Below are 69,016 nucleotides of genomic sequence, written 5' to 3'. Positions count from 1 at the left end.
TCTTCGCGACATTTACAACATTCACAACTTTCACGACGGTCACGACATTCGCAGCTCGGCCTGTATTGATTAAAGGGTTAACATGTTAAATGTCAAGGTCAACAACGTAATAATAAAGAAATCGCCCAATATTCCGAAAACAGTTTGACATAGAATCACACCATACCACCATTCGGTTACCTATGGAACAACCTCTATGAAACGTAGTAAAAATTGGTTATTTTATAAGACATTTTGATGGAGGCTGTGTGACATTTGGTAGTGTGCGTACCGAATGACTGACTTTTCGGTAACAAAGGGGCGGAAAGAAAAAAAGTTGTCAAAACGTTCAATCTGTGCAACTTAAAAATCAATAAATTCACTATATTACAAACATAAATTTTGAGTGATACACCTTTAACTACTAACTAAATAATACATTTATTGAAAATATTAAGTAATAATTAGATGGCATGAAGTAAATTCTTAATGAATAATAATAGGTAGAGTAAACGTAGCGAACGGGCTCTTATTATTCATAAATAAAATACTTCAGGTCATCGAACTGACTTAGAATTCAAACTAATTGGCTGATACATTGGCAACGCAAAATCTGACGCAGGATATGTGTATCGGATAAGTGGTAGTAGGAGGACCTTAAAACTCTCGCGAAAGGTGAAATTCTTAATGATTAATGATTGCCTATCTGCAATTTCATTGGCTTAAAATGTAGGTTGTATTCTAATTGCTGATAACAAGATTGTAAACGCGTATTCAATAGCTGAAAATGCACAAACAATAAATGACTGGTCGGTCCTAAAATATTAACAGTGATCAACTATCGTCACGTAAGGTAGAAATACCATATTTTCTGCTCCTTTCTTTGAAATTAAACATGGTATCCTTCATAAGAACCATTGTTTTAGATATTTATTCATCCTTTACGGACAATTGTATCATGGATGATCTTATTTGGGAGTAAGAGTGCATCTTTAAAATTGGGCTCGTCTTAAACATTCCCAAAATTGCTACAGTTTTTTCACAATTCGTTTCCTACTAAATTACAATTCATGAGCACCACAACCTATTTATTGGCACCACAGCGTTCAGAAAATCGAGAACCAAGTATAACAAATAGAGTTCTAAAATTTGTAACGAGGCAACCTTTTGTCAATAATAAAGCCACATTCATTAAAGAAATTGCTTAAAACTAAGGTACGAAAACAATTCTCACGAAAATCCAGATTTTTACGTTGTCAACACTAACCTCTAGCAAGTTATGCATGTTCTAGATGATCAGATTTTAAATTGTATTCAGAACTTTTACATTTAGAAGAATTCATAGCCAATCCTATGTGGAACTACATTCTCCATTTTTAAATTTACTCGTATAAACCTCTAACAGTGAAAAATAATAAACCATACTCACTGTTTACATCCATATTCCACTCATTGGCACTATAACGGAAGACGCGTTGGAGAATTTTCAACACATAACAAAATGTTATGGCTCCAATGATTGCCCGCCGAGTATCAAATATCATCTTTGTCACAGGAGAATACCCCGGATCTTTTTAGAAAGGTATACTAGTACCTGTTTCTAAAAGGGGCAATGTAGACAAGCCAAATAATTATAGAGGAATAACTCTCATTAATATTCTTTAGAAAATTTATTCTCAAAAATTACTTACTAACGATGTGGAGCAGTATTAATAACAGAATTATTAAAAATCAATTTGGATTTCAAATAGGAAATTCTACGAATGATTGTTATACATTTTACATTTAATTATTACAAAAACACTTTCGTTAAAGATGAAATTGTATTGTTGTTTCATTGACTATGTGGCGGGATCTCATCTATTCTATAAGTGAATAACTGAAAAAATAAGCGCCCGTTTCGTAAAGGGTATCGAGGCGATGTATAGTACCGTCAAGGCATGTGTACGATACAAAACAAACCTATCTCCCTTCTTTACATCAAATATCGGCGTAAAACAGGGAGACCCCAATTCAAGTTTGATGTTATTATTCTTCGTTAACGATATATTATCAAATATTAATCACAATTTAGAAGGAATTTGCACCATAAACGATATTAAATCATATCTGCTTTTATTTGCCGATGACGCTGATATTTTTGCATAAACTCCTCAGGCCTTACAATCAATCCTCGATGATTTACAAGTTTACTGTGGTTTATGGGATCTCAAAGTTTACACATCAAAAACTAAAATTATGATATTCGAAAGAGGCAGAAAATCTAACTTTACCTTTAACATGAATAATACGAATCTAGAAATAGTTGAATCATTTAAATATTTGGGTATAACCTTGTTCAAGAATGGAAACTGGAATAGGACACAAAAACAAATTGCACAACATTCCCTTTCTGACTTACACAATTTGTGTATCGTTTATAATCAACTTAACCTAAACATCAACGAATAAACTAATCTTTTTGACAGTCTCATTGGATCAATTCTTAATTATGGTTCGGAAATCATTGAATACCATCAAGCAAAAGACATTGAACTACATGTAATTCATTGCAAATTTATGAGAAAATATTTTAAAAGCCAGGGAAAGTACGAATCTAACCGTGTATAAACAAGTTAAAAGTTGATGACTTACCTGGCGGCCAAACCCATCAAAAGAGAAACGCCGCCAGACACCTAATATGTTAAGAATTGATACTAAGATATACAGTATGAGACAGTATACTTCTCCATTGAATATGTCTTTGCTCTTCCCGATTTGTTTCATGTGATTTGTTTCATATGTTTTGCATTTTGGCTATGAATACTATATCATTTAATGCTGAATAAATGATAGGTTATGTAATGTTATGTTATGTTAATGCATCTATTGAAATATGTTCATATTTATCGGCGGCAAGGATATGAAACTCATTTAAAAAATGTCGCTTTTCTGTGTTTCACATCCCGGGACAGCATCATCGAAGTATGTATGAATTCCTATATTTTATATATGTCGCGATTTCAAATTCACTAAACTGCGGGATCTGCTTCTTCACATAATAAACCGGAACTCGTTGTAATATACTCGTTCACATTTTATTCCATACAATCAAACAGTCAATCAGTCAGCATAACAGTACGTAATGGAACTCATCTTAACGCTATTGTACGTATAGGAACGTAAATGAACGCTAAGGAACGTATGAACGTATGAACGGTTATCTGAAATAACCCAAACACAATAATCAAGACACATACATCATATACACAATAATAATCCAAATAATGCAATTAACATAACAAATAGATGTTCACAGAGTATTTTCAGGACATTCAAAAATACTTAGTTACGAAAATGCTCTGAAGTTTTGTAGCTATCAAAAATTGCCTTAACTAACCTTTCCGTTATATATTGTAGATTAACTTCATTTATAAAAAACAAAATGTTACAAAATATAACTTACTAAACATTGGTACGTATTCCGATTTATTTAACCAAAGCCCAAACATTCGTTCATGTCTTTTCACTCGCACCTCACTTACTGACCAAATTTACTTTCGCCCAGAGCCCTCGCAGCTGCCAGCCAATCAAAACACAAAACATTCTCATGGTAACCACGCTAAATATATTTTGTATACGTATCTTGCATATCCCAAGCAAATAATCTAAACAATGGGTCTGATTAATTTGTTCTATTATTACTACAATGAATCATACTCGTTAGCGACCTACAAAGCTGATGAATTTAATAAACATGTTCCTAGCTGCGGCACATCGCCCCTCAATGAACCTTCATTTTGAAGTTCATTCAATAAAATACCTAAAGCAACTAGGAATTAAATGCTCCAAAAACAAAATAGGATCTTAAGATTATACAATGCGTGATTATAAGACGTACACAAATACATGTTGTATACTTACCAACCAACATACACTACAAGACCAACGGCTTACTTGAAAACTACTTCTACCCATCTATCGTTTTAAACATGAACGTGTTTATGCACTGTTTTCTAGCAGACATAACTTCGTAATAGGTCTCACCTTCACTGATCCATTCACACGTACCCTACATGAGCGAACCAAACCGTCTCGTCCCTTACTTACCTCGTTTACCAGTCCAAGAGGCCAACATCCACGTGGTAGTGACTCATCACACACCAGAACAAGATCATTTACCTCGATATTTCGTTGTACATCTTGCCATTTTTGCCTCTCAAGAAGATTTGGTACATACTCTTTTACCCAACGTCGCCAGAATACGTCTGCAAGATACTGAGCTTGACGCCACCAACGCTTACAATAATTGTCATTCTTGCTAAAGACACCAAGTGGTATACACCTATTTTGGCGCAAAAGCAACAGTTGGCTCGGCGATAGTGCTTCTGGATCTCTGCTATCATCACTTACCTTTGTAATCGGTCTGTCATTTACAATCTTTTCTGTCTCCGTCATGAGAGTATTTAGTGCTTCGTCATTCAAAAGCTGCTCTTTGATTACCGATTTTAAGGCTCTCTTTACTGACTGAACCAGTCTTTCCCACACTCCACCCATATGACTCGCATATGGAGGAATGAACTGCCATTCTATGTCTTTCTGCACCAATTCATTCATGATACGACTCTGGTTCCATTCGGCAATTTCTGCTCTTAATTCCCTTTCTCCGGAAGTAAGATTAGTACCATTATCGCTGAAAATCTTTTCTGGTTTTCCCCTTCTACTCATGAAACGTTGCAATGCACATACAAACGAGTCTGTTCCTAAACTATGTGCGATTTCAATATGTACTGCTCGTGTCGTCAAGCAGGTAAACAGGCACCCGTATCGTTTCTGTTGGCTACGACCGACCTTGACATACATAGGCCCGAAATAGTCCACACCAACATACGTAAATGGAGGTTTGTCCGGAGTAAGCCTCTCAACTGGCAACGGTGCCATCTGCTGTCGTTGTGTTTTCCTGAAGCGCCGTTTACAATCCATGCATGCACTGACTACATGTTTCACTGTCCTTATTCCGTGAATTATCCAATACGACTGTCGAGTCAACGATAATACATGATGAGCTCCCATGTGATGATTAACCTCGTGATATTTCCGTACTATAAGTTCTGTCACGTGGTGTTTGCTTGGTAAAATGATCGGATGTTTGCTATCCTCGGAAAATTCAGTGTACTGAAATCGCCCGCCAACTCGTAACAGACCCTCATTAAGCTCTGGACACAGTTTTACAAGCGAGCTTGATGTTGCTATCTTCTTATTTGAAGTCAGTTTACTAAATTCGTCACCGTAGGCACTTTCCTGCACCTTCATTAGTATCAACTTCCTAGCAGTTTTAATTTCTTTCAGTGACAAACAACCACCTGTAAATATCTCCTTTGTTTCATGTTTCAAGTATCTGTGTATCATAAATGTCTTCAACCTAAGCAGCCAAGCAACAGCTCGTTGCAGTTTATACCAATCTGAATATCTGTTTAGGATATCAGATACCACGTCCTGGCATTGAGACTGGACCATACTAGTCACTACAGCTGGTTTCATTTCAACATCTTCGTACTCCGTCGTGATTCCATCAGGTTCATGTGGCCAATCATCTTTCTCCATGTTTAGAAATTTTGGTCCGTTCAACCATATAAAAAGTTTCCCTCCTTCCTCCGGGTGTACACCCCTGGAAGCTAAGTCAGCTGGATTCATGTTTGTGGGCACGTACCTCCAATCATTTGGGGAAGTCAGTTCATGAATAAGAGCTAACCTGTTAGCTACATACGTCTTAAAACGCCGTGAAGTATTTCGAACATACCCTAAAACAATCATTGAGTCGGTCCAAAAATAGCAGTTGTCGACCTTTGTGTCCAGTTCTTTAATCAGCATCTGAAACAATTTTACCGATACTACTGCAGCTGCTAATTCAAGTCTCGGTATGGTTACGGTCTTGATGGGCGCTAACCTAGATTTCCCCATCACAAATGAACATTTGCCGTTTCCTTGTCTGTCATATATCTTAATGTATGCTGCTGCTCCGTAGGCGAATTGTGAAGCATCACTGAACATATGCAGCTCTATATTGCATGACCAGATATCAAGGTCACCCGCCTTTAGACACCTTTCAATTTTGACAGATGACAACTTTGGCAAATTTGTAAGCCAATCACACCACTTTTCTATGTCGGATTCATTAAGTTTTTGATCCCACGTTAAGCCTTGACGACATGCGTTCTGTAGTATCAACTTCGGAATCAATGTCACTGGAGCTACAAACCCTAACGGATCGTATAAGGAGCTCGCTACAGATAAAACTCCTCTTCGTGTAGGCGCCTTTTCTTTCAGATGTACGTCAAAAAAGAAAGCATCATCTCGGATGTTCCACTGAAGACCGAGTGTTCTTTCGAACTCGTTGTCATCTTCTAGATTGACAGTTAGGGACGGTTTTGCTCGCTCTTCCGGTGGGATTGAATCAACAACTTCTTGGCAGTTCGACATCCACTTTGTAAGTCTGAATCCACCTCGACCGAGCATTTCTCGGAGATCCTTACAAAGCAAAACTGCATTTTCCTTGTTGTTTGTTGACTTTAATAGATCATCAACATAGAAGTTCCTCTCCAGTGTTGTGGTTACTTCCGGTGCATACATTTCTGCATTGTCTGTCGCCGTTCTTCTTAATGCATACGCTGCACAGCTCGGCGAGGAAGTTGCGCCAAACAAATGCACTTGCATCTGGTGGCATTCAGGCTGTCGAGTTAAGTCCCCTTCGGGCCACCACAGAAATCTTAGCGCTTGGCAGTCTTCATCCATCACCCGCACTTGGTGAAACATAGCTTCAATATCTGCCACTAACGCAATCCTTTCCTCTCTGAAACGCGTAAGTACTCCGACTATACTATTTACTAAATCAGGACCTTGAAGCAGCCGATCATTCAGTGACACACCTTTGTATTTTGCAGCGCAGTCAAATACTACTCTTACCTTTCCTGGCTTCCGGGGGCTTACAACTGGGTGATGCGGTAGGTACCAAATCCTGTCACTTTTACTCTCTGTCTCACTTTCGCATACTCGTTTTGCATGACCTTTCAATATATATCCTTCCATTGTATCACTATACATTTTATGCAAATAATCATTTCCTTGCAATTTCCTTTTCAGGCCTGCTAGACGTGTAAGTGCCATGTGTTTGTTATGTGGAAGACATTGGTCATCGCGCCAAGGTAGTCCAATTTTGTAATGTCCATCCTCTTGAGTTATTGTCTGCATCATTATACCTAACGCTCGTCGGTCGTCTTGTGACATCTCTCGTTTAGCGTCAGCTACGTACTCCGGAAAGTCTGTAGACCAAAGTTTGTGCATTTGCTGTAATACATCGGCTTGTTGATAATGCACATTGACATTTAAATTTGTGGACACCTTACCTGTAGGCCCAATGATCGTCCAACCTAAAATCGATCTTATAGCATATGGTTCGCTGCGCTTACCTCTTCTTTCTTCTTCCACCCAGGAGGCTTCCGGTGTGTCACTGCCAATCAATAGCCCAACTTCCTTTGCGTAAATATTAGGCAACTCAATGCCAGCTAAGTGATCCCACTTAGCCAATTCCGATCTCCTCGGGAGTGAATCCAGAGACACAGGCAAACGTTCTACAGAACACACTCTTGGAAGGGTCAAATGCCCATGTCCGTCAATAGAACTTACCTCTGCATTAAACTCTATGCCCGTTTTCTTCTCCTTACTTCCATTAACAGTTGTTATAGAAAACTCTAAGGACTTACCTTTGGCGTCTATACTTTTAACTAGGGAATCGCTACAAAGTGTGACGTCAGACCCCGCATCCAACAAAGCATAGGTTTGCACTGTCTTCGATCCCCGATGCACGGCTACCGGAACGATTCGTAGACATACCTTTGTGCCATAACCACTCACATTCGTCGATGTACAACTGCCCGTCGCTATACTCTGGTTACCTCGATGCAGCATGGCATGATGTTTCATTCTGCATCCCGGTACGTCACATCCGCTCTGCTTCCTACAAAACTTTGCAATATGCTTGAAGTTTAAACAATTGTCGTACATTTTGTGCTTCCTTACAAATGCTATTTTGTATTCAACATCTTTTTGTTTAAATTCATTGCAGTCTATCAGTTTATGCCGACCCTTACAGAATACACATGACAAGATACGCGCTGCTGGCCCAATGTCATTATTACTTACTGATGTGGCTAAAGTTGTAACTCTCTCACTTTTCGGCCCATTCACACCAGCTCTATCTCTCCCTTTACTGACCCCATCGCCAGCTAAATCTTGCCCATACATAGTATTTGCAACGGTAGCCCGCTTCTCAACAAACTTCATCAAATCATTAAAGTTTGGTTCTCGGCCTTCGTCAATAATTGAACTAGCCTTATCAACCCATTTTGTTTTAATGTGCATAGGTAGGCGTTTTACTATTTTCCTCAAATTTTCAGAGCTATTAACATCTGACATAAAACCTAACTGAGATAGTGTAATCTCACATTTTTCCATTTCTAGGGATAATCTCATGAGACCCTGAACATCATTTGCTTTTAACGGCTGACCATTAACTAAACGATCTACATGGGACCGCGCGACAAGATGCGGCTTACCATACCGTGAAGCTAAAATTGCCTTTGCTCTTGAAAACCCATTTTCAGGTGAAAGTACAACGCAGTCCTCAATAGATCGCTTAGCCTCACCTTGACAATATTGAATGAGATAAGACAGACGTGACCTAGAATCAGTAACTCTACTCTCAATGTTTGTTTCAAAAGTTCTCATAAATTTGCAATAATCTGCCGGATTACCACTAAAAGTTAAAATGTCAGGTCTCGGTAAATTAAAACTCTCCTGGATGGTATTGGCCATCGCTTGTAACCCCTGGAAAATGCTTCCATCTCCGCCGTCTCCTTGAGGTGCGTTCCCGCTTCCACACCTAGCCGTCAGTTCGTCAGCACCGCCGTTCTGCTGCCCTACAACGTCACCAAACGTTATCCCCCTCGGTGGTTGTTCAGTGAGAGGTAACGCTGCAACAGAGTTGTTCTTATCATCTGTGTCATCGTGTTGCTCCGTGAATATTGGCAATTGAACAACAGGTTTGATGTCTGCCAAACTGGGCAAGTCATCTTCGTCACATAAAGATTCTTCAAGTTTTGAAAGTTCTATTTCATTGATTAATTCTTGTTCTTCTATTTTCATGTTTAACTCCTTTTGTTGTAACTCAAGTCTTTGTCTTTCCTTTAATTGTGAAAGTTTAAGTTCAGACAGTTTTCTCTGCATAGAAATATCTCTTTTAGTTTTGGACGACACCGATGAGCCAGTCTCATGTTCTTGTCTAAAGCTCATGCACCAGTCTATAATCATGTTATTCTTTTCAACAAATTCCATTTCTAACCTTTTAAACGACTCTCCCATTTCATCTCTGCCCTGCCCACTTAACGAGCTGATAAGCCTCTCATAGGTAACAGCCAGAACCTCGTATTGTTCTCGTATTTCTTTCTGTATGCCAATTAGCGAGGTGTAATTTGACACGCTCTCGCTCACCATAAGTAGCTCTGCAGTTTTGTACTGCCTGGCTAACAAAGCCGAATTCCTAGCTAGATCATGATTTAGCTGTTCACCGTCGATCGCCGCTCTCTTACTGCCTTCTTCAGAGACGTCGACGTCACGTATCGAACCAGTTGACATCGTAATCCAATTAAGCACTTAAACCACTTTGCACATTGCAAACTTCAATGTTTAATAACTGTCGCGATTTCAAATTCACTAAACCGCGGGATCTGCTTCTTCACATAATAAACCGGAACTCGTTGTAATATACTCGTTCACATTTTATTCCATACAATCAAACAGTCAATCAGTCAGCATAACAGTACGTAATGGAACTCATCTTAACGCTATTGTACGTATAGGAACGTAAATGAACGCTAAGGAACGTATGAACGTATGAACGGTTATCTGAAATAACCCAAACACAATAATCAAGACACATACATCATATACACAATAATAATCCAAATAATGCAATTAACATAGCAAATAGATGTTCACAGAGTATTTTCAGGACATTCAAAAATACTTAGTTACGAAAATGCTCTGAAGTTTTGTAGCTATCAAAAATTGCCTTAACTAACCTTTCCGTTATATATTGTAGATTAACTTCATTTATAAAAAACAAAATGTTACAAAATATAACTTACTAAACATTGGTACGTATTCCGATTTATTTAACCAAAGCCCAAACATTCGTTCATGTCTTTTCGCTCGCACCTCACTTACTGACCAAATTTACTTTCGCCCAGAGCCCTCGCAGCTGCCAGCCAATCAAAACACAAAACATTCTCATGGTAACCACGCTAAATATATTTTGTATACGTATCTTGCATATCCCAAGCAAATAATCTAAACAATGGGTCTGATTAATTTGTTCTATTATTACTACAATTAATCATACTCGTTAGCGACCTACAAAGCTGATGAATTTAATAAACATGTTCCTAGCTGCGGCACAATATACTAGTGAAAAATGATTCTTGTTCCACAGTACAAAACCGAACCTGGTCAATGAAGAGTAAAGGAAGAACACGATATTCATCCTACAAGTAATGAAGGTATCCATTTTGTGAGGTCTGTTTCGTATCGCCATATAAGACTTTACTACAATATCATGAAACCTTCAAACATTTCGAATATTGAAGCTAATTTGGTAATATCACGTGATAACATCAACTAGTCAATCAATTTTTAATGGAAAAATACGAAAAAACTGCGAAAAATAAATTAATTGTAAACTATGTGGTACCTCAGTTAGTTAGTTTACATGCACTGTACACATCGATACCAAGTTTATGTCAATTTTCGGCAATTTTCGTGTGTTTAGTACACAAGTAGAACTTTTCCCTATACACATATGGTGTTTGGGGTCATGAAGGACTAGAAAACATTGTTATATTGCGTGCAAATTTATTGTGGTGTTAATTGTTGTTTAGATGTAACATAATTCGATATAATATCAATTTTCTAAATTACAACTGAAGTTAAGACTAGAGAAATTAAACCATATCAAATAGTCAGAGCCGTGGGACCACTCTAGATGTCATTCATCGCAGGTTTCGCGGCATTTTGGGTATACAAATACTCCTTAGGTGAATATCCCATCAACCGATGGGGGTAAAACTCCCCCATTGGCTTAAAACTTTTGTTTAAGTCACACTTAGGGATGTGACGGGGTCAAGCCATAATGCAGCCATGAAAGGGCGCGGGCAGAGCTTTATAAACTCAACAACAACAACAAATAAAGCAAACAAACATGAAAGCGTGAAACTGATGCCGTGAAAAAATGACCGATCAAACGAAACAACTGGTGAAGGGTTGATAGGGAAAATAGCGTACAAGCAAATAACATTTGTTATTACGCTTAAGAATTCAAACACATAAACATGTGTTATAACCATAATAGTATTATATTTTTAATATTTTTGATGAACATGTGTTCACACGTGGTCATTGTTATTAAAAGAAAATATCAAACTTAATTTTAAAACATAATTGAAATAACGATTTACGTTAGATCTACATTGGATATAGTAAGCAGCCTTGCTTCTGGCAAGTTTAATTTGCTGTTATCTCCAGTGTTTTAATGGAATATTACTGTAGCAGTTAACAGTTCAAATTAGCTGATATCAGATATTGCACAGTGTTCTTGAAAGAAGAGAAAATAAAATGTGGCTGATCTTGGTATACATAGAGATATTAGGTATGTACACAACATTTATCTTTTATTGATAATAATGTTGCATCAATTTAAGTAACATGTAAAATCGTATATGGTGAGTTTTGTATATATATATATATATATATATACAAAATGAAATCATGAAATTGTTTAAGTAAAACTCTAAGAATTGTATTGAAATGTCATTAGGTCACCTTTTAAACATTAGCAAAGGACATAAGGACTATATTTTGGTTTCCAAGCTCCGTGATAATCACCTGGCCCCAGTTTCTCGAAACTACTTAAGTCCCTGATAACAGGGTTAAGCTACGCTTACTTATTCTGCTTTTTAATACTTTGCGTAATATTTACTTTTTTAAGAGTTTTTATACTTTATATAGGAACTATCGTTATAATAATCACAATAAACCATTTTTCATTTATCAAAATTCAATTTAAGTATCTATTTTGGCTTATTAAATTAAGCTACTTAAGCCTGTTAAGCTTAATAAGTTTCGAGAAATTGGGGCCCGTACTATAAGTCTGCTTTGATTCAGTTTCATGTGTTAATACATTGAACATCCTATTGTTGCAGTCGCTGGTTTAAGTGTTTCACATACCTGGAGTTAGAGGGAAAGTTTGCGCAAATGTTAATGTAACTTGAAATTTATTCATGTCATTTTGCTTAACAAGCAGTTCTGCTGCAGTTGACTACTTATACAATATATATATACAAACATGTAAAGCAATAGAATACACATTATACTAAATATATTTATTTACACCTCAACTTCCAATCGTTGGGTATGTTCAGATTACAAATCAACACGTATTAAATACACGTCCTGTTAACATTCGCTCCGCAACCACAATGAGTACATAGCAAAACAAGCGAAAGCGGACGCGCTGTTTTGTTGATAAATGTGAGTATGGCCAACGTTTTGGTTGTAGAGTGAATGTCTACAGGGCATGTAATATACATTGAAAATTGTTTGTCTGGTAATTGTTTGTATTGTATCAGCAGACAACGAAAAACTTTTATCAACATATTGAAAGTGTCAATACATGATTTGTAAGTTTGCCGTTTCAATCTAACGTTAAAAAATGTTTTTGCCTGCGGTCAGGGATATGAACGCAGTTGAACTGGTTAAAGCGCGCATGTAGTCTTCACAACCTCAACAAGCCCAACTGTGTTCATATCCTGATAACAACATCATCACGCAATCCATTCCTTAACTAATGGAAAGAGTGGGGGAAACGGATGTCGGGAACCTCGTTCCCTTCCAACATCGAACCACTAATATATTGTACCATTATTGGTGACGCTTTCCAGCCGAAGGGTACGAACTTTCCTGGTATGATGATGTAGTGGTTACTGGTAAGAACAAACAAAGTATCCGTAATTTTTGGAATACCCTAATCTCGCTATCAGAATCGCGGTTGGAACGCGAAAATCAATTTGCTCCGCTTCCAAACAAACAAAATGCCGTCTACGGAGGTCAGAGCCCGCCCAGAACAGCATGTACAATTTGCTTTTAGGCCTGCGTACGCATAATATAAGCAATGAATGACAACTTTTTTTCTGGTTCCCATTTTATGGTTTAGTGATTTCAAAAACAGGTCATTCCGACAAGTTGCCCCTTTCATGTACAAACCTAGTCCTTATCAAATATAAAAAACTTTTGGTCAACTAATCGTTGTTTGATACGTGGTAACTAATTCATTACCCGTTTGCCAAAGAATGATGCATTAGTACGCAGCGCAACGACTAACTGTGTTTGTAACATTTAAAAGAGAATTGATTGGGTTATCGAAATGTTATTTTTGTACGTTTGTCACCGAAAAAAGTCAATTGTTTTGTTGCAACTCACAGTGTTGGATTATGGGGTACCAGAAACCAGCCATTTTTTTGGGGAAAGTCTTTCGACAATATAACAGAAAATGTGATTGTGTCAAAATGCCATAGACTACCTAATAAACAATGTCTTGTGAGATTTGGGTAATATCATTTCAAATAGGAAAGATATTCAATGAAAATGAAAAAGAGAAGATATAATTCATTTCCTGGATACAAAATGCAAATACTTTTCCTAAAAATGCTGCAATAACCCCAAAGCCTTAATACATTCTTGATAAAAAAAAAGTACTGTGTTTTGACACAAAAACCTGGTTATTTTGTATATAGTCATTTTCGGAAAAATGCAAATACATTTTGATTAGAAATCTGAAAAAAAAAATCGTTCGTAAAATTTGAAAAACTCCTAATCCTTGCTGTATATGTTGCAACGAGTATGTATTATGCTGGTAAATATTGAATCTCAAACCTAAATAAAAACGATTTGTATGGTTTAGTGCTTTAAATGACTTTTGCGCTATGAAAAAGACTTTAACTTCACTGAAGCACGGACTGTGACTACAATTAGGTCGCTTAATTATTTCAATTTATAAGTTAAAACCTTCTGTACTCTTAAGAATCTGTATGATATATGCATTTTTACATACACTTTAATGGGAATCGATTTGAACTCCGCAATATAAATTACATGTTTATAAACTAGAATTAATTAATATCATTATCATATTCACGATCTAATTTTACTTGTGTGACGGCATACTTTCGAGATTGGTTTTGATGGAAAACATTCCTTTGTTTATGTAAGAGTCTTCGTTTTGTTGTCAGTTTACTACTGTTTTCTTTACTGTATCGGCGAGGTTCAGTTCCCACTCAAAAAGTTTTTTTTATAAACTTAAATTGTATTTTTACTGCGATTTCATTTCGGTATTTAAGAGTAAAAAACTTACTATATTAGTCTTTTCAGATGCATAACTGTGAAAATATCTTCTTCGAAAACATGGGCGAGCTCTTTTATATAATATTTACTTATGGCACTGACCAATAGGCGAACCGGCCTGCAAATAAACCCAATAGGTATAAACGCGAGAAACTGATATCGGGAAAAAAGGACCGATCTTACGCAAGAACAAGTGTAGGGTTGATCAGAAAAAATGGCGTGCAAGCTAACATCATTTGTTAATAAGCCTAAGTGTTAAAACATGTATCATTACCATAATAGTATTATTCTTAATATTTTTGACGAGCATATGTTTCGTGAACAAGTGGTCATTGTCATCAAATGATAATATCCAGTTTATTTAACTTTAATTATAAACCATAATTGAAATAATAATTTACGTTAGATCTACATTGGATATAATAAACATTCTTGCTTCTGGCAAGTTTAATTTGATTTTATCTCCTGTGTTTTAATGGAATAAAACTGACGCAGTTAACAATTCAAGTTAGCCCATAGAAGGTATTAGCATTGCTTGCATTGTGTACTTGAAAAGAAGGAACAAATATGTTGCTGATTTTAGTATACATAGAGATATTAGGTATGTACACAACATTTATCTATAATTGATAATAATGTTTCATCAATTTAAGCAACATCACGGTAAACCCGTATATGGGAAGTATTGTTTGAGTTGTATTCCTTACATATATAAAAGAAGTAGAGTGCCGCTTTAAGAATCTATATAATCAAATAAAAAAGAACATCACATTGGCCGAATGGTACTTACTTTCCTGGTATGATGTTGTACAGTGGTTACTGGTAAGAACTAACAAAGTATCCGTAAGTTGGGGAAAATCCTTACCTCGGTATCAGAATCTAGGTTGAAACGCGATAATCGATTTGCTTCGCTTCCAAACAAACAAAATGCCGTCCGATGTTAATTTCAAGCCTTCATCAAATTCATTGCAGCCTGAAATGCGGAAAAAAGTATTTGAACATTATTCCATATATTCTTTGTTATAGTGATATTTGTTAGAAGCAAATATAGTTTGAAGGACAAAATAATGAAACATACATTCCGACCTGGTGTAGAACTATTTTCAATGCAAAGGCAAAAACATATAGTTTTGGAACACGACGTTCTAAAATATACATGTACCTCGGGCATTTCCGTTTAGATTTTTATTAGTTCACCGAAGTCAGACCCCGCCCAAAACAATATGTACAATTCTCTTTCCGGCCTGCACACGCATTATATGAGCAATGAATGACAAGCTTTTCTGGCTCACATTTTATGGTTTAGAGGTTCCCTCAAAAAAGATCATCCCGGCAAGGAAATAAAGTATGAACAAACCTAGCCCGTATTAAATATAATACAAGTATTGGTCAACAGATCGTTGTTTGATACGTGGTAACAGATGCATTACCCATTTGCCAAAAAAATGATGCATTATTACGTAGGACAACACTTGATTGTTTGTACAAAACTGAATTGTAATGTTTAAAATGGAATTGATTGGATTATCGAAATATGTTATGTTTTGTTCGTTGTCACCGAAATAAGTCATTTGATTTGTTGCAACTCACAGCGTTGGCCTACGGTGTACCAGAAACCAGCCCGTTTAAAACCCGCGAACATCCAATTGCTGCATTTCCTGCTGCCCGCGAACATCCAATAGCGTCATATCCTGCTGCCCGCAGTCTCGCCGACGAATACGACGACGGACAGGAACAAAATATCATCAACGGGGAGACGGCGAAACGTGGCAAATATCCTTATACCGTTCGACTGTTGCTGAATGGATTTTCCATCTGTACGGGATCAATACTTGACCAAACAACGGTACTAACGGCGGCCCATTGCGTTGACAACGCGGACGATTTTAAGTAAGTTGAATATTTGTGCTGAGTTTCATTGTTGCAAACTAACTGCAGTTAACTTTATCGGTAAATTAAAATAACACAGAGCAATATGTTGCGATTTAGTGTTGAATTGAAGAATAAACAACATCTTAACGAACGATATCGGCAAATGATCAAAAAGCTTCCCTGAACGCCCATTCGTGTGTATATTTGTTTGACTCGTTTCTTAAAAATGTTAACCATGTTCTTTTTACGTGGGTGAGTGTGCCGAGTGCTCAAAAGAGAGACATAAAGGCTTCATGTAGTTACTTCTTCGCTATCTTTCAAAGAGTAGCTTCGCACTCTCGTCGATCATCGTACAAATGAGTGTTGTAATGATAAATATAACAAAAAACCGGGCCTTCAAAGATACTTTAAAATTTTCACTCAGACAGGGGAAGTTTAATTTCCGGGCACCGGGCTTAATAAATCCTGGTAACATTACACACACATGTATTTTCAATGTAACACCGTTCCCTTCGTCTACCTGATACATAACTATCAAGTCGCAAAAGACAGCAGACATAGAAATACTTTCCTTTGCAATTAGACTAAGGGCTTTACATAGTGCATACGTGGGTGGGGTATTCCTGAAATCAATGCGTTTCAAAAGTTGAGTTTGTACATGTATTAAGTTCTGAAAAAAAAATCGGTAGAAAAACAACCTTTGTTTGGTGGTATAAGGAATTAACCATATTTTTTAAAAGAATATCTTATCAGATTTCGAATAAAAGGTATTTGTATTTTATCGGAAATGTCTTTCAACAATATAACTACATGTATATACTTCTGTCAAAATGCCCCAGCCTACATATTCAACAATGTCTTGTAAGCTCTTGATGAAACGTTTTCGAATAACAATGATCTTAAATAAATATTAAACAAGGATTATGTTGATTTCCTCGTAAATAAAAGTGCATTTCCAGAAAACGCAAATAACATTTGTCATAAATTTTGCTCATCTCCTAACTACATCTACACACATTGCAACGTATGTATGTATTATTCTTGATAATTATCGAACCTGAAAACTATTTTTTTTAAATATAGCATTTTTATGGGGATGGGTTCTTCAAACGAATTCTACACTGTGAGAAGCCCTTTCGGTCAAGCGCCACAATAGAAGTCTCAAATGGGTGCGACAATTGCAATCGGGCATGTTCCATAAACATTTTGCTGTATTTTCTGTTTACGTTGTTTTGCAGGAACGGCAATATCGTGGAAGCTCTAGCTGGTGACTGGATCTACAGCAAATATGACGGAACCGAGCAATTTTCCGCAGTAACAGGATATGTCATTGTTAGTTTCTTTCTATTATTTAAGATGTTAAGCTCACTCATCGTGAGTTATTCATATACTCGGAGTACTCGGTCATTATGCAACAGATATGATTAAAGGAAATTGTACGAGTAAAACATGGTGTCACTCATATTGAAAAAGAAATGTTTGTGTTATCGACCATCAAGGGACATATTTTAAGTCAACTAGTGATACAATATATACCTGTCCTGAAAATCCATTTTCCTTCTTTTCAATCCGTTATTGAGCCACGATCAAGAAGATCGTAAACATTATTGAAAGGTTCTGGTCTCAGAGCGTTATGATAATTGTGACGTAACGTCACAGAACATTCACAAGTCACACCAACTCAACTCAACTCAACTCAACTTTTAACTAAAAAACACTGTTTGCCAGTTCCATCGTTTTTATTCAGTGATTACAGCATACACAATTGGAGTGAGACGATCAGACGCGATCTGGTTACGCCAGTTCGTCTCAAAAACTCACTATGGTCCATCTAAGTCCACTCAATTTTCGACTCCCCAATACACAAATTCAAAGAGTATTTATACCGTGAATTTATGCCAATTCATTGTCATGTAAACTACCCCACACCACTTTCACTTGTAATTAACATGCCAAGTATGTTATAACAGTGCATTTGTACACAATCAGCTGTCAGCTTAAGTGGACAATAACATTTCAAATAAATATTCCCTAAAATAATTAATAAGTTCTGAGCATGAAGACAAACGATAAATCTTTGTTCGCTCAGGCATGATAAAAAGACATTTATTAAAAATGCTAATTATTTTATAAAACTAAAGATACCGTTCTCGTTACCTTACATAATTGGGTTATTCTCCGGCGGCCTCATCACATGTTCGTACAACTTGAGACCTATTTACGAGATACATTTGTCCCGAAGTTTGCCGGAGATGGGCGAGTTGTTCTCCGGCGGCCTTATCGCATGTTCGTACATCTTGAAACCTTTTTACGAGATGTATCCCGAAGCTTGCCGGAGATGGACGAGTTATTCTCCGGCGGCCTCATCGCATGTTCGTTCATCTTGAATCCTTTTTACGAGATATGTCCCGAAGCTTGCCGGAGATAGACGAGTTGTTTGGTCGGCATGACCATGAGACTCTACATACTATTATGTAAACTATGTGGGCCAGTCACTGTTTATATCACGGTTAACTTTATTACAATCAATGACTGCTGCTCTACTGAAAATAAATCTCAGAGGCACATTTAAAGATTACAGTCTTGTCATTCGGCAAAAATATGTTGGCCACTTTATTTCATGTTTTTTTTTTTTGTATTTTCAGCATCCAAGATATGGTTACGAAAACTTCACGTCCGGGCGTTCCTTCATGACACCAGATGTAGCAGTGCTTAAAGTTGAGACCCCGTTTGTGTTCAATGACTACGTTGGCCCCGTCAAACTCGCAAGAAGTATGTACAGTTATTTACGAAAACAAAAAATACATATTACTAACATGTAAAAAATGGCTATTGTCAGGGCCCCGGCCTTTGGAGTGGGGTGATAAAAGTTAGAACCCCAGACGCGGCGTGCTCCGATATGGCAGTTGCACAAAAATTTCTTGACTTGTACAATGAACACGAACACTTATAACGAAGTGTTGCGCACCCGTTATAAGTAATAGTTTGAACGGAATTATTTAGAATTTACTTCATCTCATATAGCTACCTTAGCATACAACCTCACTGAATGACACATTGTCAATGCAAAATTTGACACAAGTAGTGTGTATCGGATGAATGGCACTAGGTGGACCTTAAAACACGAAATGAAGCGAAATTTGATTTGTTTAATGCTTAAACCCAGACAGTACTTCATGATTGCCAATCTGCAATTTCATTGTGATGGTTATTTATTTGCCATATTTTCGGAATATATTTGTTGTCTTTTTGTGAACGCGTAAACAGGACATAAACAGTGTCACTTTTGCTTACACCAGGCGCAAACAACTACACACCTATATGCAAACATGTTGAAACGCGCTTCAAACAAGAGTAATCGTGAACGTTTTGGCCACTGGTCTTGTCCCTGTGACTCTGTTTGTCCAAGAGCGGGGGTGGGTGTATCCGTTGGTGTATGTTTTTTTCCAACTAAAAAGCAGATTCAAAAGATGCGTTTTGTCAATTACCATTAAGAAATACACACCTGCAATGGCTATGTTCGCTTCTTCTTTCCGATTACACTCTTGTTAAAAACTTTTCAAGTATTCCATTAAAATTGCATATATGTAGGATCCTATAACGTTTTGAAAATCCCCATAAAAGCTTTGGTGTCTGCACTTTGTGAGGACTAAGAAAGAAATAGGCTTTTTAAATTTTCTGGGTACTATTTTTACGTTGATCGATTCTGGCGAATGCACCAAACATAGTTTCATAGAGGATATTTCAGTTAGTCAATTTTAATCCAAAACTTACTTGTTAAACAGCTCCCATATATATTAGACTGTAAAAGATAGCATGTACTTGTTGTTGTTTTTTGTGTTGGCCAATGGCAATTGAGTATTTTCATTTTTTCTGTTTATTAGTTTTATTTAAAATAGATTCTGACAAATGCACAAACAAGCATCGCGGCTTCTCTATTTTCTGTAAATCTCCGAAACTGAACTCTAACATATACATGACAAGTATTGAAAGTAAACGTTATCATTGCATTCAATTTTATTTTTCATGAAAAGCCCGGGATTGGGAAAGAAGAGTTCGTCGTCAGAAGAATTGCTATGCAGCCGGATATGGATTGATAAGTGTTGGTAAGTATTTAATTATTATTCATCTAAAAAGACCAGGAAGAACTTCATCAATGCTCTTTTAGTCATTAATTTTCATATATGTTTCCAGAGTGTAATCAGTAAATCATTTGTTAAAAGGCAAAGTTTAAAACAAAAATCTCAAGTTATTTCATATTTAAGACACTTTAAGCCACATTCATGCTAAGTATTGCACTTATCATATGATAACAAGTTAATAATATATGAAATACTTCGATTTCATTGATTTGATTGAATATTCATACTTTTATGTTACGCATACGTATGATTTTCCTTTTGGAGCTCTATAGCCTTTGGCCTCGCTGTGCTCGCTCCATTTTATGTAGATCGCCAAAATGAACTCTTAAATAGAAAAAAAGAATGTTAAATGTTTCACTATCATATGAGTTTTCTATCCAACATAAAAGCTTATTCGATTCTGGAAAACGTATAAACTGCTATTAGGAGCACTAAGTCTAATTGTGAATTTATAAACATCCGGTTTTTGTCATCACTCTCTTAAATGAACAATATACCTTAAATTGCGTACAAACATGGGCGTCGCCATTCTGCCTTCAGTCACAAAAAAAAACCATTCATAAATATAATGGAAATAATTGTTTGTTAATAGACCCAAGGATACTGCCATCAAAGCTACAAGCAACCAAAGTGGAGATATTTGGTAGAGCACAATGCGATAGTTGGTACGAAATCGAACGTTGGACAGCAAATGTTATTTGCGGATATAATCCTCCGCAATCAACATGTTCGGTAAGCAAACATTCATTGCAATCAGCTTGTTCCCATAGGAAGCAAATGGTTCCCGAAAACCAAAATTCCCTGGTGAGATAAACAATCCCCCGAAATCAAATTGATCGGTGAGAGAAAAATCACTCGAAATCAACATGTCCGGTAAGAAAGCAATCAACCGTAATCAACATGCTCAGTAAGGAAGCACGAAATCCGAATGTTCGCTAGGCAAGTGTTCTCCAAAAATCCAGTCAGGCGCAACATTACGAAATTCCAAATCTGTAAGGAAGTAATTCCCAAAAATCTACATGTTCGGTAAACAAATAAACCCCCGAGATCTAAATGTTAGATAGGCAGACAATATACCGAAATCAATATGGTTAAGCAAACAAGCCCTCAAATTCCAAATGTTCGGTAAGGAAACACTCCCCCGAATTCCAAATGCTCGGTAAGGAAACACTCCCCCGAATTCCAAATGTTCGGTAAGGAAACACTCCCTCGAATTCCACATGTTCGGTAAGGAAACACTCCCCCGAATTCCAAATGTTCGGTAAGGAAACACTCCCCCGAATTCCAAATGTTCGGTAAGGAAACAATCCCCTGAATTCCAAATGTTCGGTAAGGAAACATTCCCCTGAATTCCAAATGTTCGGTAAGGAAACACTCCCCTGAATTCCAAATGTTCAGTAAGGAAACACTCCCCTGAATTCCACATGTTCGGTAAGGAAACAATCCCCCGATTTCCACATGTTCGGTAAAAAAACAATCCGCGAAATCCAAATGTTCGGTAAGTAACAATCAATCAAAATCCAAATATTTGTTAAGGAAACACTCCCCTAAATTCCACATGGTCGGTAAAGAACACTCCCCCGAAGTCCACATGTTCGGAAAGTAACAATCCATCAAAATCAAAATGTTCGGTAACGAAAACAATCCCCTAATTTCCCCATTTTGGAATCAATCCAACGAATTCCACATGATCGATAAAGAAGCAATCACTCATCCGAAATCCACATGTTTGGTACGGAAGCAATTCATCCTCCGAAATCCACATGTTCGGTACGGAAGCAAATTATCCTCCGAAATCCACACGTTCGGTACGGAAGCAATTTATCCTCCGAAATCCACATGTTCTGTACGGAAGCAATTTATCCTCCGAAATCCACATGTTCGGTACGGAAGCAATCGATCCTCCGAAATCCACATGTTTGGTACTGAAGCAATCGATCCTCCGAAATCCACATGTTCTGTAAGGAAGAGAAGAATCCACCAAAATCCACATGTTCTGTAGGGAGGGAAACAATCCCCCGAAATCAATCCACATGTTCAATAAGGAAAGAAGCAATCCCCGAAATCCACATGTTCTTTAAATATTCTACAGCTAGCATATTTAATACGGTTTAAGCTAGTGTATGTGTAAGAACTCGAACTAACACTAAGTAATGTTTTCCCGTTCATATCAGTATTAAACAGCTACCACACACGGGTACCTCTGACCTTTGTTTTTAACTCAACAGGGCGACAGTGGAGGACCACTTGTGTGCAAAACCAAACAGGGAACACATGTCCAGATTGGATTTACCTCATTCGGTAACTGCGCGGGTTTCACCGGTTACGCCCGAGTCTATTCCAACATTGATTGGATTCTCAGGCAAAAGAGAAAGTCGTCTCTTCCGTTGGGGACATTTACACAACACAACTAAGTTTATTCCAACATCAGAGAGTCTTTTCTTCCGTAGAATCCCTTTTGCATTGTGTTGTGCCTGGGCTATGCGGTTGAATAAATGATATAAGCCAGTGTTCTTCTTTACCATAAACTGCAGTTGTGAGGAAAAGTTGTGCCTAGCTTGGGGTTCTAACCAATGTTTATTTATACTTCAACATATCAATAATTTAATTAGTATTAAACAATCAAATCATAAAGATCTGAAAATAAGCAGAACTCTTTTCGACAACTTTGTTTTGGTTTTTCAATTTGCTGCAGTTACTTATTCAATAAATAAAGTTGTGAGGAAAAGTTATGCCTAGCTTGGGGTTCTAACCAATGTTTATTTATACTTCAACATATCAATAATTTAATTAGTATTAAACAATCAAATCAAAAAGATCTGAAAATAATAACAATCTTATCAACAATTTTAGATATATTCCACCGAGTCATCAGATAAAGCAGCATACCCACATGTCCGCTTGTGAGTTTGGTGCGTGATCACCAAGCCGGACACACAAAGACTTGGCACAAAAAGACCCGAGGATAATTCAAGATAATAATTTAGCTGCGAAATTTTACGTAAAGAGGTCAACAGGATCAGGGAAATCTTGTCGAGTAATATAAGAAAATAACTCATTTTAGTCCAAAAATATGAGTCCATGTAATACGTACTACTCCTTCTTGGCTTAAATGGATAAGTGAAAATATATATTCTGCATATGGATTTTTACGGTGAAGTTTTTACTGATAGAAAACCCGAAAACGGTCATTTGTTATTGTCGGAAACTTTTGAGACAAAAATCTTTTGAAAATGACTAAGCCTTACAAAGTAAATTACATGTTACCAAGAATTCGAAGCTGCATAAAACTTCTATCCTGAATCCTTAAGAGCAGAACTGACAGCCATGTCTGTCCACAATGCAGCTGTTCCTGTCGGTGGTGGTGTTAGTAGTTTATACTCCGGGTCCCGGCGTGAGCACATTGAAGGGTCCCAGAGTGACAGTTCAACTACAGAACACCTATCCTGGGTCGTTAACCAGTACTAGGTGCCTTCACCCCTGCAAGGAACTGACAACTTCTGTACATGCCAGGGTCAGTGGTACAGTGCGAATGGTGGTAGAAAGGATTTCATAACCAATCACAACAGAAGTGACCTGGTCCGCCTGGGAATAGAACCCGGGTTGTCCGATTCATAGTCCAACGCTCTACCGACTGAGCTACCCGGGCGTTCCTGTCAGAAATAATGGGAGCATTTATACAACGCAGCTATTTGATTTAATTTCGTTTTGATAAGGTTATTCGATTCAATGATAAAGTGCTGGTAGTGGTGGTGATGGTGCTGCTGCTGATGTTGATGCTACTTCTAGAGCTGCAACTGCTAATGCTGATGCAAGGGAAAACCTAAATTATTACAAATGAAAATTTATTGTGAAAATATCTAATTGTTTGAATACCCATGACAAAGCTTAATATATGTTCAAACCTTTTGACATCAAAAGATTGTTTCGATGTTATGTAAAATATCATGACATTTTGACTTCAGTGATCAAATAAAAAAGCGTATGATATGTGTACAGTTCAAAATATTTCTTCAAATTACCCAGGTTAATAAAACGTAAGAGTATCGCTAATATTTATATTTGTAATTTGGGTAAATAAAAATGGAAATCATCGGGCTCATTTTTGCGTAATTGAATCCAACATATAAAGACGGTAATTCAAATTATGATGTGGCGTCCCATTGATAAACCGACGTCATTCTTCAAGAATGTTTAACAAGTCGAATTTAAAGAAGTTAAATAACACATGTATGGTTTAAATTTCTTGATAGAAAAGCGCATTTAACATTTGTTGGTGGGGAGCGGAAGAACATCTCTCCCTTCTAGTAGGTAGATTGGTGGAAGACCATATAGGTTTTAAATGTAAATAAAGGGGAGCGTGTTCTGCGATAATATTTAGCCACCTTAAAGAGCGTTCAGGATACTTTTAAATCATTCGAGTTTACTCTAGAAATAAGAAATGTGTCCTAATCGACGATTTGGTGTGAATATAAATATCTTGGGGTCACTTATATGTGTGTTTACTTGTTACCCGATGTTACACGATGTTACCCGATGTTACACGATGTTACCCGACGTTACCCGATGTTACCCATCGGCTTACCCGATTTAACACGTTGTTAGCCAATGTTACCCATCGGGGTACCCGATGTTACCCGATGGAATCTGAATCCAGTTTGCTCGATAAGTTAAAGGCTGGCGGAATCAATACGGTAACTATTGAGAAGGTGCCATGGAGGACAGGGGCGACAACGCTATACTATTCTGATTATTTCCCTTTTATGTTTCAATAATAATAAAAACGAAAACTGCAGACATTCATATAAATGACAATCATACACTTGTTTACAATTCATATGTATGTCATGGTTCTCCTATGAAAATCAACACAACTGTATTAGACCGGAAGCTAGCAAAGTACCACTAGACCACATATCCGCAACACTGTGTCAAAGTCTCGTTACCGGCAACACATTTCCTTCTACTAGACAGCCATTTTTGTTACAGTCAGCATCACGGTAGTGTAGCACCGCGCATGCCCACACCACGTGACTATTTTAATATTCCATATATGGTAAAAACCGAAAAACTTACCACAGCCTAGTTAGACTTAACCGAAGCTTGTCGGTCCACTATCTTGAACCTTGCCGGAGAAAGCCGAGTTGTTACGGTTGACATAGAGGCATGAAAGGCAATCATCTGATAGCTAACTGGGCGGCTAATTCGCCAGCACCCTCGGCCCACGCCACAATTCACACAGTTCTACACAGTGCAAGCAATGGTTTTTACAGATTGAATAGTTTTGTTGTTTAAATGGGAAAAAGGCTAAAATAAATAAGGAAAGTATAACATAAAACTCACATTCCGTAGGGTAATCTTACTTGGATGGAGAAAATGCTGATCAATATCTAGTCCATAATGAATACATGCATTAAACCAGATGTATTATTTTATGCATGAACTATATATTCATTTTGATTATGCACCAGTCAATTGTAACCACGCCCCCCCCCCCACCCCCAGGTCCGGGGGTATACCGCGGATAGTCGGGGAAATGGGCCGTGTTTTAACCTTCCACGTGGCCCCGCAGTGCCGGGTGAATGCGGTGGTTTTGTCTTCCAGCCAAATATAGCGGGGAATGTGCCTTACCTAGAGTCCCTTGGGTGCGGGAGCATTTGGCGGGGATGTTACCAGCAGGCCGTCTCCGCAGGGCAAAACTTTACCCGGGCTTGGCTAGGTCGAGAGTCAAAGTCCCCGCTATTCCTCGGACCTGAGGGGGGCGTGGTTACAACTGACTGGTGCATTAAGTACTAGTGTACTGTCGTATCCATTTACTGAGTGCTCCTGGTATAGAAGTTCAAGGACATCTAAACATTTAAATGCGGAAATACTTCGATATTTAAATAAATATCTTTTCTGAAAAAAAGAACATGCAATGTAACAACACGAATCCATTTCTTGTTGTTTTGACAGTACTGCGCGCCTTCTTTACGCGGATTAAAAATGGTGTTAATTGCCGGCGACCTCATCACATTTCGTATACAGTATCCTTACTACTATTTAGGATGCATATCTCGTAGCTTGCCGGAGAAGGCCGAGTTGTTACGACTTGGCCGAAGTGTTCGGAATGTTTTCAATAAGTTTCGAGAAGCCAGGCAGAAACGATGTAAACGCTACGGCTCACCCAGCCACCCAATGAGAGCGACCGACGGCCAATTATGAGTGTTTATGTGGTCTATTTTGAATCTTTCCGGAGAAGGCCGGGTTGTTAGGGTTGACGCCCACGAGTATTCGCGCATGCGCTTTGTTTAATATTCGTCACGTATTCGGTTACTAGGATAGCGGCCGTGAATGTGTGAGTTTTCATTTTTTTTAAACACAATTCAACAACTTTTCAGATCAGCATCACATTATATGTGTAATCAGAGACATCAAGAAATGAAAAACCATATTTAGTGAGTTTAATATTTGAAAATCATGTTTCATTTTACCTATTTTTCATGATCCTGTTTCGACCTGTTTAATACGATGTTAACTGCTTTCGTTTTACGTGTATGTATACTGCTCAAACCTTGAAAGTCAGAAGTGTTCGGAATGTTTTCAATAAGTTTCGAGAAGCCAGGCAGAAACGATGTAAACCCTACGGCTCACTCAGCCACCCAATGAGAGCGACCGACGGCCAATTATGAGTGTTTATGTGGTCTATTTTGAATCTTGCCGGAGAAGGCCGGGTTGTTAGGGTTGACGCCCACGTGTATTCGCGCATGCGCTTTGTTTAATATTCGTCACGTATTCGGTTACTAGGATAGCAGCCGTGAATGTGAGTTTTCATTTTTTTAAACACAATTCAACAACTTTTCAGATCTGCATCACATTATATGTGTAATCAGAGACATTCAGAAATAAAAACCATATTTAGTGAGTTTAATATTTGAAAATCATGTTTCATTTTACCTATTTTTCATGATCCTGTTTCGACCTGTTTTATACGCTGTTAACTGCTTTCGTTTTACGTGTATGTATACTGCTCAAACCTTGAAAGTCATTTCCCCATTAAGACCTTCAAATAAACAATTAGGTATAGATAATTATACATACTGGTTAAAGAGGAGGAAAATAATAGATAAGTAATTTATAAAGGGAATACGGCTTAGAGTTAACAAAATACTTTATGATTATATCGCACACAATTATGGATTCTACTGGTTTTAATACTGTACTCATTCATCCATAACGGTTGCACAAATGTGATGAATATATTAAATAAGACTTGATTATCATACATGTAGTTACATTGTACATATATTATACGAATTGTCATTCTATATGACAAAAGTATTGCATTTCGGTTTAATTTATGTTTAATGTTATGTTGTTGTTTTTTATATTAGGAAACCATTTCTTTCATTCACCTTTGTGATAAACCATCTTAATTGGTATCCCAGTGCAAACCTATTTATAGGCTGTGAATCATAGAAACACATAATCATCAATTTGATGTATGATTATTTAGATATTAACACTGACTGTGAGAGTTCAAAGGCTGTAGGCATGAAAAGAGTGATTTGACTTTTTTTAGATTACCTGAGTACAAAAAAAAGCCTTCAAATTCACATTTACATTATGATTTTATGAACGTTTTTAAATAAAACAGTCTTTTAATTTGCAGAAATAAAACTTCATACAATTAACACGCTATGTCCTTAACATTGCAACACATTTTGTCTTCGTCAGGATGGCTTCTATTCTAATTGACCGTTGGAACAATTTCGTCAAAAACAACAACAAAGTCTTTCATTTCCGAAGACGTCTTATTTATGGCTCCCTTATTTAAATATACATGTACATGAAACACTTGCATATAAACTAACGGGTTCATAGCGGCGCAACGCAGTGTCTCTTTGGAAGCAAAACAATTATTATTTTCATGTCTGCGTAATTATAATCAGCGTTTTATCTTCTCAGTAAATAAATAATATTAGCTTTTAAATAGCAATGTAACTGTAGAATATATTTAGTTTGTGTTTAAATAGTGCCTACCAGTTTTGGAATTACGTATGGCGTTGCCATTTAAGGATTTCTAAGATCTTGTCGTGTAAGAATGTAAATGGTTGAGTGATCAAAAATATAAGATATCCACTGGTGGTGGTGTTAGTAGTTTATACTCCGGGTCCCGGCGTGAGCATATTGAAGGGTCCCAGAGTGACAGTTCAAACAACGCACACCTATCCTGGACAGAACCAGTACTGGGTGCCTTCACCTCTGCAAGGAACTGACAACTTCTGTACATGCCAGGGGCAGTGGTACAGTGCGAATGGTCGTAGAAAAAAGGATTTCATAACCAATCACAACAGAAGTGACCTGGTCCGCCAGATATCCACTGCCAGATTGCGCCGCCTTATATACTCGACAGTCAAAACGCATTTATTCATATTTAACCGTCTCCGTGGCCTAGTGGTTAAGCGTCCGCCTACGGAGCGGGAGGTCGTGGGTTCGATCCCTGGCCGCGTCATACCAAAAGACGTTAAAAATTGGTACAATTGCCTGGCGCTTGGCATTTAAAGGGTAGTGCTTGGAAAAGTGGTGTACTCAGTACTGGTTTAACCCAGGAAAGTTGTACCCCGTGTATCGGTGCTTTACACCGAGCACGTAAAAGAACCAAGGGGTCTCTTCGAAAAAAGAGCTAGGGTATCGCACCCGGACTTCCTTGTATCCCACCACTGTCTCTTCAGCGTGCTGTCCCTTCAGCAAAAACAAAGGACCCCATTGGAAATAAGTGCTTGCACTTTCATGGGTTATCCTTGACCGCAAGGTCTGAAGAAATACATACATACATACATACGACAGTCGGTTTGGATTTTAGGAATTAGGAATTCTGAGCAATTAAAAAGTCTTTAGGAAATTACCAGCCAATTGCATCGCAATCTCATTAAAATCAGATCCCCAATACACGCTTCACGACGTTACGCTATGTACATAACGTAATGAAATGAAGTGAACGTCACGATATGATTTTAATGAGATTGATGGCATCGGTGCTTGGAATTCCTAACCCTAGAAGGCAGTACTTCGGTCGAGCAAACAACAACAATTTTATGCATAAATATCGAGTTCAACATACAAATATTAACAAAGGGCAGTAACTGTCGTCATGGAAATATCAATTTAATGCTTTGTGACCTTGGTTCATTTGCAAAAGTCACAATCAAAATAATTTTCATAACCTTGGATTTCGGAGTTAGGAACGCGCGGATGTTACAAAATAGTTCAAATACATATCAGTTCAGAGTAATGCATCATGTGATGCATCTGTTGAATTACGATTTGCTATTAACAAATAACATTGTAAGACAGTTTAAAATTACATTAAAAGTTATAAATAACATTCATGTTCTGAAAATGAACCGATGTATCATACCGCACTTGCAAGTTCCCGGGTCTCAAAATGGCGGAAATGACAGTTCCATGACAAATTTAGGAATTCCTAAAATCGGTAACTACTTAGAATAAACGTTATTTTACAAGATAAACTATTAATGATTACTTGCATACACTTGCATTATACAGGGTTCTCAAAATGAACCTGCCGCCGGCCTATTTGACCGGTTAAAACCAGAAATCGGCCGGTTAGAATTGTTGTAGAAACCATAAGGTCACATTCTTTTCTGACCTATTTTAATACTGATTATCTATTCTTACTTCGGCGTATGTAAAAGTCTTCAGATTCGAAATCGTATTGGTAAGAATTCTCCGTAATTCGCGCATGCGCTGTTACGGTTACCTGTTAAAAGAAAACATTGTTGATGTCAAAAAAACTTCCGCTTCCGGTCTGATAAGGTGGACAAAAATGAAAGCTGATTAACATTATTATTAATCAAGTGTAATCTTGGATTATAATGTGAAATATATTAAATTACCTTTGCAGAAATGTGTTTTGTGGACTTATCTTACATTTGGGCTGCTTAATTTTGTTACTGTATGTGAAATGGCGGATGATCAGGATTCTGCAAAAACGTGCAAGGATTGCACTCAAGCTTTGGGAAACAAACTTAAGGGCTTACAGTGTAGTTTCTGTGAAAATTATTACTGTCAAAAGTGCACCAAATTGAAAACAACCTTGTTTAATGACATTTCAAAGGAGGAAAGTGTCTTGTTCTCCTGTGTACATTGCAGGATTGCAATGCCGGCCATGAGGAAAATGATGGCGAAAATTATCTCGTTTGAACAGAGGATTGAAAAATTAGAAGAGTCAATGGTTTCTTGTGACAAGGATATGGTCAGAAATGTGATTCTTGAGGAAAAAGAGGAAGAGCTGGAGAGAGATAGAAGGAGGTTGAATGTTGTTATTTATTCCTTACCGGAAAGCACAAATCCTAGCATTGAACAACGAAAAGAAGAGGATATCAGGGAAGTAGACTTTATTATTAACAATACATTAAACTTGAATGTGACTGTTGACAATGTATTTAGGTTGGGTAAACTCGTGCCAAATAATGCACGGCCTAGACCGGTACGCTTTACAGTTAAGGACTTTCCAGCTAAGAGGAATGTCTTGAACGCTGCAAGTAAATTGAAAAATCATGAAAAATACTCTCGTATTTATCTGACAAATGATCTCACCCCTGTTCAGAGGAAGGCTGCTTTCGAGCTGCGCGAGGAAAAGAGGCGTAGAGAGAGAGGAGGCGAAGTTGGCTTAGCCATTCGTAAGGGAAGAATAGTTAAACTACCACCTTACAAGGCTGGTGTAGGAGACCACGACTATATTCCAGCTAGAGATAAGGCTGGTGTAGGAGATCACGACTATATTCCAGCTAGAGATAGGAACTCTCCACCCAGTAGGAGGGGTTCTTTTCACCAGTGACACTCAGTCAAACTCTTCTACATGTATATATGTTAACAGTTCAAGTTTTGACAGTTCGCTATTATCAGATAGTTCATTTTCTTTAAATTCTATTGACACTGAAGAAAGTTTGAACACTAGTTCTACCAATATTTTTTCTGAAAGTTATTTATCAGAAGAAAAATCCTCGGTCGCAGAAAGCTTGAACACTAGTTCTACAAGTATTTATTCTGAAAGTTCATTGTCAGAAGAGAAATCCTCATGTAATTTGAAAATTTATTATACAAATGCAGATAATTTGTTAAACAAAATTGACGAGCTTGAAATATTAGTTTCAATAAAAATGATTGTACGTTATCATTGTAACTGAAGTATTCCCAAAAAATATAAAAGCTATGAACATTGACTCTAGAGAGTATTCTTTGAAGGGTTATCAGTGTTTTAGTGCTAAAGTTCAAGAAAACAGCCGTGGGGTAGTTATTTATGTTAAAGAGACTATAGTTGCAGATTATTGTGACATTTTGTGTGAAGCTGACTTTTCGGAGTCTGTTTGGTGTGAATTGAGACTTGCAAATGCTAAAAAACTTTTAATAGGGGGAATATACAAATCTCCTTCAAGTAATTTGGTAAATCAGAGGAATTTGAATTTTCTTTTATCACAAGCATGTAGTTTAACTTTTGACCATCTGGTGATTCTGGGTGACTTTAATTTCCCGGAAATAGACTGGTCCACATGGACAGTACACAGAAATGAAACACATCCTGCTTTCTCTTTTGTCGAATGCCTCAGGGATAACTTTCTTAATCAACATGTACAGGGTGTTACAAGGTATAGACAGGGTCAAGACCCTAGTTGTTTAGACTTATTACTAACTGATAACCAGACTGAAGTTGAAAACTTAACTTTGAGTAGCAAACTCGGCGCAAGTGATCACATATCAATAATCTGTGAAATTCCATGTGTAGTAAACAAGGACAGGAAACCAGTAAATAAAGTAAACTTCTTTAAGGGTGATTATGTTAAAATTAAAAACTACCTAAGTAGGGTAAACTGGAAGGAGATGGCGGATATGAATGTTGAAGATTCTTGGTCCTTTCTATTGCGGCATATGGATTTCTGTGTTGAGAATTTTATTCCAGAGTGTAATACTAAGAGGGGATGTAAAAAACCAAAATGGATGGACTATTACTGTGTGAGAAAGGTCAAGAAAAAGTATCATGCATGGAAGCGTTACACCTACAGCCGTAGTTATAGGGACTATCAATCATACTGTAAAATAAGAAATAGTACAACTAAAGCTATTCGGTTCTCTAAAAGGAAATACCAAAAAGGTGTAGCAGAAAGTTCAAAAACAAGTCAAAAATCGTTTTGGAGTTTTGTAAAAGGGGAGACAAATACCAGGAGTGGGATTGGTGATCTAAGAGATAAGAACGGTAATATTGCTACTGAAATTAAAGACAAAGCTAACATTTTAAATGATTTCTTTGCATCAGTATTCACGAGGGAAGATAACTCAGAAATTCCTAATTTTGAGGATAAGTTGGAAAAAGAAAATTTCATCTCGGACATTATTGTATCACCCCAGTTGGTGTTAAAACATTTAAAAGCTCTAAATGCTTCTAAAGCGTGTGGTCCAGATAACTGCCATCCTTTCTTTTTAAAGCAATGTGCTGAAGAAATATCCATACCGTTGAGCGAAATATTTCAGAAGTCGGTTACCACCGGGATCCTACCATGTGATTGGAAACTAGCAAATGTAACATGCATTTTTAAAAAAGGAGACAAAACAGACCCAGGAAATTACCGCCCCGTGTCATTGACTTCTGTGATTTGTAAACTGCTTGAGAAAATAATTCGGCTTGTTATAGTTGAACATTTGTCACGTCATAAACTTCTGTCAGACTGTCAGTATGGCTTTCGTAAGAACAGAAACACTATTATCCAACTACTGTCAGTATTGGAGGATTGGACTGAAGCAGTTGACAATAATATTCAAGTTGATACAATATACCTTGACTTTAGAAAAGCTTTTGATAGTGTACCTCACCGTAGACTTCTCAAGAAAGTAAATGCATATGGTATTTCTGGACAAATTTTGAACTGGCTTGAGAACTTTTTAAATGGACGCAAACAAAGAGTAGTTGTTGATGGTCAAAAATCTGAGTGGAATCCAGTTTTGTCAGGAATTCCCCAGGGCTCCATACTTGGGCCGATTCTTTTCATAATTTTCGTGAACGATATACCGGATGTAGTTGGATGCCTCTGTAAAATGTTTGCAGATGACTGTAAAATCTATAAAAATATTCTTTCCGCAACTGATCAACAACAGCTTCAGGAAGATATTGACCGTTTATGTCAGTGGAGTAAGGACTGGTTACTGAAATTTAATATTAAGAAATGTAAAATTGTGTCATTTGGTAATGAAAAATTTTACAATGACTATAACATGATAGATGAGAATGGAAATGTTCACAAACTTGCAAGGGATTTTTCTGAAAAAGACCTGGGTGTGCTCTTCACAAATAATTTGAATTTTGAAACCCACATTAATAATACAGTCAACAAAGTAAACAAAATCATTGGGCTTATTAGAAGGAAATTCACCTTCATGGACAAATCCTTGTTCTTAACATTGTACAAGTCTCTTGTTCGTTCCCACTTGGACTATGGAAATTTAATATACTTCCCATACACGAAGAAGTGTAAGCAAGTTCTGGAGAATGCGCAACGTAGAGCCACAAGACTAATACCTGAATTTCGTGGACTTTCCTATCAAGAACGATTGAAAGAACTGAATCTCCCAACATTGGACTACCGTAGAAAAAGATTTGACATGATACAAGTTTTCAAAATTATTCACGAAGTTGATGACATCAATGCAAGTGTATTTTTCAATTTTGCGGACAATAGTGGAACAAGAGGTCACTGTTTGAAGCTTGCAATGCCTAAAGCTCACAAGTCTATTCGATTAAATTCTTTTGGACATCGTACTATATCCATTTGGAACGGCCTTCCACATAATATTGTTACATGCAGCACCGTGAACAGTTTTAAATCACAACTGGATAAGTTATGGGCACACAAACGTTTTGATCTAAGTGATGTGTATTAATTTCATCAGCAAAAAATCAGACTGGAGTAAATTTCAATATTTTCATTGATAAACAAAATCAGATCGGAGTGGAGATTTGCATAGAAGTAGTCTAAAGGGATCAACTAGCCTAAAGGGCTAAACATTTCCCTAGAAGACACAAGGTAGGTAAAAAAAGAACATAGACACCCCAATAAAAGTGGCAAAATTACAAACATCAGATTTACGCGACCATCTGCTAAAAATAGATGTTTCGCTACGATGAACACTCGATATCTTCTTAATAGCCGCGATTGCAGATGGGTGTAATCGGTCCAAACACTTGGTAGATCACAGGAGACACATTTTGCTGACTGTATAATGCAAATATTTCGAATATTGTTCGCAGAGTTTATTTTTTTCCTCGTCAGAAATAAAACTTACTTTTTACTAATGTAATGATTAGGCTTTGTGTATACACAGGCAGGTTTTAAGACACATTTCATTAATCGTTACAATAATTAATCTGCAATAATCAATTGTTATTTATTTCGCCTAATGCAAGTCCCATCCCATCACAAACACCTGCGAAAGGATAACTAATTAACACATGTATTACAATGTGTCGTGTATGTCGGCTGCAGATAAAACGATACACTATCGGACGTCAGAGCACGAGCACACCACATTTTTCCGTTTGATATGCAGCCGACATGTACGACACATTTCAATACATGTTTTAATACGGTAAAATAAACTTGAGATTAAAGTCGCGTGGCAATGTATTGTATTTAAATCTCTCAGTCGAATACCGTATGATCCCATTTTACTCTAGGCTAGTTAACCATCTACAGTGTTTACCGCGTCTGCGTCTAGATTGTAAGATTACCGGAAAAATTATAGTCAATAATCGTCGTGTGAGAAACTTCAAATCACGGCCGAAATAATTGAATTCACTGAAAATATGAATGAACTGATAGGATTCGCAAAATATGTATGTATGTCTGAATTATAAGTGTTTTTTTTTTATTATTTTTTTTTTCCGGGGGGGGGGATTCCCTCGGGCCCCCCTAGTAGGCCTGTTACAAATTCAATTTGGCCTGTTCAACTCAAACATTTTGAGAACCCTGATTATATTATATTATTTGTGGATTAACATGTATACATAGTGTTTATGAGAATGAAACAGCAATTAAAGATGCACTTTTGCAGAGTCAAAATGTCAATGCAGTAATTTATTACAATATTTTTTAACATAATCGCATTTACTATTAATTATTCTAACATGTCATCAAATGTCATGTCAAAAAGTAGGAAGGGAGATTCTTTATTTCCTCTAATATGAAGAGACATTAGTCTAAAATAATAGACGTGTTATACGGGATTCTTCCAATCCCTAACGTCTAAACGGGAATGTGCAAAAAACGGGGGTGTTTTAAAAATATTGAAATTGTTTTAAGTGAAGTATTTTATGGTTGAAATTGATCATAAAGATTTTATATTCATATTTTACCATGTAAGTGAAATGTTATTTTGCACTAAACAAGCATTAAGTGCATTAAAACAAGTTGTTTACCTTTCCAATAAAACGAAAGTTGAATGACACAGACAACAATTATGCGAAGGGGAACAACTTGATACAATCGTAATAGCTCGGCCTCCTCCGACAAAGCTTTGAGATAGACCTCGTTATACAATCGTAACAACTCGGCCATGGCCAAAATGTTCCGAGCGATTTAAAACTGTGCCCTAAAGCCTTGCAAGTGCCCTTCATGTATATATCGTTATGTTTTGACAGAATGGAATGAAAAAAAGCCGTCAAACTCATAATTTTAAGTTGGATATTTATTTTTTTGTGTACGGAACTAATATAAAATAACATTATCTGGTAATATTTCTTGTTTTTATGATATTTTATAGACGCTATATGCTTTAACCCGGAATCCTGATCGGAACAACTACCCACTTTTGATACTAAACAATTTGTACGTGAAGGATTTGCCATATCAAAAATCTAAAAAAAATCATATCCCGGAACAACCTATTTTTGACCACAACCTATTTTCGACCGCCTCCTAAAATTGGGTAAAACACTTCTATTTTGCGTCACTTCCGGCAAAAATAAGCTCCAATTGTTAACCATAACAGTAGAACTGTCAGAAAACTTCATTTGAAAAAGAATGGGAATGGTGGTGTTAAAAAAACTTAAGTTATACTTGCAACAACACCAATTTGTCATTTTTAATTAATGCCAAATTAGACCCTTCGTTTAAAATGATTTCACATGTAAAATACTTCTTTAAAATCGTGTTGTTTTTGTTTGCCAGATCCTACATATCTACCAAAGCCTAAAACCTATGCCCTATTGTTTTCTTAGTATAGTGCACAACATTAAAAGCGCATCAAAATATGATATGTTGCTTATTCTACAATTAATGAAATTCATCTACAGGTAACTATATTGAATTGCATTTGGGAGCTCAGTTACCTTAAAATTATACATATTGCAGCCTAGGCAGGTCATATGAGGCTCATTCAGAGTTGGACCAGTGATAACAGGGTTCATGATGGATGAATTTATCATTTTGTACCCATGTGAAAGCCATTATAAGGGATGATGCATTCCTTTGCCTCTCTTGTGGTGATAAGTAACAAAAAAGTGACTGTATGGCAAATATGTAAATATTTAATTACTTTTTTTTTAAATTAAAATACATAAAACAGTTTAAACAAGTTATACAAATTAAAATAAAAAATGTTGTGCACAAACTTTTGTTGCGAAGTATAGTTAAAGGTCATGGTCGAAAGCATGTTGTATCTAGGTCAAATACAACATGTGACAGCCGCCATTTTGGATTCAAAATGTAAACAACAGACGATTGAAACAGATATTTTTTTTGTTTTTTGAAAGATGAATGATTGCTTTAAATGGTACACACAAACATTTATTATCACTTATTAATGATTAAAATGTAAATAATCCTTAGGCGGTCGAAAACCCGTTGTTCCGGGATATACTGCTCAAACCTTGAAAGTCATTTTCCCATTACACCTCCAAATAAACAATTACCAGTAGGCGAGTAGTTCTCGGACACTTTTAGAGGTTTTATCGATAAAGTATCCTTATTTTAAAAGATATATGATATTCCAATTTTTATAACAAACTTCAGCTCTTCTTCTGTTGAAATAATGCAAAATCAATTTAAATTGAACAATTTATGTTCATTCTCATAGGCTCCGAATGTGGTGCTCAAAAGGGGTTAGATTTCAGTTCGACAGAAGTAGTTCTCAGACACTCCCTTAAATGATCAACAAAACCGGGAAACATGCGCTGAAGTGATTTTGTTTATTTAAAATATTTAAAAGTGGAATTTTCAAACCAGTACTTAATATATATCTTATTATTTTTCATTAAAAACTAATCTAATTGTACATATATGTATTACATAAACCATGAAGCTCATAAAAATGAAATAAATGGTATCTATTTTTAGCACATGTGTAATGTAAACGCTTGACTTAACATGAATATTTTCGTAAATGCAGAATGTCGTCTGCGTCAAAAAAGGAAGTATACCGAACTAATAGTTAACCTAACTGTTGCCCGTATTTTAAGTTGTGCTTTTTGCGCATGCACACTAAAGTTGTGATTCCCAGCGGAGGTAAAATGTTATTTTGTAAACAACTGGAAACTTTTGGAATTTAACGTCTAATAATCCTTACCTGATGAAAAGATTTGGTACCTGCTGAAACTTTTCAAACACCTGATTGATTTAAATCAGGTGCTTGATATGTAACTTCCAGATTGAGGCGAAAATCGCGAGTGTCCGAGAACTACTAGTGTCCGAGAACTACTCGCCTACTGGTACATATGTATATACATACTGGTTAAAGAGGGGGAAAATAATAGATAAGTTATTAAAGGGAAAAAGGCTTAGAATTAACGAAATACGTTCTGATTATATCGCATAGATTCTACTGTACTCATTCATCCATAACGGTTGCACAAATATCATGAATAGATGAAATTGGACTTGTTTATCATACGTGTAGTTATACATATATATATTAAACGAATTGTCATTCTTTATGACAAAAGTATTGCATTTTGGTTCAATTTTTGTTTTATATTGTTTGTATAGTAGGTAACCAGCCTTTCTATTATTAATGCACCAGTCAAATGTAACTACGGCCCCCAGGTCCGGGGGTATACCGGGGAAATAGGCCGTGTTTTTACCTTTCAGGTGGCCCCGCAGTGCCGGGTGAATGCGGTGGTTTTGTCTTCGCTTTAAATATAAATGGGCCTTACCTAGGTTCGCTGGGGTGCGGGGACATTTGGCGAGGAATTTACCATCTGTTCCTCCCCGCAGAGCGGGGGATTTTAGCCGGGGTTGGCTGGACCGAAAGTCAAAGTCCCCGCTATTCCCTGCACCTGGGGGCCGTAATTACAATTGACTGGTGCATAAGCTTTGTGAAAAATCATCTTGGTAGTGGACTATCCCATCGCATACTTATTGATAGGCTGTGAATCATAGTAACACATAATCATCAATTTGGTGTATGATCATAATTTAGATATTAACAGTGACTCTGTGAGCTAAAAGGCTGTACTGTACTTTATTTTTAACACAATCGCATTAATTATTCTAACATGTCATGTAGAAAAGTAAAGAGAGATTCTTTTTCCTCCGATATGAAGACACATAACACATGATAATCAGAACATATACAAAGAAACATACAGTCTTATAGAACAAAACTTTACGTAAATGTTATACAACAAACATATAAATCAGGTAAGAAGGATAACTATAAATACAATGAATAATAATGTATTATAACAATGCATCTACACATGTACTGAAAAAAAGTGAATGAAGCATGGTTTTATAATTTCATTTACCTTATCTGCTGATACCTGATACTACTATATATTATAGGCTGTAGGCCTGCATGGGAGTCGAACCTCCTACCCATAGATTGATAGTCAAGTGCGGTACCACTAGACCACGGATCAGCATCAATTTAATCATTCTTGTTCACCAGAGTGATGATGCTATGGGTTCCATAGATTGGATTTATCAACAGACGTGTGAGAGTGGTCTAGTGGTATAGGTGTCCGCCTATGACCCAAGCGTTTGTGGGTTTGATTCCCATCAGGGTGAGAGTGGTCTAGTGGTTTAGGAGCCCGCCTCTCACCCAAGGGGTTCAATCCCCACCAGGGGTACCTCTCAAAATGGACACAGTACTGGTTTCTGCCCAGGAAACGGACCCGGGAGTGATTCTATAAGCTTACAATCGAGCTAAAATAAATTTGTATATACTAATCGAACCTGCGATTGGAGGTCGAAATTATATTTTTGCCCAATGGGATGGCAGGATTTTTAGCTCACCTGTCACTTTGTGACAAGGTGAGCATTTGTGATCGCCTTTTGTCCGTCGTGCGTCGTCCGTCAACAATTTACTTAAAAGACATCTCCTCCTTAACCGCTGGGCCAATATTAATAAAACTTCATAGGGATGTTTCTTGCTTCTTCTAGGCCGTTGATATATGGTAGGTAGGATCACCAAATGGTCCTCTACCAAGATTGTTCAAATTATGGCCCTTGGGTCAAAATTGGCCCCGCCCCGGGGGGTCATGGGTTTTCTCTATATGTTTATAGTGAAAACTTCAAAAATCTTCTCCTTTGAACTTACTTGGACTAGAGCTTAGATATTTGGCATGATTCATCGTCTAGTGGACCTCTACAAAGATTGTTCAAATTATGGCCTTGGGGTCAAAATTGGCCCCGCCCCGGGGGGTCATGGGTATACTTGATATGTTTATAGTTAAAACTTCAAAAATCTTCTCCTCTTAACTTACTTGGACTAGAGCTTAGATATTTGGCATGATTCATCGTCTAGTGGACCTCTACAAAGATTGTTCAAATTATGGCCCTGGGGTCAAAATTGGCCCCGCCCCCGGGGGGTCATGGGTTTTCTCTTTATGTTTATAGTAAAAAAAAAAAAAAATCTACTCTGAACTTACGTTGCTTAGAGCTTAGATATTTGGCATGATTCATCGTCTAGTGGACCTCTACAAAGATTGTTCAAATTATGGCCTTGGGGTCAAAATTAGCCCGCCCCGGGGGGTTAGGGTATTCTCTATATGTTTATAGTTAAAACTTCAAAAAATTTCTCCTCTGAACTTACTTGGACTAGAGCTTAGATATTTGGCATGATTCATCGTCTAGTGGACCTCTACAAAGATTGTTCAAATTATGGCCTTGGGGTCAAAATTGGCCCCGCCCCGGCGGGTCATGGGTATACTTGATATGTTTATAGTTAAAACTTCAAATATCTTCTCCTCTTAACTTACTTGGACTAGAGCTTAGATATTTGGCATGATTCATCGTCTAGTGGACCTCTACAAAGATTGTTCAAATTATGGCCCTGGGGTCAAAATTGGCCCCGCCCCCGGGGGGTCATGGGTTTTCTCTTTATGTTTATAGTAAAAAAAAATAAAAAATCTCCTCTGAACTTACGTTGCTTAGAGCTTAGATATTTGGCATGATTCATCGTCTAGTGGACCTCTACAAAGATTGTTTAAATTATGGCCTTGGGGTCAAAATTAGCCCTGCCCCGGGGGGTTAGGGTATTCTCTATATGTTTATAGTTAAAACTTCAAAAAATTTCTCCTCTGAACTTACTTGGACTAGAGCTTAGATATTTGGCATGATTCATCGTCTAGTGGACCTCTACAAAGATTGTTCAAATTATGGCCTTGGGGTCAAAATTGGCCCCGCCCCCTTGGGGGGTCATGGGTTTTCTATATACATGTATGTTTATAGTGAAAACTTCAAAAATCATCTCCTCTGAAGTTACGTGGCTTAGAGCTTAGATATTTGGCATGATTCATCGTCTAGTGGACCTCTACAAAGTTTGTTCAAATTATGGCCCTGGGGTCAAATGACAGTATTTTTAAAATCTGCATTACATTCACTTAAGTAAATTAGCAGTCAGCTGTTATAGGGGCTGAACCAGTAGACAAAATATTCTCTCGAATATTAAGCTGATTTAAAGCTGCACTCTCACAGATTGAACGTTTTGTCAATTTTTTTATTCGTTGTCTTGGAATGAGCCAATGTTTGCGAAAATGCATAAAAAATAGTTATATAAGACTGCTGACAAAAATTAGATCATAGATTTTTATATTTAAGTTAAAAAAATGATTTTTTATGCATTTTTCTTAAACCGTAAGTAACGGTTTAAACCATAAAACATTAGTTTTCGAGTGGAAATATAAAAATCTATGATCCAATTTTTTGTCAGCAATCTTATATCATTGGTTTGCAGATATTTACGCAAAAAATGCTGTTTCCAAGACAAAAAAAAAGAGTTGTAAAATGGTAAATATGTGAGTGCAGCTTTAAGGGTTATGTCAGTATGTATTTACCAAAATAAAGAGTTTTGCGACTGCATCGCATTAAATTGATTATTTTGGTAAAAAATATAATAACTGTGAACCATTACAAAGGTTATAACTTAAATACTTTTATGCTGTATATTATATAATAATTTTAACCCCCTACCGATTTCACTCTAGGGGAAGTCCGTCCGAATATCATGCACATCATTTTATTTTATTGTTCGACAAATAGTGAAAATGTTACTTAGACTCGATCTTTACATATATGCAGGGCTTTTTCTGCCCATTTTGGGAAAAAGACCCTAGACATTTTGGGAAATTTTGCGTCGTGAAAATGTGGAAAATTGTGAAATTTTACAGTGAAAAGAAAAAGCTGTCTAGTCTCCTGTGAATTAGGAAATGATTAGGATATTAGTTCATTTTCCCTTTAAAAGACCCACAATGGCTGAAATATCAATTCTTGGGGTGTAAAAATATCTATTGCAATAAATCATGACAGATAATATTTCATATCTCTGAATGTGATGAAAACAATGATTTCTGAGTTCAATTACTAAAAAAACTTCACATTACATAATTTATTAGGATGTTGAAAAAGAACCATTTACAGGTAAAAAGAATTGCTAAAAAAAAAAAAAAAATTGATTGGGATTTTTTTCTGAAGATTGAGAAAAATATCATATATTTAGCTTTGGGAATGGGTCCGATAGTCGGACCCGTGGGTACTATAGAAAAAGCCCTGATATGTAACTAAAAAGTGTTTAAAAACTTGATACTGTGAAATCATTAATGTTCGTGGGGCATTAATGTTCGTGGTTTTCGTGGGTTGGGTGATCCACGAATTCAAGATCCCACGAAATATTGACCCTTTATTATGTCTCCCCCTCTCTGGGGGAGACATATTGTTTTTGCTCTGTCCGTCAGTCCGTCAGTCCGTCGGTACGTCACACTTCGTTTCCGATCGATAACTGGAAAACCGCATGACCTAGGATCACCAAACTTGGTAGGGAGGTTGGTCGTGAGGTGTAGAGGATCCCTATTGTTTTTGGGGTCACTAGGTCAAAGGTCAAGGTCGCGGCGACCCCCAATATAAAAAACATTTCTGCTCAAAATCTTGAGAACGGTTTGACCTAGGTTCACCAAACTTGGTAGGGAGGTTGGTCATGAGGTGTAGAAGATCCCTATTGTTTTTGGGGTCACTAGGTCAAAGGTCAAGGTCGCGGCGACCCCCAATGTAAAAAACATTTCCGCTCAATATCTTGAGAATGGTTTGACCTAGGTTCACCAAACTTGGTAGGGAGGTTGATCATGAGGTTTAGAAAACTCCTATATTTTGGGGGGTCACAAGGTCAAAGGTCAACGTCGCTGTGACCTCTAATGTAAAAAAATATTTCCGTGCAATATCAGGAGAATGCTTTGATCTAGGTTCACCAAACTTTGAAGTGAGGTTGGTCATGATGTCTAGATGATCCCAATTGTTTTGGGGGTAACAAGGTCAATAGTCAAGGTCGTGGTGACCTTCCATGTAAAAATCATTTGCGTGTAATATCTTTATGTCTCCCCCATTCATGGGGAGACATATATTGTTTTTGCCCTGTCCGTCAGTCAGTCCATCAGTCTGTCAGTCAGTCAGTCAGTACGTCACACTTCGTTTCCGCCCAATAACTATAGAACTCTTAGACCCAGGAACTTCATACTTGGTATGCTAGTTGGTCATGACTAGTAGATGACCCCTATTGAATTTGGGGTCACTAGGTCAAAGATCAGGGTCAACGTGACCTTCAGGCGAAGAAACGGTTTCCACTCAATAACTAAAGATCCTTTGGGTCCAGGAACTTCATACTTGGTATGCTAGTTGTTCATGACTATTAGATGACTCCTATTGATTTTGAGATCAAAAGGTCAAAGGTCAAGGTTACCTTCAGGTAAAAAATGTTATGTTGGCAGTGACCTTAAGCTTAAAAATGGTTTCTGCTCAATAACTAAAGAAAGCTTGTACCCAGGAACTTCATAGTTGTTCATGACTAGTAGATGACTCCTATTGATTTTGAGATCAGTAGGTCAATGGTCAAGGTCACCGTGACCTTGAGGTGAAGAAACTGTTTCCGCTCAATAACTAGAGAACGCTTGCAACCAGGAATTTCATACTTGGTATGCTAGTTGGTCATGACTAGAAGATGACCCATATTGATTTTGAGATCACTAGGTCAAAGGTCAAGGTTGCCATGACCTTGAAGTGAAGAAAAAGTTTCCGCTCAATAACTAAAGATCCTTTGGTTTCAGGAACTTCATACTTGGTAAGCTAGTTGTTCATGACTAGAAGATGACCCCTATTGATTTTCAGATCAAAAGGTCAAAGGTCAAGGTTACCTTCAGGTAAAAAATGATACGTTGGCGGTGACCTTAAGCTTAAAAATGGTTTCTGCTCAATAACTTAAGAACGCTTGTACCCAGGAACTTCATTCTTGGTACGCTAGTCGGTCATGACTAGTAGATGACCCCTATTGATTTTGAGATCAGTAGGTCAAAGGTCAAGGTTGCCATGACCTTGAGTTGAAGAAATGGTTACCGCTCAGTAACTAAAGAACACTTGCACCCAAGAACTTAATACTTGGTATGCAAGTTGGTTATGTAGATGATCCCTATTGATGTTGTGATCAGTAGGTAAAAGGTCATGGTCACGATGACTGTGAGCTGAAAAATGGTTTCCGATCAATAATTGAATAACGCTTGCGCCCAGGAACTTCATACAATGCAAACTTCGTTTACATTTTCCATGATTAATCAACAACACTTTCTTCTCTTCACTATTTTATATAATCGAATAAACCAAACTTCACTGTTGGTTTGTCTCCAGTCCAAAGTTACAAATTTCATGTCCATCATTTATTTTTTCTCAGCTACGACCACACAATAGGGGAGACAAGCGCTTTTTCAAAAAAGCAATCTCTAGTTCCCTTTTTCAATTGCCATGTTAATATGTACATACTCTGGTTTATTCGTTACGGAGGGCGCAGTACACATCGTTAATATCCGTCTAACTGTATATTTTACTATCATTGTTTTGTTAATATATTATATTAGCCTTTAACAAATAATAAACCAAATCATTTTAATGTGTTTTTATGAAACACATGACAGAAGCACGTGCCTTAACATGTGCTGTTCATTAAAATCTCCAGGTTTACAAAATGTGAGTGATGAGTGTCAGTTCTCGATTTTATTTCTTTAATGAAATAATTAATCGATTACATTAGAGGTTACTGAGCACCCAATGTGACAATGTACAAAACAAAGCGTTCAATATACTTATTAAACAAAAACGTGTAAATAAATATTGAAATGAGACGATATTCAAAAGTAATTGAATTTGTAAACATCAGCTATCTTTAGGGATTGCTTACTCAAATATACGGACCTTCTCGGTGTTTTTACAGTTTGCAAAATTCTTAATTGGCATTCAATGGCTTCGTCTATCTGTATTAAGGATCATGGTACATCTTCTTTTATGACCTTAATTTCCAATTTAATCGATAATTGACATGTACATATTCACTAATTGGTATGTCGTACCACTTTAGCGAGTGTCATAAACCGAGTGACGTAGACAGCGGAAATCACGGGCCAGCGCGTGGAATGCAGTCGATCTAGGACGATCGCAATTTTGATTATTATTTTTTTTTCAAAAACAAAAAACCACGAATTCAAGTACCCACGAAATTGTAATTTTTCGGCAAACCACGAAATTTCATGCCAACGAATATAAATGATTTCACAGCATGTCGAACGCACCAGACAATAATGTGGTTGCCATGGCAACATAAAGAATCAATTTACTACACATGAAAAGGGTCCTATTATAACAGCAAAACTGTCATCCTAAGATTATAAAATCTGCTTTGTATAGCACCTATGATACATTTGGCTGCTATAGCAGTGAATATACCATTCTCTTAACTGGATCTTTGCCCTGTTGTATAATGAAGTATTAAAACTTGGTCCATGTTATATAATATGCGGATAGAGGGCAATAGGGATATTATGCAGGCCAATAATATTTTTAATTTACGTCGTGAAAAATGAGGTTGCTATTTCAACACTTTTTTAAAGCTGCACTCCCACAGATTGAAAGTTTTTACAACTTTTTTTTTATTGTCTTGGAACGAGCCAATTTATATGAAATGAATGGAAACCAGTGATATACGTCTACGACTGCTGACAAAAATCAGATCGCAGATTTTCATAGTTTAGTTTAAAAAAAACTGACGTTTTATGCATTTTTCTTAAACTGTTAGTAACTCTTTTAGCCATTTGATTATTTTCGATGAAAATATGAAAATCTGCGATCTGATCTTTTGTCAGCAGTCTAATACCACTTGTTTGCAGATATTTATGCAAAAACATGGCTCATTCCAAGACAATAATAAATAAGTTGGCAAACAGTAAATTTGTGAGAGTGCAGCTCTTATTTTAATGCTAGTAATTATACCCCCACAAACGAAGTTTGAGGGGGTATATAGGAGTGAGCTTGTCGGTCGGTCTGTCGGTTTTCATGGTTTCCGGACGATAACTCATGAAAGGCTGGACAGATTTGAAAATTGTTTGGTACACAGGTGTAACATCAGAAGATACAGGTCAAGTTCGATATTGGGGCTGGTGGGGCCAAGGTCAAGGTCACTGTTACTAAAAAAAGAAAAACGGTTTCCGGACGATAACTCATGAAAGGCTAAACGGATTTGAACAATTTTTGGTACAACATCAGAAGATACAGATCAAGTTCGATATTGGGGCTGGTGGGGTCAAGGTCACTGTTGCTAAAAATAGAAAAAATGGTTTCCGGACGATAACTCATGAAAGGCTTGACAGATTTGAACATTTTTTGGTAAACAGGTGTAACATCAGAATATACAGGTCAAGTTCGATAGATCCTTCAAACACTAAATGAGCAAATATTTTTGACACTTGGAAAGATGAACAAACAAAACAAATCCAGCATGCTTCATTTGAACCAGATGCCAGTGGAATACCAGCAGAACTTAAGTATGGCATATTTGCCACAGTAGTGCTTACTACAAATATTGACCTATCAGATGGACTTGTTAATTAGGCTACAGGAACAGTCCCGGGATTTATTCCCAGGTGGATAAGGATGCATTCAAGCCCAAATATGTACTTGTAAAATTTGATGATGATCGTGTTGGAAGAAAAGCTCGTGAATGCTCTAGATGTCTTATTCCAGAAGAGATCAGCTAGAGCATCAGCTAGTTTTTCTTGTCAGCAGTGTAACTTCTAAATTACTCAACAGATTTAAATAAAACAATACATGCATGATAAAAGAAGATGCAGTGTGCAGTAACCTTGGAGTTATGGCCTCTTTTGAAAGGAATGGTTTGCCATTCCTGTGTCCAGGCGGCATTTGGGGGTATTCGTCACTCCTGTGACAGCTCTAGTTTCAATTTGTTTAAAGCGACAGTCCGCAAAAGTAACCGTATTTCAAAAGTTTTTAATAAGTTCCACATTGTTTCAGACCGACTGAACCGCAATTATTTTTTAAAAAATCGCTTTAATAACTTAGATTTAACAAATTGAAAATTGCCGAAAGTTGCTATTTTTAGACGGCAAAAGAGAAAGTAGGTCTACGGTTTTTCCGACTACTCTTGGGGGCGATACTATTTCCCGGTCCCGGTCTCCTCCGGTCTCTGTTTTATAGTAGCTATCGGGCGTGATCAAAAAGGTGTTAATGACCGCGGGGGGTAATAGGATTACAAAAGATTACAGTTGATTAAAACATTAGATATTTGATGATAATTATGTCACTATTTATTTCAAATTTTATATCAATAAAACATAAAATAAATTTAGGCAAAGATAAAAACATGAAATATACACATGTACTGAAATTAATGTCATGAATAACAAACACATTGAGTGTGTGTTTTTTTCATATTAAATTCAGTTATAAGTATACTATTGATAATAGTAATACAAAAAATAACAATGCTTGACTACATGTAAATCAGATATGAGTCGGATATGCAAACATGGAATTTTTCAATTGTAATCATTTATGCTTAAAAAATTTTATGTCGGGGGGGGGGGGGGGGGGGGGGGGGGGGTGGTAAACATAAAAGGAAGAACAATAACATAACATAATTTAAAAGGTGCAATTCTAAGTTACTTCATACTCTAGCCGTCCTCAATCTTTTATGCAAAAAACATGAGCATTTGTACTGCATCGCATCTTTCTCTACACCTTTAACACGAATTGCATAAATAGTGTATACCTATAACAAATTGCATAAATTAAGACATAATGTTTATATATTTTATACCATTTTGTTATATATAAAAACAAATAAGATTGTCAAAATCGTGTTATAAACATCAGCAACACAATCCGTTGCCTGGGGCCATAAGTTATGAACCGGGAATTATGAGACCGGATGAGACCGGATTTTACGAGGAGAGACCTGGAAATAGTATCGCCCTGCGCATGCGCATGAACTTTGGAATCCCACTGTTTTTTCTATTTATATAACCGTTAACTCTCGGGGGCCGATAGTTAAGAAGAGATATTGAAAATGACACGAAAAACTCATTTCTAGGTCGATTTGAACCAATTTTTTTTTTGGATTCGTCAGTCAGGAATGCTTATCAACACATAGATGAATTTTTTTTTTTTTCATGGCTAATTTGCCCGATTTGCGGACTGTCGCTTTAAGAATCCGAAGGGGACTTTTGTAGTCCATCTAAATGGCCGTCAACCAGTCTTTTGACAATTTTTAGACTATGGCAGACTGGTGACGTCCACCATCCCAGCAAAAAGTAGCAAACGGGCCTTGCGCAGAGGATCCTCGCGGCCACAATTTTTAAATTATCTTTGTTATAAATTCAAATTTCTACGAAAATATAATTGCCTACTATCAAACACACATTTATTTATGTCATAATGCCAAAAAAAAACATGTTCAGATACCATAATGCACTTACATGCATCGATTGTATCCATTAATCTGTAAATCTAGGACAAATCTGACAGGTTGTGTACATGTATGAAACGGGGTAGAGGATTTCGAATATTTTGGTCGTTAATAGGCTCGGTTAAATAACACTATTAAAATGTAACCATTTCAATGCGCTGAACGCTAACGTGTTTGATGGGTCAAGTTGGGAGAAGTTGATGATGATGATGTTCGTGATGATGATGATGATGATGATGATTAGGTATCACCATTTTTGAACACTGTTGCGTTGCTCTGCACAATACATAGAAAAGGGAGGATAACTGTGACTGCGCACAGGGTTAACCATCATTGACGGATGGGTACAAATTTATTCGATAAAAATCAACATGTATAAAAATGGTGGACTGCTACGCCCATTTCGTGACCCATAGTATATTTATGTGAAAATAACGACTCTAACGACAAATCCAACCCAGTTAAAATCACTGTTAGGTACATTTGTAACAATTATATCATTATTAATCAACATCGATGCATAATATTACTATATATTGTTTCGTCCAGTGTTAAATAGTAGAGAGTTGTAGCGTTACAGGGATACACATGAAATGTTAAAATAATAAAAAAGTATCCCTGATCGCTCATTATTGTAGCTAGGGACTTTTGTAATGTAAGTAATACTCAGTGACTTGTTTCTTTTACCAGGTATTGAATAAGATCTAATGGCAAAACAATGGCCTCATATAGAGAATTATTAAAGGAGAAGGAAGCCCAGAACTGGGTAAAGGCTGCCCTCGCCCTCAACATCACCAAGGACGGATTACAAGATTTTCTGGAGGATGTACTGACATGCGTTCACCAGGACATCTATAGCACCGTTAGAACATCCAAGGGTCTTCCACCCGGGGCAGCATGTGCACATTGTTTCACAGAAAACGTGTTGAAGTGCCCAACTCGTGGGATATGCACCAGTACTAGAAACTGTAGATTTCATAACTATCCTCAAAAACTGTATGCTCTTTGTCCAAATGGGATTTGTGAAGGCGTCCGTGATGAAATAGTCAAACATCACAGGTTTTCGGGACCATCATGGAAGAATACGAATGCCGACAAATGGAGCACCATTCCCTGGGAGATAGGCAAGTGTTTCCTGCCTCCCGATGGCTACAAGACCGTGTCCTCCATCAAAGACAGTGACTTTAACGGAGTGATCAGCGTCATGATAAATTGCGAGGATTTCAAAACCAAACTGTCATTTAACGTTGCGACACAGCAAAATTTATTAACAGAGGTAAACATATTAATCACACTATGATCATATTATACGATTCCGTTGACTTTTTAAAGCTGCACTCTCACATATTGACAGTTTTGACGTTTATTATATTTTTATCTCAAATTCAGCTGATTTCGCACATCAATACATTTAATTCAGTGCCGAGAAACTCATTTTTTACTAACGCTTTTTCCATACAATATCTCTATATTATCATTATATCACTGGTTTCCAGACATTGGCTCATTCCCAGACAAAATATAAAAAATGTCTTTACGGCCAATTTGAGAGAATGCCGGTTTAAAGAATGTTCGTTATTAATGCAGATTTTTTAGTATTATAAGTATATATATATAAGTTCCCATGTATACTCATTTAAAACCATGGCAACCATTACAAATACGCTATATAATTGATAATTTCATACATTTGCGACTTATGACATAAACCAAGGAGTCTTAACGTGCATGTACACGTTTCTTCACATTGAATGCATTTCAATTTGTGCCATGTTCACCACAACTACAAGCTATGTTAGACAATACTTATTTCAAACATAACATTTAAGGTTCGAGACATTGGTCGACGCGTACGCCACTCCAATGACCAGAGAGTCAAGGACACAGAACTAGTGGACTTCCTGTTCAAGCTACGCACCCTGCTGGAGGATAAGACTGAACTAGCAAACCGACCCGAGGCACAACATGCCGTGGAACAGCTTAAGAAGGTACGAATTTACATGATAGCAGACTAAACGCATTATACAGGTATGACTTTACAAGAGAGATGACAAAATTGAACTAGCATACCAGCCTTAGGCACGACACGCCGTGGAACAGATTAAACAGGTATGGCTTTACAAGATAGATGACGCAACTGAAATAGCATACCGACCCTAGACACGACACGCCGTGGAACAGATTAAAACAGGTATGACTTTACAAGAGAGATGACAAAACTGAACTAGCATTCCGTACCTAGGCACGACACCCTGTGGAACAGATTAAACAGGTATGGTTTTACAAGATAGATGACGCAACTGAATTAGCATACCGGACCTAGGCACGACATGCCGTGGAACACATTATAAATACAAGTTGACTGTATGCGATAGATGACACAGATGAACTAGCATACCAATGCAAGGCACCACAATCAGTGGAACAGATTAAACAGGTATGGCTTTACATGATAGATGACACAGCTGAACTAGCATACCGGCCCAAGGCACCACATTCCTTTGAACAGATTAAAATGGTTTGACTTAACATGATAGATGACACAGCTAAACTAGCATACCGACCCTAGGCACAACACGCAGTGGAACAGATTAAACAGGTGTGACTTTACATGATAGATGACTCAACTGAACTAGCATACCGACCCTAGGCACAACACGCAGTGGAACAGATTAAACAGGTGTGACTTTACATGATAGATGACTCAACTGAACTAGCATACCGGCCCTGGGCACAACATGCCGTGGAACAGATTAAACAGGTGTGACTTTACATGATAGATGACACAGCTGAATTAACATATACCGGCCCATAGCACCACATTCCATGGAACAGATTAAACAGGTGTGACTTTACATGATAGATGACACAGCTGAACTAACATATACCGGCCCATAGCACCACATTCCATGGAACAGATTAAACAGGTGTGACTTTACATGATAGATGACACAGCTGAACTAGCATACCGGCCCATAGCACCACATTCCGTGGAACAGATTAAACAGGTGTGACTTTACATGATAGTTGACACAGCTGAATTAGCATACCGGCCCATAGCACCACATTCCGTGGAACAGATTAAACAGATGTGACCTTACATGATAGATGACACAGCTGAACTAGCATACCGGCCCATAGCACCACATTCCGTGGAACAGATTAAACAGATGTGACTTTACATGATAGATGACACAGCTGAACTAGCATACCGGCCCATAGCACCACATTCCGTGGAACAGATTAAACAGATGTGACCTTACATGATAGATGACAGCTGAACTAGCATACCGGCCCATAGCACCACATTCCGTGGAACAGATTAAACAGGTGTGACTTTACATGATAGATGACACAGCTGAACTAGCATACCGATGTAATTCACAACACGCCACAGAACAGGTATGAGATTAAGGGTATGAGTTAATGTTTACTTTTTTGTATTAAATTCGGTCGATGCGTGTAGAAATACATAGTAACTTGCTGAAAGAGTGCTTTTAAATTGTAACATAACTTTACTGCCAACTTATGCCCATGTGTGCACCCGGAATTGACTTATTATGTTATGGGACACAATTAAACTAGCATACCCTAAGCTAAAAACCCCGTAGAAGTGTTTCACCAGGTATGAACTTATATCCTAGAGTACATAACGAAACTGTCATACCGACTCGAGGGTACGAGGCCGTGAAACAGCTGATAAAAGGTATGAGTGCAGTGTCCTTTTTATGCCCCCTTTTGAAAAAAGTGGGGTATATTGTTTTGCACATGTCGGTCGGTCGGTCGGTCGGTCGGTCGGTCTGTCTGTCTGTCGGTCGGAATACCAAATGGTTTCCGATCAATAACTTGAGAACGCTTTGACCGAGGGACCTCATACTTGGTATGTGTATTGGTCATCACCAGCAGATGAACCCTATTGATTTTGAGGTCAGTGGGTCAAAGGTCAAGGTCAGTGTGACCTTTACATGAAAAACGGTTTCCGATCAATAACTTGAGAACGCTTTGACCCAGGAACCTCATACTTGGTAGGTGTATTGGTCATGACCAGCAGATGAACCCTATTGATTTTGAGGTCAGTGGGTCAAAGGTCAAGGTCAGTGTGACCTTAACATGAAAAACGGTTTCCGATCAATAACTTGAGAACGCTTTGACCCAGGGACCTCATACTAGGTAGGCTTATTGGTCATGACCAGCAGATGAACCCTATTGATTTTGAGGTCAGTGGGTCAAAGGTCAAGGTCAGTGTGACTGTAAGCTGAAAAAAGGTTTTCTGATTGTCCATATTTTATTTTCTTATATAGTAGACAGTAGAAATTTATATGTCACTAAATGCATGAGTTGAAGTATCAGTTTTCAGTGAACATCTAGTTTAATTATGCCCCCCTTCGAAGCAGAGGGGTTATATAATTGCTTTGCACATGTCGGTCGGTCTGTTGGAAGACCAAAGCTTGTCCGAGTGATAACTCAACAATTCCCGGACCTATGGTCATCAAACTTGACATGAAGATTAGGTATGACCAGTAGATGACCTGCCTCATATGCATCCAATGACAAATCAGCTGTCATTTCAGTCCATGCATATTTCATTCAATTGTCCAAATATTTCTGGCAACTTGGCGCTCAGGGGGCATAATGTTTGACAAACATCTCTTGTTTGTATCAGATTCGATAAACTCGTGCAAAGATATTTCTGTACTCTTGTGTAAGAGGAGCAATTGCGAATTATATCGAGTGGACAACCTTTTGTGCGGATCAGGTATGCGTATATTGGATACAATTAAGAATAGTATGGTTTAACCTCGTCACCGGACTTGACCTTGTAGTTGTACCTTATCAGATCAACAGGCATTAGTGTAGGTGGGGGCCCCAATTCGACCTTGCACATAATTATATCAACGGACTTTACTGTAGGTGGGATCACTATTTGACCGTGCACTTAATAATATCAACAGACTTTAGTGTAGGTCAGGGGGTCCTTATTTGATCCACTTAATTAGATCACCGGACTTTAGTGTAGGTGGGGTCTCTATTTGACCGTGCACTTAATTAGATCACCGGACTTTAGTGTAGGTCGGGGCCCTATTTGATCCACTTAATTAGATCACCGGACTTTAGAGGAGGGGTCCCTATTTGACCGTGCACTACTTAGATCACCGGACTTTTGTGAAGGTGGGGTCCCTATTTCACCCTCCATTTAATTAGATCAACAAACTTTAGTGTAGGTCGGGGCCCTATTTGATCCACCTTATTAAATCACCTTACTTTAGTGTAGGTGGGGGTCTGTATATTACCTTGCACCTAATTAGATCACCGGACTTTAGTGTAGATGGGGGTCCATATATTACCTTGCACTTAATTAGATCACCGGACTTTAGTGTAGATGGGGGTCCATATATTACCTTGCACTTAATTAGATCACCGGACTTTAGTGTAGATGGGGGTCCATATATTACCTTGCACTTAATTAGATCACCGGACTTTAGTGTAGATGGGGTCTCTATTTGACCGTGCACTTAATTAGATCACCGGACTTTAGTGTAGGTCGGGGCCCTATTTGATCCACTTAATTAGATCACCGGACTTTAGAGGAGGGGTCCCTATTTGACCGTGCACTACTTAGATCACCGGACTTTTGTGAAGGTGGGGTCCCTATTTCACCCTCCATTTTATTAGATCAACAAACTTTAGTGTAGGTCGGGGCCCTATTTGATCCACCTTATTAAATCACCTTACTTTAGTGTAGGTGGGGGTCTGTATATTACCTTGCACCTAATTAGATCACCGGACTTTAGTGTAGATGGGGGTCCATATATTACCTTGCACTTAATTAGATCACCGGACTTTAGTGTAGATGGGGGTCCATATATTACCTTGCACTTAATTAGATCACCGGACTTTAGTGTAGATGGGGGTCCATATATTACCTTGCACTTAATTAGATCACCGGACTTTAGTGTAGATGGGGGTCCATATATTACCTTGCACTTAATTAGATCACCGGACTTTAGTGTAGATGGGGGTCCATATATTACCTTGCACTTAATTAGATCACCGGACTTTAGTGTAGATGGGGGTCCATATATTACCTTGCACCTAATTAGAGCACCGGACTTTAGTGTAAGCGGGGCCCTATTTGACCTTGCACCTTATTTGATCACCGGACTTTGATGTAGGTAGGGCCTTTTTTGACCTTGCACCTAATTGGATCACAGGACTTTAGTGTAGTTGGGGGTCCATATATTACCTTGCACTTAAATTAGATCAACGGACTTTAGTGTAGGTGGGAGTCTGTATTTAACGTTGCACCTAAATAGAGCACCGGGCTTTAGTGTAGTTGTGGGTCCCTATTTAACCTTGCACCTAATTAGAGCACCGGACTTGAGTGTAGGAGGTGGTCCCTATTTGACCATGTACCTAATTAGAGCACCGGACTTTAGTGTAGATGGGGTCCATATATTACCTTGCACTTAATTTGATCACCTGACTTAAGTGTAGGTGGGGTCCCCATTTGACCTTGCTCTTAATTAGATCAACGGACTTTAGTGTAAGTGGGCGTCCCTATTTGACCTTGCACCTAATTAGATCACCGGACTTCAGTGAAGATGGGGGTCCCCATTTGACCTTGCACTTAATTAGATCAACGGACTTTAGTGTAAGTGGGCGTCCCTATTTGACCTTGTACCTAATTAGATCACCTGACTTTAGTGTAGGTGTGGGTCCCTATTTGACCTTGCTCCTAATTAGATCACCTGACTTTGGTGTAGGTGGGTCCCCTATTTGACCATGTACCTAATTAGACCACCGGACTTAAGTGTAGGTGGGAGTCCCTATTTGACCTTATTAGAAGCGAGACCAAACCAAGGTAACGTACCAATGGGTCACGACCGTTACAGACCCATGACACAAATCGTCAACTGGTCTGAACCCTCCCACGTCTTAAACGAACGAAGTGGTGGCCTCGAAATTATTAAGTCGTGGCAACAACATTCAAGTCGTTGGAACGAGTAATTTGGTCGTGATCACGAGATAAAAAAATAGTTTTATTTACACATTCTACAAAATTCTAATATTGTAAAATTGTTTTCCGTTAAAATTTTGTCATTATATTATTTTATAAAATAGCCTTTCAATAATGGGATGCTTAATGTCTTGATCTGTTTTGTTGACAGCTTCAAACAGACGATTTCAAGCTCAGTGCTGAGAACGAAGGGGAGATATTGAAGGAAGGTAAGAGACGTTTTTGATCAAATTGACGTATATGGATGATACTGTGTGTATGGTGGCTAATGTAAAGAGCTAGCTTAGGGCTGTAATGAGAAGTAGGGTGGAGGTCACTGTGTCTAAGAAAGAAACATGGTTTCCGCCCACTAACTTTCGTTAAGGAAGTTAGATAGTGTTGAAACTCTGTATTTCTAGCACACCGGATAGGCATTTTCGGTGACGTCAGCCGTGCTGGAATAATAATATCTGTCATGTGTTCCCGTTCAGGATAGAAAAATCCTACCCGAGGGCACCTGCGTTGCCAGGTAACGAGGCTTGCCGAGTTATCTGGCAACGCAGCGTGCCCGAGGGTCGGAACCCTTAAAAGACTTGATATCGAAGGAACTTATTGACGTATGCGGTGAATACAACTTATTTCGCGTCATGACGTCAGTAAACATCATCGACGCGCTGTTTGGTGAAATGTACAAAAACGCGCTTTCTTATGTATTTTCTTGACAAAAAATGTAATTAAAGGTATGCAAGAAAAAATATATCATGTGAGGCCGTTCCGGATAGAAAAATCCGACCCTCGGGCACGCTGCGTAGCCGGTAACTCGGCAAGCCTCGTTACCTGGCAACGCAGGTGCCCTCGGGTCGGATTTTTCTATCCGGAATGGGAACACATGACAGATATTATTATTCCAGTACGGCTGAATTCACCGGAAATGCCTATCCGGTGTGCTAAAATAGAAGTTTCTTGCATACCGGACGTGTGTTTCCGGTCATGTGACCAGTGCTGGAAAAAAATATCTTGCATACCCCATGTAAGATGAGTCACGCGCAACAACGCGCCACTTCTTATTTCATTTATTGTATGGTTTATGAAAAATATATTTGCCATTTTAATAAAGCGCAATCAAATATATATGTTAGCAAGAATTTAAATTAATATTGAAAATAATTAATCGTTAAGAACGCTATTTTAGCTATAAAAATACTGCGCTCTGTGACGTTAGTAAACAACGTCGCACGCGCTTTTTGGTGTTATTGTACAAAAGTTAAAATTGATAAATTTAGATATGCAGAAAATATTTTAATCATGTATTTCCGGTCTGGATACAAAAATCCGACCCTCGGGCACTCTGCGTGGACGGTAACGAGACTTGCCGAGTAACCGGGCACGCAGCGTGCCCGAGGGGCGGAAATTCGATCCGGACCGGAAACACATGCTTGATATTTTTTCTTGCATATCTATATAGCTATCAATTTGTGGAAACTTTGACGTAGAAAACGAGCTTTGTGCCTTTCACCAAAAAGCGCTTGCAACGTTGTTTATGTCTTGTGATAATGCTGCTTCTTAACTTCTTCAACAAGCGCCTTGTGACAATGCTGTTACTAATCTTCTGTACTAAGCGTCTTTTAATATTGCTGCCTCTTATCTTCTGTACCAAGCGTATTGTGACAATGCTGTTACTTATCTTCTGTACCAAACGTCTTGGTTAAGGCTGCTACTTATCTTCTGCAACAAGCGTCTTGTGATAATGCTGCTTCTAATCTTTTGTTCCGGGCCTCCTGTTAAAGGCTGATACTTATTTTTTGCAACAGACGTCTTTTTATAATTCTGCTTCAAATCTTCTGCATCAAGGGTCTTGTGATATTGCTGATGTTTATCTTTTGTACCAAGCGTCTTATCAAAAAAATGATTCATGTTTTATCACCAAGTGTTTTAAAATAATGCATACGTATCTGTTTTTAACCTTTATGTTTTAAATGTTATATTTTTCCATTACTACAGGACTGCGACTACGTTTGGCAAACCATTACCGAACCACGTTGGCCGACATGCCGATATCTCCCATTCTTGGAGAAAAGAACGCCAAACTCAACAAATTCTACGTGGCACCGAAAATTGTGGAGAAAAATCATAGAAAAATCGGCAAAAATGACGAGGAAGGAAGCGATGAAGATGTTGTAAAATTTTCAGATGTTTTCCTAGGAAAAGGTCAGTTGCTCAGAAATGTTTTCCTTGTTGGGGAACCGGGAAACGGAAAATCCACATTCTCCGTAATGTGTGCCCTGGAATGGACCCACCAGTATTTACCAGCGGAGGAAAACGTCGGTATTAAAACACGCTATGTCGACCCAGAATTCTTCAAAGAGTTTGCATTTTTGTTCCATGTCACCCTACGAGATGCAGGTAAAACGTGTGATCTAGCACAAATGATCAAGGATCAACTTATACGTAAAATCTACCACGAGATGGATGCCGATGATGGCTTCCGGCTATTGCAGACGGTGCTGGAAAGTGAGAAATGTTTAATTATAGCTGACGGCCTCGACGAATGGACCCATCCGGAAAACGTAAACTGTACCTGCAAAACTGAGGAAAAAGTCACCCCTTTCCGAAATTCGGCCAACAAGGCCACACTCCTCACGACAACGCGTCCCTGGCGAATGTCACAGTTTAGAGTGCAGGATTCAAAGATCGACAAATATCTTGAAATAGAAGGAGCTGCAGACACAAAGCAACTCGTGGAAAATATCATCAACATTCTTAATGGGGGAAATGAGGATGAACGAACAACATGGGCTTTCATGAGACTGGTGTCAGCGAAGGGTCTTGAAGGATTATTGTCGGCACCTATCAGTATCACCCAGCTCGTGTGCATGTGGTTCGAGGGCAAATCGTTAACCGATTCAAAATGTGACATTTATGCTGGCGTGATAAACATGCTATCATGTAGACTTAGTGATATGCAAAGCGGGATTAACATTCCGAAAATTGAACTGCCATCTGTATTAAAGGAACACGAATGCTTCGTGCAAAATCCCATGGTTTACCTTGCGCTGGCAAAGTTAGCATACACAACTTTGTATTCAGAGTGCAGAGATTCGTCTGTTGTCTTCAGCAACAAAACAGTCAACGCTTTGTTAAGCAGGGAGCAGGTTGAATTTGCATTGAAGTCAGGCTTACTCACAGAGAAGAAATCCAACTCATTGATCAAGAGATCATCTCACTTTTCATTCTTTCATAAAACACTTCAAGAGTTTTTAGCGGCTCTTCATTTATGTTTGAATGAAAACGACTACAGTCAGCTATCAAACAAGTACGAACAAGATAATAAGGAAAATATCTTGGGAGATGTTTCTCAGACATTTATTTTCATATGTGGAATGAAGCCCGAGCTCGGTGTACAAATGTCTTCATGGATCAATAGTTCTAGACCACCATACCAACCATCAATCTACAGTAGAGAGGCTAGACTACTTCAGCCCCTGATTCTCTCAGGACACCGTGAAGCCAAGGCGAACAACTATGGTGACATACCGCTCTATCTCGCACACTTCTGTATTGATAGTTACCAGGATGTCGTAGTGTTAAAAAAGCTGATGATGATAAACAAGGAACGTATTCAGTCACTATACATCAATGGATGCAATGATCAAATTAATGGGGAAGAGCTGCAGGAGGTGATCACATCCTCCTCCGACTCCCTCAAAGCAGTGACACTGCGGTACCGTGATGGGCAGTATGACCTGTCCCAGTGTCACAGGCTGGAAGATCTGCGTATACGGGGAGACAATACAACACGTGTGCAGGTTGATCCAACAAATATTACAACATGTCACTTAAAGTATGTATCATCGAATGTTGAAATGTACATATTTAGATTATTTAAACACGATCAAAGGTGGAGATTTAGATTATTTAAACACCATCAAAGGTGGAGTAAACTACAACGTGTTGAGTTAGAGAGCGTTAAGAATGTCCAGTTACTTGTGGATACACTACCAAGTCTCCCTCAGTTACAAAGCCTTGACATAGGGTATACAGATCTAGGTGAGCTCCACCTCCTCCCTCCAGCCTCCATCACCGATATTACACTATGGTTTGTGACAATGACAGCGGGGGCGGTGCGGAGTCTGATAGAGACGATGAAGAACATACCACACACCATTAGATGCGACATTCGGGAATGCCCGGTGGAACCTGCCAGTGAGATGAAAGACATCCGAGAACATATGGACAGTTCGCTGTCATTCAAGGTTCTTGAGTTTTACAATACGAGTGTATTGCTTGATTGCAAATTCACCAAACTGTCAACAATAAGTTAAAAAGTTCGCATCGATGATGGGAATTCATGTTTGATGAAAAACAGTGAAACAATCAATGGGGAAGTGTCATTCTATTTATAGATATATATGTTACTTTTCCCGGAACTAATTATTATCAACCACTTTCTATGTGTATTCAATTAATTTGATTTATGTTGTGTATTTACATGCATCCTAAAATAGATTTAACTGGACACAGCAATGTCGTTGTGGCTGGTGTTATTAAATATATCGAACTTGGATGAAAACTTTCTTTTTTAACTATAACACAAAAGTCCATAATCAACACGTGCAATAATCGGTTTAACTTGATCGACATTTTAAAAAAAAGAATCCCTTAATAAATTAACAAATTTCCTAGTTTAATGTGATATCATTTGATAAATGTCAAGTACTTACTTCGCCACGGCGACGATGTCGATGATGATGATGATGATGATGATAATGACGACGACAACGATGTAGACGTCAGTGGTGATGGTGATTATGGTGGTGGTGGTTGTGACGCTGATGATGATGATGATGATGTGATAGTGATGATGATGATGACGACGGCGGCGGCGATGGTGGTGGTTGTGTTGATTATAATGATGATGATACTGGTGGTGGTGACGACGGCGACTACAACGACGACGATGATGATGATGATGGTATTGTTGTTGGTGATGGTGATGGTGGTGGTGGGAGGATGATGATGATGATGATGATGATGATGAACATGATGATAAGCTAATAGTATATGACTAAGAAGTCAAATTTAAGGCTGGATAATAAATGTTGACTTGATCTTGAAGTAAGATACGTAAAAATTATACAACACGATCATGATGTTGGCATAAGAAGTACGTTATATCAAAATAATCATGCAAGGCAAAGTATTTCTTATTTAAGCAAAAGTCAGTAAAAATGTTTTTGTCTACAGATACACACATTACGGTTGTAGATTTTATCAGGCTCCGAAATGCATCTGATAGCATTTATATGAATATATATTTTGGTGACTGTCGGACACATCTACTACCAGACCATTTTACTACCAGAAGGCGGGCACATCTATCACCTTACTACTATTTACGAGGTCTATCTCGTAGCTTGCCGGAGATGGCCGAGTTGTTACGATTGACCTGACGTCAAACCACACAAATTGCAGACACAGCCAACGTTCTTCAAGAACCTTATACACTGTTCCATGTCAATTATTATCATTTAATATAAAATAGTTTAGTCATATCATTTTATTCTTTAAATTTGACCGTTTTATAACTAAGAAACATCAACATGTTCACTATAAATGTATACTTAAAGCAATTCTCCGATTTGTTTTATTGAAAACAAATTTAAAGTGACACTCGTATTTAATATCAATACATACACGTGTATAAAAAGCATAATTCTTGAGTGATACACCTTTAACGACTTCTTAGATAATGCATATATGGATAATATTAATTACTGGTAACAAGATTGCGTCATCGGTGAGGTATCAACATCGGTAGGGCGTCGCCCATAGCGTCATCGTCGAGGTGTCGTCATCGGTGAGGCGTCGTCATCAGTGAGGTGTCGCCCATAGCGTCATCGTCGAGGTGTCGTCCTCAGTGAGGTGTCGCCCATAGCGTCATCGTCGAGGTGTCGTCATCAGTGAGGCGTCGCCCATAGCGTCATCGTCGAGGTGTCGTCATCAGTGAGGCGTCGCCCATAGCGTCATCGTCGAGGTGTCGTCATCAGTGAGGCGTCGCCCATAGCGTCATCGTCGAGGTATCGTCATCAGTGAGGTGTCGCCCATAGCGTCATCGTCGAGGTGTCGTCATCAGTGAGGCGTCGCCCATAGCGTCATCGTCGAGGTGTCGTCATCAGTGAGATGTCGCCCATAGCGTCATCGTCGAGGTATCGTCATCAGTGAGGCGTCGCCCATAGCGTCATCGGTGAGGTGTCGCCAAAAGCGTCATCGGTGAGGTGTCGTCATCAGTGAGGCGTCGCCCATAGCGTCATCGGTGAGGTGTCGCCAAAAGCGTCATCGGTGAGGTGTCGCCCAAAGCATCATCAATGGGGTGTCGCCGATTACGTCATCGGCGAGGTGTCGCCCATAGCGTCAACGGTGATGTATCCCCCATAGCGTTTTGCTGAGGTGTCGCCAGTAGCGTCATTAATGAGGTGTCGCCCATTGCGTCATCGGTGAGGTATCACCCATAGTGTCATCGGTGAGGTATCACACATAGCGTCATCGCTGAGGTGTCACCCATAGCGTCATCGCTGATGTGTCGCCCATAGCGTCATTGTTGAGGTGTCTCCCATACCCTCATCGGTGAGGTGTCGCGCATTGCGTCTTCGGTGAGGTGTCACACATAGCGTCAACGGTGATGTATCACCAATAGCGTCATCGGTGAGGTGTCTCCCTCGGTGAGAAGTCGCCCATTGGGGCTTCGGTGAGGTGTCGTCCATAGCGTCAACGGTGAGGTGTCGCCCATAGCGTCAACGGTGAGGTGTCACCCATAGCGTCAACGGTGATGTATCACCCATAGCGTCATCGGTAAAGTGTCTTCCTCGGTGAGAAGTCGCCCATTGCGTAATCGGTGAGGTGTCGTCCATTGCGTCATCGATGAGGTATCACCCATTGCGTCATCGGTGAGGTGCCTTCCAAAGCTTCATCTGATAGGTATAACCCATTGCGTCATCGGTTAGGTATCACCCATTGCGTCATCGGTGAGGTACCACCCATAGCGTCATCGGTGAGGTATCACCCATAGCGTCATCGGTGAGGTGTCGCCCATAGCGTCATCGGTGAAGTGTCGTCATCGGTGAGAAGTCGCCCATTGCCTCATCGGTGAGGTATCTCCCATTGCGTTATCGGTGAGGTGTCGTCATCGGTGAGGTGTCGTCATCGGAGAGGTGTCGCCACGATACGCCCATCGTGCCATAAAAGAGATATCACTCCCTTGTTGGCAAACTCCATAATCGCTCTGTTGGGAAGACGGCTCTGTGGGGATGTTTTCTGCCAAATAAAAAAGGCTAATGTTAATGTCTTTTACTAATATTATGTCCCTGCTAACATTTGGATAACCTAATATACCACCATCATTATCCTATGTAATAACAACAATATTAGCAGCAGCAGCAGCAGCAAAGGTACCACCGTTATCGTCATCTTTATCACGTATTCAATCGTAATTATAATATTAATCATGAACTTCTATGTATCTTACATCTATGTTGCATCAATGATATTCCAGCTATTGAATCCAACTATGTGTTGTTAAATTTATACCATAGCTGCTCACTGGCGCTGCATCACTTCAGTCACTTCCGGTTGCATGGAGGGACACTTCCGGTACCATAGACGCTGAAACATGTAAACTATGCGTGTACTAACATATTTCATCAGACTATCCATTTGTCAAGACATTTACTATTTCCATTCTAGATATTATGATTAATCCCAATACAGACGAAGCAACCTATCGTTATCATAAAATGTCTGCACAAATGTGCAATATTATATAATTTTATATTAGTACACACGAAAATGAGATAAACATTTTCTGCTACCCGGGTTTGGTTAAAGAAATCTTGGGGAAAATGCTGGCACCTTTTACACTCTCACTGTAAAATTTCTAAAACCAACAGAAAATGCCTATATTCGTGTTTTTCTTAAATTCGGATTGTTTAGATGATTAACCATCAACATCCGTTAAAACTAAAAATACGAAATATATATTTTTGCTTAAAATACTTTTTTTTTGCACAGAAGTAAGCGAAATGGAACTTATGTTTGGTTGTTGTTTTGTCGACGGCAGTTGGTGCGAAGAAATACAGGTGCGTGGGAGTACGTCAGGTAGTCGGAGAAGAGATAGCAGCGACTATACCATGGCCTCATACGATAGCTGTGATCCTGGGAATATCCTTTAAAATAACAACAACTGTATCATCACCACAAGAACCATATTCAGCATCTATTTCTAATCATCATTATTATAAGTTTTAATCATATTTATTTTTTCAAATTTCTCGTGGTTTTTTTTTCAATTAAATTAAAGCAAGAGTGCTATTTCAATAAATGATATTTTCCTTCCGTTTATTTTCCTCTTGTTTTTGTTTATTTCGTACCATGGCAGCTCACGGGTGGAGCGTCACTTCAGGTGACAAGGGCACGTCCCCCTCCCCCCCCCCCCAACATTAGTGAACTTAAGAAATAAGCTTTGCAAATAATAAGAAAAATCAACTGTTGGATATCTTATATATATATAATTTTAAATGACTCAAGTTGGTACTTAACTACTCCGCATGTCCTTTTAGAATGATCTGACTATGTGAACGGTTTATTTACTCACAGCCATTGCAAGAAAAACGCAAAATCAATAGAAACGTTTCGGCATAATCCCACAAAACATTTCATTTTAATATCAGCCGGGTTTGTTCGATGGCCGCCACTTTGAAAGATTCATGTCACGCTTCCCACCTGAACAATATACATGCAGGGCTGGCCAATTAACGTACATGGCTGGTCGTACAGTGCAATGATACCTATGTATAGATATATCACGAGTAGCCGTTTGATATGGAATTTATCAGCGAGGGTAGCGAGTTGATAATTCCATACCAAACGGCTACTCGTGATCTATCCGACTTAGACAACAGAAAAGGTATTGCTTGTTTTTCAGGCCGATGCCATACATTTGCATGAGAAAAATGTCAGGAAAGCACAGGAAACAAACATTTCTGTAGTATTAAGAACGTCCTTGTAGCATAAGTAGGTGCACGATTTGCACGAGATTTACCAGTTGAAATATCCGACAGAAAATCAGTTGTGTGTGGGATTTATCAAACACTTTGCAGGCCTATGATTGGCCGGCTGGAGGTAGCTGTGGTCTAATACTTGGTGATGCACTTTATTGGAAGAAGAAGACGAAGAAGAAGAAGAAGAAGAAGAAGAAGAAGAAGAAGAAGAAGAAGAAGAAGTAGAAAATATCGCTCAATCCTATAAGTTGACGTGCCAATGGACTAAAAGGCATCGTTTGAATACAATGACATTTTAACACGTCTTAGTGTTGTTGTGATACTTGAATTAAGAGTTAGAGCTGTCCTGACGGGGCTTAGTTGACGCTTATATGTAATGTATTCGAAACACCGTACAATTATATTTTTGTTAAATACATTGAGACATCTTTTATTGAAATAATTTTTAAAGCTGCATAATGCAATGTGGACCATTGATACGTAGGCAGGTTTAAGATCAGATGTGGCCAGTGGCGTAACTAGACCAAATACGATTTGTAGGCCCGTTCTACTAGGGAAGAAGTGTTTAAAATAACCACTGTTTTTAACAACGCACAGGCGGTACTACAAACTAATTCATTATCAACTAATCTGGTTTTATAAAATGCACGTACCGAGGTGTAGGTTTGAGAGAGAGAGGGGATGCATATAGGGAATATTAAACAGTAGAACTCCGACATGCAGAATTTTGACAAACAGGTGAGATCGCAACCCAAGAAATTAACTTGGCTCGGGGGTTTTAAGCACTTTGCAACAAATTTTGCATTTTTCCTAAATCTGCTGGACGTGCGAGGTGGGGAAACCATTGATTTATGCATACGAGAGATTCATGTACAATTTGCTTTGAACGTGTCATGGATTCGAGGTAGAGATGTGTACAGGTTTGCATAGATTGTGCAATAGGTATGTTATCCGCGGCCTTGACCTTTGTCCATGACCTACATACTTGTGGCGTCTGTGTAACACATCGACACAGAAACGTCGTGTGTTAAAGGGACTAGACACCAGATGATACCATTGCAAGATAAAAAGAAAATTGTCAAAAACTAAAATTGATATCGTTGTGTACAACGCAATATTACTAACTGGTGTATCATATCGATAACGACGCATTATTTAACATTATACATTATTGCGTATTTTTCCAAATCGAAATTTACTGAGTTTGTCTACCACGCAACTCCCAGTAATTTTTAAATAGGTGTTATCTGTAATTCAGTGAGAAAGTTTTTCCCGCTAATTTGCATGTAGGTACAACACATTAAGCCCAGATTGGTGTGGTGATCTATTCATATTAAAATTCAGCTAATCCATAGTCTTTGTCCATATTAAATTATTAAGATGACATAAGGTCATAACAGTTAGCCAAGTATTTGTACCTACAGATTAATAACGTTACGGAGTAAATCTATTTGCGTCGATATATATGTTTTTGTAATAATCACCTGACTTTCACATGCTAAATTAACGCACTATAAACTGGGAAACCATCATGCGCAATTTTTAAATGGGTAAACTTAGTAGAGACAGCAACGAACAGATATATAGAACAGAACAGAACATTTATTTCCAAGAAGGTCATAAACCCATCTGGCAAAACATGTACATATACCGACGATTTCTATCACGTTAAATGATGTACCATAAGCTTCATAATAGTTTGTAATGATAATTCTAGACATGTTTTGAGGAAATACTGTATTTGCCGATTTTGGGACCATTCGGTGTCTAGTCCCTTTAATATGTTTCGATTGTAAGTCAATGTTAATTATTTATATTTTGGCATGACCGGACTGCAAATGGTGAAATATAAACTAACTAGCCGAAAAGTTTTAGTAACGCTATTGGAAATTGAGCTATTTTGGGCTTGAATCGACAGATATCTGTTCAAATGAGCACCTGCAAATTGCCTTTTGGTGTTCGTTCATAAATCTTAGTAAAATTACTCAATTGCAACAGTTAAAACGCAAGAATAAGTAACTAAGGGTAATAACTCTGTAATATAATAGAGCTCTAAAATAGAGTTATGGTTCTTGCACACTGCACTTCCTTTCAGTATGTTCTATCATTGTATGAAGTTTAATTGAATTCCATCAATAAGTTTGCATCGGACCGACCCACCGACCGACCGACCCACCGGCCAACCTACCATAGGGTGACTCCAATGTACCCCTTTCAATGTGCATGTTCCAGAATTATACATTCTGTTTTTAGTGATCAACTATTGATATACACTGTGCATGTTCTAGAGTTATAGAATCTGCTTCTTAATCATCAACCAGTGATATACACTGTACATGTTCTAGAATTATAGAATCTGCTTCTTAATGATCAAGCAGCGATATACAATGTACATGTTCTAGAGTTATAGAATCTGCTTCTTAATCATCAACCAGTGATATACACTGTACATGTTCTAGAATTATAGAATCTGCTTCTTAATGATCAAGCAGCGATATACACTGTACATGTTCTAGAGTTATAGAATCTGCTTCTTAATGATCAAGCAGTGATATACAATGTACATGTTCTAGAGTTATAGAATCTGCTTCTTAATCACCAACCAGTGATATACAATGTACATGTTCTAGAGTTATAGAATCTGCTTCTTAATCACCAACCAGTGATAAACAATGTACATGTTCTAGAGTTATAGAATCTGCTTCTTAATCATCAACCAGTGATATACAATGTACATGATCTAGAGTTATAGAATCTGCTTCTTAATCACCAACCAGTGATATACAATGTACATGTTCTAGAGTTATAGAATCTGCTTCTTAATCACCAACCAGTGATAAACAATGTACATGTCCTAAAGTTATAGAATCTGCTTCTTAATCACCAACCAGTGGTATACAATGTACATGTCCTAGAGTTATAGAATCTGCTTCTTAATCACCAACCAGTGATAAACAATGTACATGTCCTAGAGTTATAGAATCTGCTTCTTAATCACCAACCAGTGATAAACAATGTACATGTTCTAGAGTTATAGAATCTGCTTCTTAATCACCAACCAGTGATATACACTGTACATGTTCTAGAGTTATAGAATCTGTGTCTTAATCACCAACCAGTGATATACACTGTACATGTTCTAGAGTTATAGAATCTGCTTCTTAATGATCAACTATTGATATACAATGTACATGTTCTAGAGTTATAGAATCTGTTTCTTAATCACCAACCAGTGATAAACAATGTACATGTTCTAGAGTTATAGAATCTGCTTCTTAATCACCAACCAGTGATATACACTGTACATGTTCTAGAGTTATAGAATCTGTTTCTTAATCACCAACCAGTGATAAACAATGTACATGTTCTAGAGTTATAGAATCTGCTTCTTAATCACCAACCAGTGATATACAATGTACATGTTCTAGAGTTATAGATTCTGTTTCTTAATCACCAACCAGTGATAAACAATGTACATGTTCTAGAGTTATAGAATCTGTTTCTTAATCATCAACCAGTGATATACAATGTACATGTTCTAGAGTTATAGAATCTGTTTCTTAATCACCAACCAGTGATATACAATGTACATGTTCTAGAGTTATAGAATCTGTTTCTTAATCATCAACCAGTGATATACACTGTACATGTTCTAGAGTTATAGAATCTGTTTCTTAATCACCAACCAGTGATATACAATGTACATGTTCCCGAAATATAGATCCTTCTTCTTCATAATAAGGATTGATGTTATGTATCGTTGGATAAGTAACATGTGAACTTCACTTATCCACAAATACATGCAATTTTAAACACAACTCTACAAATATTTTGATGTTTTATTCAATGCCAAATAAGTTACTGACAAACACAAGACGTATCCAAGGAAACGGACCAGAATGTTTTAAATGCTAAAAATATCAATCAATACAGTAAACAGAGCTAGGATAAATTTTAAAACTCTGTAAAAAACACACTTCACCAGACTTATATATTTTAAACATCTTATTGAAACTGTAACATTTCTACTAAATAACTTTGCTTTTCTTTTTTACAATCTTTTTTAAAATATTAAAACATGTAAATATGTACATAACACCATATCCAACAATTAAACAATACAGACAGTTAACTATATGACTAGACTATAAATACCAATAATTGAATATGGTAATTTCTGAAAAATCTCAAACAACAATTCTGTG

At 37.9% G+C, this 69,016-nt stretch overlaps 2 protein-coding genes across 5 annotated transcripts; one reads left to right on the top strand and one right to left on the bottom strand.

The window, feature by feature from the left end:
• Positions 1–2,317: 2,317 nt before the first annotated feature.
• LOC128246128 (uncharacterized) lies at positions 2,318–6,588 on the bottom strand. Its single transcript, XM_052964325.1, has 3 exons — positions 4,372–6,588; positions 2,614–2,654; positions 2,318–2,330 (listed from the first exon to the last, which is right to left on the bottom strand). Exons 1-3 carry the CDS (start codon positions 6,586–6,588, stop codon positions 2,318–2,320), a joined length of 2,271 nt encoding a protein of 756 aa, XP_052820285.1.
• A 20,134-nt stretch (positions 6,589–26,722) lies between these two features.
• Positions 26,723–60,349, top strand: LOC128202905 (uncharacterized). 4 transcript variants are annotated; one of them, XM_052904079.1, is made up of 6 exons: positions 48,526–49,238; positions 49,452–50,037; positions 50,591–50,749; positions 55,931–55,988; positions 57,760–59,656; positions 59,690–60,349. In XM_052904079.1, the coding sequence occupies exons 2-6, from the start codon at positions 49,480–49,482 to the stop codon at positions 60,078–60,080; spliced, it is 3,063 nt and encodes a 1,020-aa protein (XP_052760039.1). In that variant the 5' UTR covers positions 48,526–49,238; positions 49,452–49,479; the 3' UTR covers positions 60,081–60,349. The 4 variants fall into 4 exon arrangements, with proteins under 4 accessions (XP_052760037.1, XP_052760038.1, XP_052760039.1 ...); XM_052904077.1 differs by lacking the exon at positions 48,526–49,238 and adding an exon at positions 26,723–26,817 and having other exon boundaries at positions 57,760–60,349; XM_052904078.1 differs by lacking the exon at positions 48,526–49,238 and adding an exon at positions 26,816–26,917 and having other exon boundaries at positions 57,760–60,349.
• Positions 60,350–69,016: the final 8,667 nt, after the last annotated feature.

This window comes from Mya arenaria, chromosome 9 (assembly GCF_026914265.1).
Source record: "Mya arenaria isolate MELC-2E11 chromosome 9, ASM2691426v1".
NCBI lineage: Eukaryota > Metazoa > Mollusca > Bivalvia > Myida > Myidae > Mya > Mya arenaria.
The sequence above is the reverse complement of the archived record's forward strand: the minus strand, read 5'-3'. Positions and strand labels throughout refer to the sequence as shown.

What these genes read in the sequence shown, in the direction of transcription:
- LOC128202905 (XM_052904077.1), top strand. Translation starts at nt 49,480, where the DNA reads ATGGCCTCATATAGAGAATTATTAAAGGAGAAGGAAGCCCAGAACTGG. An exon ending in CCGTGGAACAGCTTAAGAAG is followed by an intron (nt 50,750 to 55,930) that starts GTACGAATTTAC and finishes TTTTGTTGACAG; the next exon opens with CTTCAAACAGACGATTTCAA. An exon ending in AGGGGAGATATTGAAGGAAG is followed by an intron (nt 55,989 to 57,759) that starts GTAAGAGACGTT and finishes CCATTACTACAG; the next exon opens with GACTGCGACTACGTTTGGCA.
- LOC128246128 (XM_052964325.1), bottom strand. Translation starts at nt 6,588, where the DNA reads ATGTATGCACCGGAAGTAACCACAACACTGGAGAGGAACTTCTATGTT. An exon ending in ATGACAGACCGATTACAAAG is followed by an intron (nt 2,655 to 4,371) that starts GTAAGTGATGAT and finishes TTAACATATTAG; the next exon opens with GTGTCTGGCGGCGTTTCTCT.